This window comes from Miscanthus floridulus, chromosome 19, assembly GCF_019320115.1.
Source record: "Miscanthus floridulus cultivar M001 chromosome 19, ASM1932011v1, whole genome shotgun sequence".
Classification (NCBI taxonomy): domain Eukaryota; kingdom Viridiplantae; phylum Streptophyta; class Magnoliopsida; order Poales; family Poaceae; genus Miscanthus; species Miscanthus floridulus.
In genome coordinates this window covers 21123092-21194419 of record NC_089598.1, presented here as the reverse complement: position 1 = coordinate 21194419, position 71328 = coordinate 21123092, and the positions used below count along the sequence as shown (strand labels likewise).

Sequence of the window (71328 nt, the reverse complement as noted above, 5' to 3'; positions counted from 1 at the left end):
ACAAAATGCATGTGCAGTTACATATGTTCGTGTTGCCGCAAGATTTCCAATCCTCGTTAAAGAATTAAACTGAAGACAACCAGCACATGTTCTCAATTCGAGGACTTGCTACTTCAAGTTCTACCATCTTTCGTGTGACAGCTGGGTACACACGGAGACATAGGTGGCAAAGGCTTACTTATGAACATCCACTACAACCGCACGCCCCCCCCCCCCCCCCCCCCCCCCCCCCCCCCGACGACCTCCTCCCTAGCGGCCGCACCCGCACCCACCACGCCATGGATCTGGCGGATCCAGCGTCGGCGGACATGGAAGCTTCAGGGCGGATCCTAGCGAGATATGTCCTCCTCCTCCTCCTCCTCCTCCTCCTAGATCTACGAAAATAGTGTTCTGACGAGCTCTCCCTCTCATATTCCACAACTCCGCCGGGCTTAGAAAGGGAAGGTTTGTGGGAGGAATAAGGCCGGCCAAGCGCTGGGATGGCTGGAGGGCCCTGGCGACGGTGGAGGCGGCCGGGCCAGGTCCGGGTGGGGAGTCGCGGCGGCACAGCTAGGGGAGAAGGAGGTCATTGCGGCAGCGGGAGGGGGCTGGGGAGAAGGAGGCCGCCGGGGGCGGTGACCAGAGCGAGGAGGACGAAGAGGAAAGGACGGTGCAAGGAAGAGGGAGTCTTTTAGCCGTGTCCTTAAACTATAACTGGTATTAACCATAGGTGTTATCTCAAACATAACATTGACGGCATATTTTTTTTGGCGAAAAGATGCTATCTTTGCCTATTGTGATGGTTAAATGTCCAATAATGGTAGCTACCTTTTGTGTGCCAATCATGCATACTTTTTGCCTCAAACTCGCAACTCTAGTGAAAACCACGAGGTGGTAATAGAACCGTCAAGGATTACGATAGCTGCGGAAACGAATATAGACTAATTATAAAACTAATTTCATAAATGAAGGCTACTACGCCCTGTTCGTTTGGACTGGTTTGGCTTATAAGCTATGGCTGAAAGTACTGTTGGCTGGTTTGATGTGAGAGAAAAATATTGTTCGTTGACTGATAAGCCATGGCTTATAAGCCAAATACGACCGAGCGAACAGAGTGTTCCTGCCACATTAGCTTATACTGCTATATTTCTGAAAACGAACCAGCTGAACGAAATACCATCTGCCGCTGTGCATGTGCCGTCACCAGAAGACAAGAACATGGTACATCGACTTATTATGCAAGCCACACACTTAGAAAAGATTTCGATCCCGAGACCCGAGTCATGACGCCAAGCACATATGCATACCCGAGAGAGCACAGAAGAATTACGACACAAACTAGGTTTGTGTCCGTACGTTGCTACGAGATAGCTAAATTCTTGTAATAAAAACATATGGATCGTACGATAAGATAACAATACTATGAAATTAAATACGACGTTAAAGTAACATTTAATTCAAAAAATGAAGTTCGTTAAATTAACCGTCACTGAGAGCACGGTGTCGCAAGCTCACAAATTCTACTATATAGACATTTTCGTGATGCGGCTAAGATAATATTTTATATCGACAGGAAGAAATTTTCATGACAATAGTAACGGCAAAACAATCTTGACAATATAAAAAAACATGATCTGAGTCAGGTCGGTGGTCCAATAATTAATTGATATTATTATTGGAAAAATATTTAATTCCATAAAAATCAATCTACCAAAAAGCCAAGAGTCACGTCCAGCAAAAATGAATCGCTTAGTAAAGTGTGTTGCTCAAATTGACAGAAGCAAGTTCATGATACAATTACTTGTTGGTTTCTCCGACAACACCCCCTTCAAGCCTTCTTCCTCCAAAGCTCAATACTTTTAGTTAAAAAAAAGTAATTATAATTTGAGCTACTGCCAGTCAGCCACATATCACTTGCCCGGTTGACCCTGAAATCTGCAGTCCAACAAAGACAATTAAGAAAAAGTATGACAAATGATTATTTGGTATACATTGGTAGTTTAAATAACTTGCTAATTGCAACATTTATCCATAACTTGCTAATTCCATTTTCACTCACGCATTGACGCTCCAAAGAGAATAAGCTGTGATGGATGGAAATGTGACATCAACAATTTGAAAGACAACTGCAACATAGTGTAATGCCTCAGGTACCCTAAACTGCAGTGCACTATGCATACCTCCACCCTCTAATAAGGTTGCAAGAAAAATATTTTGTTCATTCTGCAACCAGTATATATTAGGGGACTTAAATGATAGCATACAAGTGCAAAAGCATGGAATCTAACAAATACCTTCAAGAACATTTTGAGCATAGCATATGACAACACACAGAAGTAATGGCAGAGAAAAGAGATCACCAATGATGTGTCTGCAACTGTAACAATGACAGGAGAAGATAATTGAGGTATCATGACCCTTCTTTAGTCCATTGTATTAGGACTTGCCAGGCCCGCAGTGGCTCTGTGAAGAACTTCAGAAGTTGTTTGTACCTATATCGCCATGTAGCTTCACATAAACAAATAAGCTTTTAATGTATTATAATTACAAAACTGTATAAAAAGGAACTTACCTCAGCACACCCTCTGATTAGCATTGCCATATTATTGAAGGATTGTTGTTATTAGGCCATTTAAGTCTTAAAAACAAAAATTGTAGGGGCGACGTTTCTTCTTGCATATGAAGCAGACATCCCATGCATATGATCCAATGCCAAATTTGATCTCTCTTAAGTATTTTAGCTAAATACCTGGCACCAGCAAGCCATCCAAGTTATACGGAAATAAACACATGATTGGTAAGGAGTTTGGCCAAAGACAAACTTATTTTTTTAGACCGACAAACCTGTTTATTAAGTCCACATATTAACTTTTGTTGAAGTATGATACTTACGAAGCTTGCAAGGTGGGGAAAGACAATCCCATGACTTTTGCAGTAAGAATAAACCTTGGCCAAACCGGCCAAGGAAATCCATGAATCTTAGCCTCACTCTATAGGTGTCGGTGCAGAAAGTGTCCAACACGTAAATATTTGTAGTTTTGCTGTACGTTGTGATCGGAGGTGGCCTAGCACTCAATGACACAGGGTTTATACTGGTTCAGGCAACGTGCCCTACGTCCAATTTGAGTCGGTCGGTGACTTTATTCCTGAGCCCAGGTGCTCGAAGTTTGTTGTGGGGTTACAAATAGAAGAGAGAAAGATGGGGGTACAAGAGGTCCAGTCGGACTCTGGTCTGAAGTGCTGAGAGTGACAGGAGCCCCGCTATGTGCTAAGTGTTCGAGCGTGTGCTTGTGGTTTGAACCTAGTGGTTCTGTTGTTGTGTACTAGTAAACTTGATCGATCTCTCTGTTGGGAGAGAGCGCATCCCCTTTTATTGATGAAGAGGATGGCCTTACAAGTGAGAGGGAGAGAGTATGTATGCTACTAAGTCTTGTTGCCCACGCTGGCGGGTACAAGATGATGGTAGGCACCACAATACTGTTTAATGTCAGATGCACGTGGGAGGTTGCGTCGTCTTCTTCTGGTATGGCAGACGTCGGTGCCTGCCATACTGTTGATACCGAGAGGCATACAGGGGTTTTTACCATGTTCGCCTGGTACGGTAAATACCGGCGCCCACAACACTGTTCGATGCCCAGAGGCATGTGGGGAGAGTCTTACCATGTTTGTCCGGTATGGGAGTTGATGGTGCCCACAATATTGTAGGGAAAATGCCGGCGCCTACAACACTGCTTGGGTTCTGTCATGCCAGGGAGGTCATAGGGTACTGTCCTACAGGTGTACATGATACGTTCCTCGGTATTGCGGTTGACTTGGGTGCCCTACCTTACTTTTTCCATCTGTTTCCTGGTTCTTACCGAGCGGGCGTCCCCGGTCGGTTGGTCCGAGTCGGCTCTGATTGTGCCAGTTGGAGAAGAGCAGTGAGCATGGGTTCGGCGCATCCCTGGTTGGAGACGTGGGTCGGAGTTAGAAAGTGGTGTTTGGCCAGTCTCTCCGGTTGGAGAGGCCGTCCAGAGGTGGGCTGGTGTCAGAAGCGAGCGTTGTTCCTCTTTTGCGAGGCCTTCCAGTCGGAGAGGTGGGCCAGAGTCGGAAGCGGGTGCCATTCCTCCTCAGCCAGGCCTTCCGGTCGGAGATTGGATTGTCCTTCTGGCCCGTCGTTTAGGTTTTTGGGCCAACCCATGAGCTGCGCGTTGTTCGCAATGTTGTCTGCTGGGCCGAACCTTTGTTGGCAAGCCGGTCCATGAGGGACCCTGGGTTTATGAACCCAACAGGAGCCCCCGAGCCCCTGGGCGATTCGGGTAGAATAGTCTGGGGGATTTTTGTCTTGACGGCGGGTGTAGCCCCCGAGCCCCCGGGCGATTTCAGGTAGAATCTTCTGGGCGGGTTTTGTTGCCAGTAGGGGACATTTCGTTTCATCAGCGGGTGCACGCGAGCGCACCCACGGGTGTAGCCCTCGAGCCCCCGGGCGATTTAGGCCGAATCGCTTGGGGGTTTTTCTGTCAGCGGGCGTGTGTGCGTGCATTTCAGTTGAGAAAGAGTCGTCAACCAAGGCATCATGCGTAGCTGAGGCAGTTTGTTTTTAGGGATCGGGCGAGACAGAGCTCACGGATCCTAGCATCGGGCGCAGCCGAGGGATCGAAACGAACTCATAGATCCAGGTGTCGGGCGCGCCGAGGGATTTGGGCGAGTCAGAGTCATGGACCCAGGTGCAGCCGAGGTGTTTTTTGTGTGTGTCTTGAGCCCCTGAGCCCCGTTGGGCTTGGTAGGGGTCGGTCTGTATTTTGTGCGTTACCCCGTCCTCGATTTCTCACAACCGAAGGGGTTGAGCTAACGTCGCTTGCCTCGATCGCTCGGGCTCGAGTGACGTGCTTGGTGAGCTCGCTAACGGGTATGATCGAGTGAAATTTGGGTCCATCGTTCGTGATGGGGTTGGCATAGCCCTCTTGTAACATTCGACTGCTCCTTAACCTACAACCCAGCAGATGCCTAGGTGGTTCTAGAGACCAATCTGGGTGGCCCGCTGGCCTCCCCTCGATGGAGATTCTATGGGTTTGGCGAGGTTTAGGATCGAACTAGAAGGTTGAGATGACCCTGTCCGCTTCGGGGCAGACTGGGCGAGGGCCACTCAAGCCTCATCTATGTTTTCTCCCCTGGCTCTGTTTGACGCGAGGCGGCCTCAAGCCCTTCATGGGCCGGCCTTCAAACCCCGGTCGGTCATTGCTCAAGTTTGAATGAGACAACCGCCGCTTCGTGACGCAACACGGAGCGTTGTGATGCGTTTAACCGCATATGCGATGCCTTAGCACCCGAGCCCCTGACCAATTTAGGTAGAATCATCTAGGGGGCGGGCATACGAAATGAATGCGTGTATGGATGTATGATTAATTATATAAAGAAATAGTGGGTGTTTGGTAATGTTACCTTGATGACTCGAGTGACGAGGTTTGAAGAGCTCCAATCGGAAATGTCCAACCGGGATCCATGCTGGTCGTTCATGATGGAGTTGGCATGGCCCACATGAGGCGTCCCTTTGCTCCTTACCTGTCTCTTGGTGTTTTCCTAAGTCGTTCGATTGACTTAGGAAGCCCGACGGTCTCTCTTGGGCGGAGATCCCATAGTTGGGCCTTTCCAAGTCTTGCCTAGGAAGGCCGAGCCGCCTACGCGTGGTGGCGCTTTGTTTCTCGTGCCCAGTCGTGCAGTAGTGGTGGGCCATACCTAGGCTATGTCCTGTCTGACCAGGCGCCGTTCCATCAAGCCGGGTGCGTCCCATCGGTTAGGGCGCGTCCCATCGTTTCCCATCCACATTGAATGAGGGAAGGGAGAGGGTTTCTTGCCCCAATCCTTTCGTCTTTCCTTAACTGCTCCGCCTTTTCTTTAAATAGGGAAGGGAGAAGGAAAAGAGAACTCATAGACCTATTCGTGATTCCGAAGCATGATGTCAAGTTGGAGGTCCCCCAATGTAGATGAGATGGCACTGGCCGCCTTCACTGAGAAGGGGCTAGTTCTACCGAAGGAGGTGACGCACTGGAGGGTGTCGTACGTCGCTGGATTTGTCACCGTCTACGAGGCTTTCGTCGAGATGGAGCCGTACGTGGACTCCTTTTAGCGAGTCTTCTCCGAACGAGCCTTGTCAGAGTGGAAGACGCTCGGGACTACACCGGTGGGTGGTTTCGCCCTTGCAACTGCTCAGGTTGGCCATTTCATAAAGTTTGATGAGATATCTTCCAGCCACAGCGGCCATACCTCGGCGGGCAGCGTCCCTGCCCAGGAGCTGCTTTGACTGCATGAGAAGGTCAGTAGCTCCATGCTCTTCTGTTGAGCATCTATGGGTGCGACGCCATTGAGATATCTATTGCGCTCGCCGAAGTTGAGGGAGCGGAACCGGGTGGGGCCCTTGCGACGGTGGTTATGTCCGACGGCATGTGCCATGGCTTCTCCTTTGGCATCAGCTGATGCCACCGAGCGGCCATAGTAGTATTTGGAATAGAAGTAGTCAGCAAATGTAATCGTTAAGTTCATGAGGGAGCCCCTGTGTGAACAGTTTTTTGTATCAATGAATACATCAGTTCTGTTTTTGTGGTAGAATCACTATCCATTTCTTGTTTTTTATCCTAGCATAGCTTTGTTTTTATCCTTTATTTTTCGCACCTATCCATTCATTCCGTAGGCTGCAGCTTTTGAGAACCTAGGCATGGCCCATGGGGCTCGGCTGCTCATAATCGTAGGTCGTGGCGGGGTGCGTTCGATTGGGAGTAAGAACAAAGTCACATAGGGTAATCAAAGGAATGGAATGCGCTTTCGTTCGGGGACAGAGTTTTTACCGTGTGATAGTAAAAAAGAGAGGTAGTATTTAGTATTGTACCCTCATAGAGCCCCCGAGTGACCTAGGCTAAAAGTGTTCGGGCTGGGTGCTTTTACAGGAGCAAGTGTTGAATAAAAGCGGTAAGACCAAATTTTGGGGGAAAACGACGTAGCTGTTCAATGTAACAAGTGTTGGTGAGAACGTTGCCGTTGTCATCCTTTAGTCAGTAGGCGCCTGGTCGGATCACTTCGGTCACCGTATAGGGTCCTTCCCATGGTGGAGAGAGTTTGTGTTTTTCCTTCGTTGATTGGGTCCTCCGGAGCACGAGATCACCGACTTCGAGGATCCTCCCCCTGATTTTCCTTTTGTAGTACCTATGGAGAGTTTACTGGTAGCAAGCAGAGCGGATGACGGTCATCTCACGGGCCTCCTTGAGTAGGTCAACTATGTCTTGCTGAGCCTCCGCAGCTCGGTTGCGGTCGAAAGCCTTCACTCTTAGGGCATCGTGGTCGAGGTCGGAGGGTAGCACTGCTTTAGCTCCATAGGCTAGGAAGCAGGATGTGAACCCTATAGATCGGTTTGGGGTCATTCTCAGGCTCTAAAGGATCACTAGGACCTCTACAAACCATCACCCGGTGTACTTGTTGAGTCGGTTGAAGATGCGTGGCTTAAGTCCTTGGAGGACCATGCCATTGGCACGCTCAACCTGACCATTAGTACGTGGGTGTCCGACCGAGGCCCAGTCAATCCTGATGCCATATCCATCACTGAAGTCTAGGAACTTCTTTCTAGTAAAGTTAGTCCTATGGTCAGTGATGATGCAGTTAGGAACGCTGAACCGGTAGATGATGTCGAGGAAGAATTTGACCGCCTCTTTCGAGCGGATGTTGGTTATGGGCTTGGCCTCTATCCACTTGGTGAACTTGTCGACTGCTACGAGTAGGTGAGTGAAGCTGCCCAGGCCTTTTTGAGGGGTCCTAACATGTCGAGGCCCCAGACCATGAATGGCCAGGTGATAGGGATGGTTTGAAGCTCCTGTGCCGGCAAATGAGTTTGTCGAGCTTAGAATTGGCATCCCTCACACCTGCGGATGACCTCTCTGCATCTCATAGTGTGGTGGGCCAGTAAAAACCTTGGCAAAAGGCTTTTCCATCCAACGACCTCGGGGCCACATGATGCCCGCAAATCCCAGCATAGACCTCGAGGAGGAGCTGCTTTCCCTAGTTGGTGGGGATGCACTTCATGAGCACCCCCGATGGGCTCCGTTTGTAGAGTTCGTTACCGAGCGCGATGAAGGTCTTGACACGTCAAGTGATCCATTAGGCTTTAGTCCTTTTGGGAGGGAGAACCTCCTTGAGGAGGTAGGCGAGTAGCGGCGCTCGCCAGTCGATTTGATCGAGTGCTAATACGGCGATGTTAGCGGGTGACATCGTTATAGAGGCACTAGTGTCGGAGCCCTCGAGCATCGGCTTGGCATCGGGGTCGGAGCCCCCGAGCATCAGCTTGGCATCGGGGTGTGTCTGGATCGGATCTTCTAGGACGCAGGCAGATGACTCGTGGAGATCATTGATGAAGATCCCGCTTGGAGACGGATCTCACCTGGCGGCCAATTTTATGAGAAAATCGGTGGCATCGTTGTCCTTTTGGGGGACGTGATGTAGCTTGATCCCTTGGAATTTGTCCTCGAGCTTGCACACCTCCTAGCAGTATGCCACCATGAGGGGGCTTTTGTAGGAGGACTCCTTCATGACTTGGTCAACGACCAACTCAGTGTCGCCGCAGACGTAGAGTCGCGTAGCGCCGAGCTTGATGGCGATGTGCAGCCCGTTGATGAGGGCCTCATATTCTGTGGTGTTGTTTGAGGCTAAGAAATGGGGGCAGATGGCGTAGCGGAGCCTACTCCTATCCAGGGAGATCAGAACCACTTTAGCCCCCGAGCCGGGTGCCATTACAGACCCATCGAAGTACATTGTCCAGTACTCTTGGGTGACGTCTGGGGTCGGTAGCTACACCTAGGGGTACCAGACCTTAGGGTCGGTGAGTACCACCCCAATGAAGTATATGGGCCACTGGACCTTAACGTGGTGTCCTGGCTCCTCCCTTTCGACGACTAGGGCGACGCTTACCACATGGTTACTGGCCACGACATAGAGGAGGGGGGTTCTCCCCATTCAGGAGCGACAAGGATTGGGGCCGATGTCAGGGATGCTTTGAGGCTCTCTAGAGCCTACTGAGCTTCCTCAGTCTAGACGAAGGCATTCGTCTTTTTGAGGAGCTTGTAGAGTGGCATTCCCGTTCGCTAAGCCAGGAGATGAATTGGCTTAGGGTAGCCAGACAGTCGGTGAGCCTTTGCACGCCCTTGATGTTGCGTATAGGGCCCATGTTGGAGATGGCCATGATCTTTTTGGGGTTGGCTTCGATGCCAAGCTCAGACACAATGTATCCTAGCATCTTTCCCTTCGGAACCCCAAAAACACATTTCTCAAGATTCAATCTGATGTTGAACCTTTGGAGGTTCATGAACATTGCGGCCAAGTTTACGATCAGGTCGCAAGCTTGGGCCGTTTTGACCACTATGTCATCAACATAGACTGCGATTGTTGGTTTTGGCCATTCGGCTTGATCAGGCCAATCGAGCGGGTCGATTTGGTCGACGAAGCATTGCTGCATGCACCTTTGGTAGGTGGAGCCAACGTTCTTCAGGCCAAAAGGCATGGTTATGTAGCAGTACGAACCATACAGGGTGATGAATGAGGTTGCAAGCTGATCGGACTCTTTCATCGTGATCTGGTGATAGCCCGAGTAGGCATCCAGAAAGGAGAGGATCTCGCAAGCCGAGGTGGAGTTGACTATCTGGTCTATGCGCGGCAAAGGAAAGTGATCCTTTGGACACACTTTGTTGAGGCCAGTATAATCAACGCACATTCTCTATTTCTCGGTCTTCTTTTTAACAAGAACGGGATTAGCAAGCTAGTCGGAGTGGAATACCTCTCTGATGAATCTAGCTACTAGGAGTTTGGCGATCTCTTCACCTATGGCCCTGCGCCTCTCATCATCGAAGTGATGCAGGCGTTGCTTAGCGAGCTTTGAGCCCAGAATGAGGCATAGTGCGTGCTTGGCGACGTCCCACGATATGACTGGCATGTTAGATGGCTTCCATGCGAAGACATCACAATTGGCGCACAGGAAGTCGACAATCTCACATTCCTATTTGCTCGGGAGCTGGGTCCCGATCTGTGCCATCTTGGTTGGGTTAGTGGGGTCGATTCCCACCGCCTTGGTTTCCTCGAGCGGGCGGAAGGCCATCGAGGAGGTTGGTTTGTCGTAGTCCAGGACTACTGGGGTCGATGACTCCCCGAGCCACAGGAGCTCAGATGGTGGTGGTGAGGAGTTGATGACCGCGGTGGCAAGGAGCCATCAAGGAGTTGATGACCGCGGTGGCAAGCTCTAAATGCTTGTGGTCGCACATGAAAGCGTGCGAGAAGGCGCTACTCACGGCGATGACGTCGTTCGATCCCAGCATCTTCAGCTTGAGGTAAACATATTTGGGGATTGCCATGAATTTGGCGTAGCATGGCCACCCCAAGATGGCATGGTAGGACCCTAGGAAGTCCACCACTTCAAAGGTGATGACCTCCGAGCGAAAGTTGGCTCGGTTGCCAAACATGACGGGCAGGTCGATCTACCTGACCGGGTATGCCTGCGCTCCTAGGGTCACCCCATGGAAGGGAGAGCCCACTACGCAGAGTTCTATTCGGGGGATGCACATGGCGTCGAGGGTGTCGATGTAGAGGATGTTGAGGCCGCTACCTCCGTCCACCAGCACCTTGGTGAAGTCCTTCTTGTGGACAATGGGGTCGACGACGAGTGGGTAGCGTCCTGGTCTCACGATGTGGGAGGGATGGTCCCTCTGATCGAAGGTGATCGAAGATTTTGACTAGCTAAGGAAGAAGGGGACAGCCGTCTCGGCAGCGCATGCCTCCCTGTAGTGCACCTTGTGCTGGCGCTTGGAGCAGATGGCCTCGGATCTGCTAAAGATCATGATGCATTCCTCGAGGTCAGGGAAGTTGTCCCCGTCCTTGCCCGCTATGCCTCCTTTCTTGGCTACCGCCTCTTTGTCGTCTCCCTCTTTCGGCCCACCGGCCTATTGGAGGAAACGTTTGAGGAGCTCACAGTCCTTGTAGAGGTGTTTGATGGGGTAGGCGTGGTTGGTGCATGGGCTATCCATGAGCTTGTTGAACTGGTTAGGCAGGTCCTGCTAGGGCTACTTGCTCATATGATCAGCTGCGGTGACCAACATGGTGTTGTCCGATCGGCGTTGATCCTTTTTGTTCTACTTGCCCCTCTGTGTGGAGGGGCCCTTGTCTTGGTCCATGCGCTTGGCCTTGCCTTTGTCCCAGCCTCTATTGAAGACCGCTCTGACTGCCTCCTTGCTAGAGGCGTGGTTAGTGGTGACGTCGAGCAGGTCACAGGTGGTACGGGGCTTCAGGCAGCCAAGCTTGTGGATCAGTGACTCATAGGTCGTCCTGGAGAGGAATGCACTGATGATGTCCATGTCGATGACATGAGGGAGGGAGTTGCATCATTGGGAGAACCTACGGATGTAATCCTATAGGGACTCACTGGGCTACTGCTGGCAGCTATTGAGGTCCTAGGAGTTACCAGGGTGGACATATGTCCCCTGGACATTTCTGACAAAGACCCTCTTGAGGTCCGCCTAGTCATAGATGCTATCGTGCGGGAGGAATTTGAGCCACGCCCAAACATGTTCCCCCACATAGATGGGGAGATATTGAATGATGAAAAGGTCATCATCCACCCCTCTGGCTCAGCAGGCGAGCTAGAAATCTTCAAGCCAAATACCAGGGTTCGTCTCCCTGGTGTACTTGGCGATGTTGGTGGGCGGTCGGAAGCGTTGTGGGAATGACGCTCTCCGAATAGGCTGGCTAAAGGCCCGTGGTCCAAGGCCCTCAGGGCTAGGACTCCAGTCGTCTGGCCGGCGACCATGCCTGGGGCGTGTTTCATCGCTCCCCTTAATGGTTTGCCCGAGACCAGTGTCGCCTGCCCTCATCATCGCCCGGTGGACGTCATCGTCATGCCGGGCCTGATGCCAGTTGCTGATGATGCTGAGAGCGTCTTGGTGCGGACCGGACCATTCGCGTACCGGAGGTCGGTGTGGAGCAGGCGCCAGGTCGGACCACGGTGCGACCGCTGCCACCCGAGCCGCGCTTAGCGGCTATAGCAGTGAGCGTATGGAGTGATCCATCTGGTGCGTCCTCACTCCCTCAGTGGGGAGAGAGGGCGTGTGTCAGAGTCATGATGTAGAGCTTTCTGCCTATTGAACATCGATAGCTTCTACCAGCACCCGGAGGTTCCTGTAGACCACACGCTTGGTAACGCCGTGCAGAAGCATTGCCACAGTGGCGATGTTCTGGCTAGCCCGAGCGAACTATGGGGGGTTGTTCCCCTTGTTCATGATGTCGCACTAGACCTGGCGGGCACAACCTCGGGCGCCGCCCACCGGGTCATGCGCATGGGGCGCAATATGCTGCACCGAGTGTGCCGGTGCAAGCAGCGGCTGGTTCTGCCGCCGTCGTCATAGCTCCTCGGCGTGCTCTTGTGCAAGTGCGAGGGCCCCCGCACACGGGTCTAGAGAGGTGTGAGTCTACATAGACTCCGCAACCACCGGTGGCTACCCCGAAGCATTTGCCATAGCGCACTCCTAGGATGGACGATGGCTAGGTGCCACATTGTCGATGCTGGAGCCGTCGCTCTCAACCTCGTCATCCAGAATTTCGTGGAAAGTGGTGGGAGCATAGCACACCATTCCCAGGAATTCAGATGTGAGAGGGGGCGGCGCCAGCGTCCTTCGGAGCCCTCGAGCACACATGTCCACGGGAGACATGAGGCCGTAGGGGAACCGGTCATATGGTGTTTGCGGTGCGGACAATACGGTCCCTCCGGATAATCGGCAGGAGATAGTAAATAGAGAGTAAATAACGGTATGCACATTACTCACAGCGGGGTTTGAGCTAAGAGTTTGGTCGGAATAAAGCGTAGGCGCCTTATTGTTGAAGTCATCGTGCGTCCCAAAGCCATTGGAGGGCGCCCCTCCAACGGGCGCCAGAACGAGTGCCTCCTCGTGGAGGTGTAGTACGCTGAGCCGGTTGGCAACAAAGTCTAGGATTCCGAAGAGGAAGGCCTAGGACAGCTCGATGACGGGTGGAACCCACATCCCAACAGGTGGGAGTGCGGGAAACTCTAGTGAGCCAAAGCGAGTCATATTGCTTGAGCCCGCCATGGCGAAGGTGGTGGAAAAGTGGGCCATCCGATGACCAAAAGTGTGAACATATAGCGTCTTCCGCACGGACGGCGCCAACTGTCGGTGCAGAAAGTGACCAACACATAAATATTTGTAGTTTTGTTGTACATTGTGATCGGAGGTGGCCTAGCACTCAATGTCACAAGGTTTATACTAGTTCAGGCAATGTGCCATACATCTAGTTTAAGTCGGTCGGTGACTTTATTCCTGAGCCTAGGTGCTCGAAGTTTGCTGTGGGGTTACAAACGGAAGGGAGAAAGATGGGGGGTACAAGAGGTCCGGTCAGACTCTGGTCTGAAGGGCCGAGAGTGATAGGAACCCTGCTATGTGCTAAGTGTTCAAGCATGTGCTTGTGGTATAAACCTGGTAGTTCTATTGTTGTGTACTAGTAAACTTGATCGACCTCTCTGTTGGGAGTGAGCGCATCCCCTTTTATAGATGAAGGGGATGGCCTTACAAGTGAGAGGGAGAGAGTACGTATGCTACTAAGTCTTGTTGCCCACGCCGGCGGGTGTCAGAAGCGAGCGTTGTTCCTCTTTTGCGAGGCCTTCCGATCGAAGAGGCGGGCTAGAGTCAGAAGCGGGCGCCGTTCCTCCTCGGCCAAGCCTTCCGATCAGAGATTGGATTGTCCTTCTGGCCTGTCGTTTAGATTTTTGGGCCGGCCCATGAGCTACGTGTTGTTCGCAACGTTGTCTGCTGGGCCGAGCCTTTGTTGGGAAGCCAGACCATGAGGGACACTGGGTTTATGAACCCGACAATAGGGCCACACCATATTCCCGGTCAGTGACCACAACAGATTAGTAAATTTAGCAATTAAGTAAAATTTACTTAGAGACAGTCTGACACTCTGACTTTGTGGATACTAACAATGAACACTAGAAAAATTAAACTTTACGGCCAGGCTCGATCTCACATGTATGAATATATGATTTTTTGGTCAGTATGAGAAAAATAGGTTGAAATTTCGTCTACCCTGGTCATGGGGTTAACCACACATATAATTTTTAGATGACATGTATTGAGATACATATGAAATAATCTAATTAAGCTACTGTTCTAATATATATCATGGCAACACACTGCTACACAACTACCAGAATTTAGTGAAATCATAAAAAAGATTATGCTCACCAAAATAGCTTCCAATTTATTTATTATCCAATGGCACAACTGAGCCATATTGCAATTGAATACAGCCAAATTTAACCATTTCGAGATGTAGCTGAACAACAAGTTAATTAAGGATTAATGGTGAATTTGGTGAACTGTGAGAGCATCAGAAGAATTACAACATCGAGGCATGTTCGCAGGTGTTGCCATGGCATGACAAAAATTGACAGAAACGAAATCGAACCTGATAGATCCCACAAAATTGTGTAAAGAAACTTGGGCATACCCAGTGCAGAGAGCTCCTACTCTGTGCGGGGTCTAGGGAAGGGTGTTAGTGGCAAGCCTTACCCTCGCATGTGCAATGCGAGGAGACCGCGACTCAAACCTAGGACCTTCTGGTCATAGGTGGTAAGACTCTACCGCTTGCACCAGGGCCGCCCTTCTGTGGAAAGAAACTTGATATTACCAAAAATAATTCACCGATCTAAGTTTACATGGGAATAAACATTGAAGGGAGGGGATAATACCTGAAGAGGGTTCAGCTTTCCAGGGAGGTGATGTCCTAGGGCCAAGGAATTGGTCGGCGGGCCTCCTACTAGAATTGGTCCTTGCAGATGAGGAAGAATCAGTCGTGATGGGGTGCAGTGTGCACAACATATATCATGCTGAACTATTGTGAATCTATAGTTAGGGAACATTATAAGAGCAAAAAGCTCACCTCTTTATGAGCGAGAATTTTCTTGTTGTTTTCATTTCCAAGCATGTGGATCAAAGCCAAAGGTAGGAGCTTTTCATACTGCATCAGTGTCGGTGTTTTGAGTAAACACCAACGAGTGAATTTGTATTATTGCATGTTGGATCCGGATGGTGTGCTAAAAGACATAAGGTTTATACTGGTTCAGGCAGAATGTCTCTACATCCAGTTTGTGACTGTTGATCGTGTTATTAGCACTGAAAGGTTCATAGTAGGGGTTACAAATGGGCGAGAGAGGGATAGGTCCCAAGTCTCTGATGGAAAGGTTAAAAGGGCGCTGAGAGCTTGGTTGCTGCTCAGCTATGTGTGATGAGATGCGTGGTGTGTTGAATCGATCAGTCCCCTTAGTGGGGTGCCCTGCCTTCCCTTTTATAGACCAAGGGGAAGTAGGGATTATAGATAGGAGAAAGAAGAAGAACCAGAGACCAAGAAGGTGCTTCGAAGGTGCCGGATCTTCCTTTTCCCCTCAACCCATCCTGCTGACATGACAGATGGTGCCAGGGATAGCTCCATACTAGGCGACTGTCCATTGATGATGCCATGCTCTGGCTTAATCAACAAGTGGTCACGTCCCATCCCACCCCGATGGGTGGCGCAACGGATCGGGGTGTTGATCCGCAACCCTACGGGGAGCGGACGACGCAGTGACTACATGTCCATCACTGTAGAGGACACGATTCTCCTCCAGGACCATAGTGGTTGTCGTATGGTCCCATCAGGATCCGTGCCCAAGGGCCAATGGCGGCGCCCACAATACCGTAAAACAAATGTCGGCGCCCACAACACTATTTGGGCTCTGACATGTCCGGAAGGGCCTTAAAGCACCTGCCTTGTCATATCCTGTCGGTACTTTCCTATAGGCGTGCAAGGTATGGTCCTCGGTACTATGGTTGACTTGAGTGCACTACCTTTTCTGCACACGTAGTTATGAAGGAGCAGCGCGTAGACATTGGGCGAGGAGGAGCCATCCCCCAGACATCGAGCGAGGCGAAGTCTGCCCCCAAATGTCGGGTGAGGTGGAGCTAGCCCCCGAACGTCGGGCGAGGTGGAGTTTGCTCCTAGATGTCGGGCGAGGCAGAGTCTGCCTCCAGATGTCGGGTGAGGCAGAGCCAGCCCCCGGACGTCAGGCATGGTGGAGTCTGCCCCAGACATCGGGCGAGGTGGAGCCAGCCCCCGAACGTCGGGCGAGGCAGAGTCTGCCCCCAGACATCTGGTGAGGCGGAGCCAGCCCCCGGACATTGGGCGAGACAGAGTCTGCTCCTAGATGTTGGGTGAGGCAGAGCCAGCCCCCAGATGTTAGGCGAGGTGGAGTCTACCCTTAGACGTCAGGTGAGGTGGAGCCAGCCCCTGGGGTTTGGGTGAGGCGAAGCCAGCCCCCGGGGATCGGATGAGGCAGAGTCTACCCTTAGATGTTGTGCGAGGCAAAGCCAGCCCCCGGGGGTTGGGCGAGGCGAGGCCCATGGTCTTAGTGGACGGACGAGGAGTGTCCTAGCAAGCGGTGTAGTCATGCTCTTGATCGCATGGATGAATCAATGTTCGACGATCATTAGCTCCTCCTCTTTGGGTACCCTAATATTGGTCCCCGATAGTAGCCCTCAAGCCCCTAGGCGATTCGAGTAGAATCGCCTGGGGGATTTTGTGACTTGCCAGCGGGTGCGCGCGAGCGCACTCAGTGGGTGTAGCCCCTGAGCCTACGGAGGAGTAGGGTACTCCTTCCGAGGGTTTTCCGAATGAGAGGGTTCTGAGAGCCATGTCCCTCTATTGTTGTCCCCGGTGTGCCCCTAAGATGGCGATTTCTTCTTCGCCAAGGCCTGACCCTTCATGGGTATGGTCGTGAGGTTTGGTGGTTGTTTAGTTGGATAGCTCAATTGGGATCCTAGCATCCCGTTCATGGGGATCCGCCCAGGGCTAGCCCGGCTGAGACTTGATCACGGGCCAAGACTCCCATGAAGCTTGTGCGCCTAAGTTTTGGCTGATTTGCGGGCCCATCCTTTGTCGTAAGGGTGCCTTGGGATGGCCGTCGAAATCATTGACGGGCCAGCCCTCGAACTCCTAGGCCTAGCCGGGCTAGAGGAATGCTTTTTGACTCGTATCCTTTTGCTGGTGAAGAGTCCTGGTCAGCCTAGATAGGAAAAATGTCTGGCGCGACTTTGGAGGTCAAGGATAGAGACTGGGGGTGCCTATCTCATGTCATGACATGGTGGCGGATCATGGTACACATGGAGATCTAGGTAGATGATTGCCTTCCTCGCATCCGTCGCCCCTATAAAACCAAAGGGTTCGCCCCAAGGGTTTCGCATATTGCCTCCTTGCCTTTGCATCTACAACCTTCGCCGCCAATCGCCTAAGCCTCTCGTATCCGTGTTTCAGCCGTCATCGAATTCGCATCCACCACTCCAATTCTCCAATGGAGCCATGGTGCTGCTCTGATATTACCCTCCAGCGCCTGGAGGGCCTCGTTCGTCGTGGTCTCCTTTGTGCATGGACCACTGCCGAGGAGTGGTGGCTGCCCAGTGACGAGGATGCATCGTCGCCGCCCGAGGGCTACATCATGTCCTTCGCTCACTTCCACGAGCGGGGATTCACCGCCAATGCCCACAAGTTTCTTCGGGGATTGCTGCACTACTACAAGGTAGAGCTACAACATCTTAATCCCAATGGAATCTAGCACATTGCGGCGTTCATTGCCTTGTGTGAGGGGTTCCTAGGGATTAGTCCCCACTTTGACCTATGGTGGCACTTCTTCGCCGTCACCCTCCTGAAGAAGCGGGAGAAGAAGTAGGAGCTGAACGTGCCAATGGGATGTGCCGGCATTCAGCTTCGCAACAACCACATCAACGAGTATCCGCTGATGCGTCTGTCGAAGTGGGGCCGCCTTGCTGAAGAGACCCGGCTGTGCGGGGACATAAGTGCCCAGCTTACTATCGCCCAATAGAGGGTGGCCGAGCTGACTCCCCTGGCCGAGGAGGCGGCTAGTCTCCGATAGCGGGAGGTTGAGGCATGTCAGGACGCGGAGGATGCCGAGAAGGCGTTCCAAGATCTGTCAGCGAGGGCACGACAGGACAAGGAGGAGGCTGCCAGAGTCCGAAAGGAGTGGGACGAGCTGCTCTAGAGGGATGCTGAGGCCCGCCAGCGGGTCCTCGACCTCCTGGCTGAGGTGGAGAGGGAGCAGGAGCTCAAGCTGGTAGCCGAGGAGAGGTCCACAGCCCTGCAGCAGAAGGTGAACCTAGATGATGAGGCGGTTGCCCGGCTGCGCAGGGAGCGAGACAAGCTATGCCAGACTACGGAGAGGCTCCGCTTAGAGCACGGCGTGGCCCGCAGAGAGTGCGACCAGGCCGTCTAAGAGTGCATCAAGGCATAGCAGAGGATTGGCTCCTTGCAGGCTGATCTTGGAACTGCGGTAGCCCAAAGGCTGGAGGCTGAGAGCGTCTTCGCCGGGCTGGTCATGGAGCTTGCCGAGGCACAGAGGACCCTTTAGGCGAAGAGCGATGAGCACGATCTTCTATGCGCTGTCGTCGAGGTGGTCTTTGATGACCTGGAGGTGGATCGATCAGAGGGAACTAGCTCGCTTGCGGCCCATGCCATAGATATCACGGCGCGGGTGTGCCAGCTCAAGAGGGAAGCTCTTCGCTTCGGGATTATCCAAGCCTTCACCATTGCCCGCTCCCACTATGCCAATAGTATCGACTTGGAGACAATGAGCCTTGGCTTCGCGCCTGGCTACAAAGCCTCCGAGCTGGATGAAATAGAGATGGCGGTGGCTCCTATCACGCGGAACCTGGTGGACAAAGTTGAAGAGATAGTTCTCCCCGGAGGGGATAGTTAGTTAACTAGGTTGGGTGATCTTGGATAAGCGTCATTATACTCTGGACAATTGCCAATCCTTATGTATCAAGAACAAATTTGTTACTTTGTTACTTTGTTTCATTTGATTGAATTTGTTTCCTTCCCTTTTTGTATGCGATAAGAGAGGGCTCACGTATTCCAACCCTTCCGTGCATTAAAACCATAGGGCCCGAGGTGTAAGTGTTTTGTAGTTCAACCAGACCTGATTAATCATTCGTTTCAACAAACCTTGCCACTAGGCTTAGTGTGAAGAAGAGGTCTGACACAACGACTGTTTCAAAAAAGGTATACTTATACCTTCATCAGCCCCCGAGTGAGGTCCGACCCCTTTACCGCTGCTGGGGTCAGATGTCACTGAATTCGAGGGAAGGACAACGAAACTTAGGAGCATGCATATCTTGTATTCGCACGTACCCTCTCCCTAAGATCTTAGCTATCATTCTATGACCATGCGTTTGGTCTACTTGTAAGCCCAACCTTCCTTGAGCCGCCGCGCATGGCAGGGATTTGGTCAAGGGTCGGCTCATTTTTCATGACTGTCACCCCATCCACAGTTTCCGCAACAGGAGGGGTTGATTTAACGTCATTTTCCTTGATGGCTCGGGTGACGCGCTCGATGAGCTCGCTGATGGGCGTGTTCAAATAGAATTCGGTTCCGTCGCTTGTAATGGGGTCAGCAAAGCCCTCGGGGGGCATTCTGTTGCTCCTTAACCCACCTTCCAATAGATTCCCCCTTGATGGGGAGTCTATGGGCTCAGCTAGAGGTTTGGGTCAAATGAGAAGGTTGAGATGACCTTATCCGCTTCTAGGCGGGACGAGCGAAGGCCACTGGGGCTCATCTGTGTTTTCTCCCCTAGATCTGTTTAACGTGAGGCAGCCTTGGGCCCTTTGCGGGCAGCCTTCGAACCTTGGTCTCTCGATCTAGGATCAGGCGGCTTGAGCCCGCAAGCCCCATGGGGTTCAAAAGGGGTCGGCTATGTTTCATGCGTCACCCTGTCCTCAATTTTCGCAATCGAAGGCTGAGCTAACGACACTTGCCTCGATGGCTCAAATGTCATGCCTAGTGAGCTCGCTAACGGGCATGTTCGAGTGGAATCTAGGTCTATCATCCACTGATGGGGTCAGCAGAGCCCTCATGTGGCATTCCACTACTTCTTAACCTGCCTCCCGGCAGATGCTCGAGCCGTTCAATAGGCTCGAGTGGCCCATTGGACTCTCCTCGATTGGAGATTCTGTAGGTTTGGCTCGAGGTTAGAATCGAACAAGAAGGGTCAAGATGTCCCTATCCGCTTCTGAGAAGGGGTCGGGCAAGGCCATTGGGGCTCATCTCAGTTTTTCTCCCCTGGCGCTGTTTGACACAAGGCGGCCTCGAGCCCTTCGCGGGCCAGCCTTCGAACCTCAGTCGATCGCCATTCATATCGAATGAGACGACTACTACTTCGTGACGCGACGCGAAGCATTGTGATGCGGCAATCGCATGTGCAATGCTCGGATGTACGAGATGATTGAATAGACGAATGTATAAATGATCATAGTTTAAGAAAAAATGGGGGTCGATAATGTTACCTCGATGACACGAGTGGCAGGTTCTAGGAGCTCTTTACCAGATATGTCCATGTGGGGTTCGGGTCCGACATCTGGCATACACTACATGGGATTCCCATTCCTCCGTATCTGTCATTTGGCAGTGGCCCAAACCGTTCAATCGATTTGGGCGACCTAATAGCCTCTCCTTGATGGAGATTCTATAGGTAGGCCCCTCCAAGTCATTCCCGAGAAGGTGGAGGTTAAGGTTTGGAGTGCGGAGACAAGGACTCTGATCACGCTGGTGTACCAAAACATCGTAGCCGCTGGGGCATAGGGTCCTAGTGGTCTGACCAGGCCTACTCAAAGTTTGCGCCCGCACACCATACCTCCACCTTTTTTTAATGTGAGGAGGGGCCGGGCAATGAGAAATGTCTAGCGAATAGACACCCTCGCCAGCCCCCGAGCAATTCCCGACCCTCTGCCGTCGCTGGGGTCGGAAGCTTGGTAATGAAATTAATACGTAAAGTAAGCAAGTGAAGATGCTTATCTTTCGGCAGCGGTCTTGAGTTGTCCGATCGACCTAGGCACCGATTTTACCTCGATGGTAAGTGTGGTGGGTTTGGAAAGCCTCCCCCTAATATGAGCGTGACCCTGCTTGCCCCTTATCTGTTTCTCATTAGTGGTCAAGCTATACAATCGACTTGCGTTACCTATTGAGACAAGATTTCCCTACGGAAATAGGGGATGAGGACATTTCGCGCAAGAATTTAGTTAGGTAAATAAGCCAAGCATCGAATTTGCGCAAAAATGGATGAGCTCTTCGTTATAGCAAACAATTTTTTAGTTCTTCTTCCTCTTTTTGTAAAAGAGGTTTTAGAGTATTCCGACCCTTCCCATAGTTGATGTCATAAAGGCTGGGAGTACGGGTGAGTTAGCTCTGATCATGCTAGTGAGCAAAGGCACCGTAGCCGCTAGGGCGTAGGTTTCTCGCAGTCCGCCAAGTTTTACTCTGAGCTTGTTCCTGAAAACCCAGCTCCTAGGACTTAACGTACAGAGGGCAGGCACAGAGAATTTTTATAGGATAAATGTACTTATATCAGCCCTTGAGTGAGGCCTGACCCCCTGATGTTTGTTGGGATCGGATGTCACGAAGGATTGGGGAGTTTTGATAACGAAACTGATAAGTAAAAAGTGTGCATTTATTAGGGGTAAAAGCGACATAGCTGCTCGATGTTTTAGGCATTGGTGAAGACCTCACCGTTGATGGTTTTTAGTTTGTAGGTGCCTGGCCAGAGGACCTCCGCGACGACGTATGGTCCCTCTCGTAGTGGGGAGAGCTTGTGGCGGTCCTTGTTGCTCTACGTGAGGCGGAGGACCAGGTCCCCGATGTTGAAGGCCTGACCCCACACTTGTTGGCTGTGGTACCATCGCAACACCTGCTGGTACTTGGCCAAGCAGAGGAGGGCGATGTCGCGAGCTTCATCCAGCTGGTCCATGGCGTCCTCGTGGGATGCCTTGGGTCCCTGTTCATCATACGCCCTGATCCTTAGCGCTCCATAGTCGAGGTTAGTTAGGAGGATGGCCTCAGAACCGTAGACCATGAAGAAGGGCGTGTAGCAGATGGCTCGACTAGGGGCTGTCCTTAGGCTCTAGAGTACTGAAGGAAGTTCAGTGACCCAGCGTGCGCCGAATTTGTTCAACCGATTGAAGATCCTGGGTTTGAGGCCTTGTAGGACCATGTCGTTCGTGCGTTCCACCTGCCCATTCATTCAGGGGTGTGCTATGGAGGCCTAGTCGACACGGATGTGATGTTCATCGCAAAATTGGATGAACTTCTTCCCAGTGAATTGTGTGCCATTGTTCGTGATGATGGAGTTTGGGACTCCGAAGCGATGGACGATGTCGAGGAAGAACAACATGGCCTACTCAGATTTGATCGTGGAGATCGACCGAGCTTCTATCCATTTTGTAAACTTGTCAATGGTGACAAGCAAGTGGTTGTATCCCCCGAGCACCTTTTTGAGTGGTCCAACCAGATCGAGTCCCCAGACCATGAATGGCCAGGTGATGGGGACCGTCTAGAGTGCTTGGGCCAGTTGGTGAGTCTACCGAGCATAGTACTAGCACCCTTCGTAGGTGCGTACGATTTGCTCGGCATTGGCTACCGCAGTAGGCCAGTAGAAGCCCTATCAGAACACATTTCCGACCATGGTTCTAGGTGTGGCATGGTGACCGTAGACCCCACCATGGATATTGCTCAACAAATGCTTCCCCTATTCGAAGGGGATGCAGCGCTGCAGGATCCTGATGTCTCCTCGCTTGTAGAGTTCGCCCTCCATAAGAACAAAGGACTTGGCACGATGTGCCTGCCATCGGGCCTCTGTCCTATCTATTGGTAGTGTGTCACAGAGGAGGTAGAGCATTCTCTAGTTGACCAGAGGGTCGGGCTCTGTCGCTGGATCTTCTTCGAGCTCCATGACTTTGGAGCCAGAACTAGTCGACGGTTGTTCAGCCCCTGGGCCGAGATTGGATGGACCATCACCGCCCTGTTCTGACTTCTCATAGTGAACCGAGGGCTTGTGCTGGTCGCTGGCAAAGACGCCCGTTGGCACCGGCTCTTGGCCGAATGCAGCTTTCGCAAGCGCGTTAGCTGCCTCATTGAGACGCCTCGGGATGTGATTGAGTTTGAGGCCGTCGAACTTGTCCTCCAACTGGTGGACTTCTCGATAGTACATGGCCATCTTGGCGTCGTGGTAACTTGACTCCTTTATGACTTGGTCGACGACCAGCTAGGAATCCCCTCGAACGTCGAGGCGTCGGATGCCCAATTCGATGGCAATGCATAGGCCGTTGATGAGCGCCTCGTACTCGGCTACGTTGTTGGAGGAGGGGAAATGGAGATAGACCATGTACCTCATGCGTATGCCGAGGGGTGACACGAAGACCAGCCCCACGCTAGCACCCTTCTTCATAAGAGATCCGTCGAAGCACATTGTCCAGTACTCTTGATCGACGACCGCTGGTGGCATTTGGACCTTAGTCCATTCTACGATGAAGTCAGCCAACACCTAGGACTTGATGGCTGCCCGAGAGGCATACGCAATGCCCTCACCCATCAGCTTCAGTGCCCATTTTGCGGTTCTCCCTATGGCGTCCTGGTTTTGGATGACCTCGCCAAGGGGGAAGGATGTCACGACTGTCACTGGATGTGACTCAAAGTAGTACCATAGCTTCCTCCTAGTGATAAGGACAGCGTATAGAAGCTTCTAGATTTGGGGGTAATGGGTCTTTGAGTCGGATAGGACCTCGCTGATGAAGTACACAGGACGCTGTACTTTGAGGGCATGCCCCTCTTCTTCCCACTCCACTACTAGAACAACGCTGACTACTTGTGTGGTGGACACGATGTAGAGCAGAAGGGGTTCTCCCTTGGTGGGAGGGATCAGGATCGGGGCCTTCATCAGGAGCTGTTTAATCATGTCAAGTGCTTCCTAGGCCTTGGATGTCCATTCGAAGTGATCAGCTAAAAGCTCTAGTTTGGTTTTGGTTAGTTGATAAAACCCTAAGTGCTAACCTAGTTTATCAAAGTGATTATGAGATATGTAGCACTACTCCTAGTGATGAAGCAATGACGAAGATCATGAAAATGGTGATGGCATGGTGATGATCAAATGCTTGAACTTGGAAAAGAAGAAAGAGAAAAACAAAAGGCTCAAGGCAAAGGTATAAAATGTAGGAGCCATTTTGTTTTAGTGATCAAGACACTTAGTGAGTGTGATCACATTTAGGATAGATAGCCGTACTATTAAGAGGAGTGAAACTCGTATCGAAATACGGTTATCAAAGTGCCACTAGATGCTCTAATTCATTGCATATGCATTTAGGATCTAGTGGAGTACTAACACCCTTGAAAATGTTTATGAAAATATGCTAACACATGTGCACAAGGTGATACACTTGATGGTTAGCACACTTGATCAAGGGTGAAGAAGATAGAGGAGAAAGGAACTCAGTCTCACTGTCTTCACTGTGACCAGACGCTGGTCTTCGGTGGACCGGCGCATCTGGTTAGGCGTAGCAGTGAAAACGCTAGCATCGGTCTATTGACCAGACGCTGGAGGTCTAGGTCCGGTCGAACTGACAGGTCAGCACACTGTCAAGGGTTTCGCACTGGACGCTGAGGTGTGTCCTGTCGAGGTGGACCAGACGCGTCCGGTCAAAGAAAACCTGGTCTGGAAGCTTACTGGAAACGACCGGACGCTGGGGGTCCAGCGTCCGGTCACTTGTGCCAGAGCGTCCGGTTGCTACTTAGCCGTTACGATCGGGTGGTTCCTGTTGAATGGACAATGACACATGGCTTACATCGGTTGACCAGACGCTGGGTCTAGAGTCTGGTCAGTCTGACCGGAGCGTCCGGTCAGCCCGCGTTATGCCCAGTGAAGGGGTATAACAGCTCTATTTGATGGGGGCTTCTATTTAAAGCCCCATGGCCGGCTCAAGGGATAACTCTTGCACATTTTCATTGACATAGCAACCTTGTGAGCTTAGCCAAAGCCCTCCCACTCATCTCCATCATTGATCCATCATCATTGTGAGATTGGGAGAGAATCCAAGTGCATTGCTTGAGTGATTGCATCTAGAGGCACTTGGTATTCGTGTTGTGCTATGGATTTCGCTTGTTTCTCTTGGTGGTTGCCACCACCTAGATGGTTGGAGCAGCGGTGGAGGATCGGCACGAGTTGGTGATTGTTCGTGGCCGCCTTCAGTGATTGTGAGGGGAGTTGTACCTTCCCCGGTGGAGTGCCGAAAGGTAACTCTAGTAAATTGCTCGTGTCATTGAGTTACCTCACTTGTGGGTCAGTTCTTGCGGTGTCCTACCGTGTGGACGAGGTTTGTGAAACACCTCTTAGCTGCCGAACCACCAAGTGTTGGTCGACACAACGGGGACGTAGCGTGTTGGTAAGCACGTGAACCTTGGGAGAAAATCGATTGTCTCTTGTCTTTGGCATTCTACCGGTGATTGGCTATATATTCATCTTTTGATTGGTTCATCCCCTACACGGCGGTATAATCACCCTACTCACTTATTTACATTCTTGCAAACTAGTTGATACAAGCTCTTTAGTGTAATTAGAATTGAGAGCTTGCTTTATTATTTATATTCATCTAGTTGAGCTCTTTAGAGTAGCAAGATTGAGAGCTCTTAGTGAGTAGTTACATAGCAAGTTTGGGTGCCTAAGTAATCATTGCAACTAGAATTGTTGGATAGGTGGCTTGCAACCCTTGTAGAGCTAGAGCAAGTTTGCATTACGCTATTTGTCATACTAATCAAATTGCTCTAGTTGATTTGTAGATTTTTAAATAGGCTATTCACCCCCCTCTAGCCATATTAGGACCTTTCATAGGCCTTCTTCAGAAGTCGATAAAGGGGGAGACCTTGTTCGCTGAGGCGTGAGATGAAGTGGCTGAGTGCGGCGAGGCACCCTATAATTCGCTGCACCCCCTTTATATTCTGAATCAGACTGATCCTTGTGATAGCTGAGATCTTCTCTGGGTTGGCCTCGATGCCACACTCAGAGATAATGAAACCAAGCAGCATGCCCCTCGGGACCCCAAAAACCCACTTCTCAGGATTGAGTTTGATGCCATTCGCTCGGAGTTTTGCAAAGGTCTGCTCAAGATCGGCAACGAGATGGTCAGCCCATTTGGACTTGACCATGATGTCATCAACATAGGCCTCAATGGTCCACCTGATGAGGTCCCCAAAACACTTGAGCATACAATGCTGGTATGTAGCCCTAGTGTTCTTCAGACCGAACGATATTAAGACATAGCAGAATGATCCGAAGGGAGTGATGAAAGATGTCGCGAGCTGGTCGGACTCTTTTATCATGATTTGATGGTACCCAAAGTACGCATCAAGGAAGCAGAGGGTTTCACACCCCGAGGTAGAGTCAATTATTTGGTCTATGCGCGGCAAAGGAAATGGATCCTTTGGGCATGCCTTGTTGAGACACGTATAGTCAACACACATCCTCCATCTTCCACTCTTCTTTCATACAAGAACGGGATTGGCTAACCACTCTAGGTGGTATACTTTCTTGATGAATCCAGCCGCCAAAAGCTTTGCGATCTCCTCGCCGATGGTCCTACGTTTCCCCACATCAAAGCGACACAGGCGTTGTTTCACCAGCTTGGAGCCTAGGTGGATCTTCAAGGTGTGCTCAGTGACTTCCCTCAGAATGCATGGCATGTCTGAGGGTTTCCACACGAAGATGGCTCGGTTAGCACAGAGGAAGTCGACGAGCGCGCTTTCCTATTCGGAGGAGAGCGTGGTACCAATGTGCACCATTTTCCCCTTGGTGCTCCTAGGGTCTATGAGGACTCCCTTAGAGCCTTCCGCTGGCTTGAAGGACCTGGCCGACATTTTGGGGTCGGGTGCTTCTCTAGTGACCTCTTTTTTTTATGTCCGCGAGCTCTCTGGAGGCTACGATCGCTGTGGCGTGATCGCAGCACTCGATTTCGCATTCGTAGGCACGCCGATAGGAGGTGCCGACGGTGATGACCCCGCCTGGGCCCGACATCTTCAGCTTAAGGTAGGTGTAGTTGGGGATGGCCATGAACTTTGTGTAGCATAGTCGTCCTAGTATGGCGTGGTAAGTTTCGTGGAACCCAACCACTTTGAAAGTGAGGGTCTCCGTCCTATAGTTGGACGGGCCCCCGAAGGTGACGGGTAGATCTATCTGTCTGAGTGACATGGCCTGCTTTCCAGGCATAATTCCATGAAAGGGCACTCTGGTTGGCCGGATGCGCGCTTGGTCAACGCCCATAGCGTCGAGCGTCTCGGCGTACATGATGTTGAGGCCGCTGCCTCCATCCATCAGTACTTTGGTGAGCCACTTCATGCCGATGATTGGGTTGACCATGAGTGGGTACCTCCTTGGCTGCAGGACGTTCTCTGGGTGGTCGGTCCGATCGAAGGTTATAGCAGACTCTAACCACCGGAGGAATGCAGGTGTGGCTGATTTGGTCGCATAGACCTTGCGACACGCGATCTTCTGGTGGTGCTTGGAGTCATAGGCTTCTGATCCTCCGAAGATCATGAGGAAGCCATCTGGTGTTGGAAAGTCGCCGTCTTTCTCCTCGACGTCATCTATGATGGGGTCAGGGTCCTTTCCGTGCTCCCCTTTGTTGGAGCCTCCGGACAAGAACCGCCTCATCAGGCTACAGTCCTTGTACAGATGCTTGACCAAGAAGGCATGGTTTGGGCATGCCCCTCGAGTAGTTTTTTGAAATGGTTTGGAGTGCCCTCCATAGGCTTCCAACCACCCGTGTGGTCAGCGGCGGCCATGAGTGAGCCCTTGCGCCGTTGCTTCTTGTTCTCCTTTTTGGAAGAACGATTGGATGCACCTTCATCGGCGTCCTTGTGTCACCTCACCTTGCCATCGAGGCGATTGAAGATTGCTCTGACCACATCTTTCCCTGAGGTGTGGCTAGTGGCGATGTCAAGGAGTTACTTGGTGGTTCACGGGCCCTTGCGTCCCAGCTTATGAACTAGAGACTCGCAGGTGGTCCTGGATAGGAAAGCCCCTATGACGTCGGCATCGGCGACGTTAGGTAGCTCATTGCACTACTAGGAGAAACGTCAGATGTACCCACAGAGGGTCTCACCGGCTTTCTATCGGCAGTTTTTGAGGTCCCATGGGTTCCTAGGGCGCTTGTATGTGCCCTGGAAGTTCCCCACGAAGATCTCCTTCAAGTCCATCCAACTCTAGATCCTGTTGGTCGGCTAAGAATAGTGGAAGGTTGTGGATAATGAAATCGTCATTATCCACTCCACCAGCTTGGTAGGCAAGCCGATAATCCTCGAGCCATAGTCTGAGGTTTGTCTCCTCAAGTACTTCAGGATGTTGGTTGGTGGCCGGAACCTTGGCGGAAAGGTGGCGTTGAGGATGTGTCAGCCGAAGGCCTGAGGCCCCGACAGGCCAGGGCTCGGGCTTCGGTCATCGCCATTGTCGTAGCGTCCACCACGACGAGGGTGATAGCCGCATCTGGCTCCCTCTCTTGGGTCGTCGTAGGCATGTTTGCGGGCAATGAGGGTGTTGCGTGCATTATGGTTGCGGTCGAGACGCTGACGCACTGGGACCGTGGTGTGCTGCCTACTTCCTTGTGGTTCCTGGTGGACCGACGCGTTCTTGCTGGGGCATTCTAAGAGCGTGCGCTGGCTGGCGTCGAGCTTGTGTTGCCGAGACAATGAGCTCTCGGCCTGCTGCGCCGTCGCATGCTCAAGCAACGTACGAATCTCGTGGTGGGCCTGACGATCCTCGGGCGTCGTGGCCTCTGGGAGGCCATGGAGCAAGGCCACCATAGCGGCGATGTTCTAGATTACCTGGGTGAAGCGAGGGAGGGCTTCATCATCTGTGATGATTCTCTAGTTCACATCGCGGGCCATGGCGCGTGCGAGCCCACCGTCTCCACGACGCTCTATCTCCTGGTTGAGCTCTGCGCATTCCTGCCTGAGCTAGAGTCGCGCTTCCTTGATCTCTCGGTGTCAGGCTTTTAGCTGCTCCACCGGCATGCGTGGCGGGGCTATTGTCTCCCTCTCGGCCTCGTCACCGAGGTTGTTTGTTGGAGTAGCCTCCCCCTCGTGGACGCTTTTGACATGCTCCTTGGGGGTACCTGCCATGAACCATTCACGAGAGGGGTGATGGCTTCCCCTGCTGGTGTCAGAGCTAGAGGGTGACCTGGCTCCTCTGCTAGGATGTCATGGAAAGATTTCGTGACGTGTTCGATCACCCTCACGAACTCGTTCATGGGGGATGGGATCATGCGCTGTGCCACAAGGTGGCTAACGGTCGCCGCAGCATTGCAGAGACCGAACGAAAGCACTATTGGGGTGCTCCATGTGGGGTGTTCTAGAGAGAGGGTGAGGCAGCGCGGGTCCTCCCTAGATGGCTGGGGTCCCCGGGAGATGCCGAGCTGGCGCTCAAACCTCTCGTAGTTGAGGCCGATGGAGGGGAGAGGTTGGATGGCGGCATGAGCCAATGCCAACTCTCCTCCCACCATGACGATGAAGTTTAGGTCACCGAAGCGCACGTGTGCACCTGGGGCCCAGCTAATTCCGTGGCTAGCCATCTGTGGCATGATGTTAATGTCGAAACGCGCAAAGGTCCCCTACCTGGCGCGCCAACTATCGGTGTTTTGAGTAAACACCAACGAGTAAATTTATATTATTGCGTGTTAGACCTGGATGGTGTGCTAAAAGACACAAGGTTTATACTAGTTCGGACAGAATGTCCCTACATCCAGTTTGCGACTATTGCTTGTGTTATTAGCACTGAAAGTTTTGTAGTAGGGGTTACAAACGGACGAGAGAGGGACATGTCCCAAGTCTCTAATGGAAAGGTTGAAAGGGCACTGAGAGTTGGTTGTTGCTCAGCTATGTGTGATGAGATGCGTGGTGTGTTGAATAGATCGGTCCCCTTAGTGGGGTGCCCTACCTTCCCTTTTATAGACCAAGAGGAAGCAGGGATTACAGATGGGAGAAAGAAGAAGAACCAGAGACCAAGAAGGTCCTTCGAAGGTGCCAGGTCTTCCTTTTCCTATGAGCCCGTCCTGCTGACATGGTAGATGGTGCCAGGGATAGCTCCATGCTAGGCGTCTGTCCGTTGATGATGCCATGCTCTGGCTTAATCAACAAGTGGTCACGTTCCATCCCGCCCCGGTGGGTGGCGCGACGGACTGGGGTGTTGATCCGCAACCCTACGGGGAGAAAACGACACAATAACTGCATGTCCATCACTGTAGAGGACGCGAGTCTCCTCCTAGACCGTAGTGGTTGTCGTATGGTCCCGTCAGGATCCACGCCCGAGGGCCAATGGCGGCGCCCACAACACTATAAAACAAATGTCAGCGCCCACAACACTGTTCGGGCTCTGACATGCCCAGAAGGGCCTTAAAGCACTTGTCTTGTCATATCCTATCGGTACTTTCCTTTAGGCGTGCAGGGTGTGGTCCATGGTATTGCGGTTCACTTGAGTGCCATGCATTATCTGCGCGCGTAGTTATGAAGGAGCAGCACACAGACGTCGGCCGAGGCGGAGTCTGCCCCCGGACGTCGGGCGAGGCGGAGTCTGCTCCCAGACATCGGGCGAGGCGGAGTCTACCCCCAGACGTCGGGCGAGCCGGAGCCAGCCCCCGGACGTCGGGCAAGGCAGAGTCTGCCCTTAGATGTCACACGAGGCGGAGCCAGCCCCCGAGGGTTGGGCGAGGTGGGGCCCATGGTCTTAGTGGACGGACGAGGAGTGTCCTGGCAAGCGGTGTAGTCGTGCTCTTGATTGCGCGGATGAATCAACGTTCGACGGTCATTAGCTCCTCCTCTTCGGGTACCCTAATATTGGTCCCCGACAATCAGTAAATAAATAATAATTCATCGCATCAGTTATATGAGTGAACGAGTTTTACATCGATGCAGTTTAGTCAATTGGAGTGTCTAGTTATCTTGTACTAATATCTAATATCTTTATAGCTGCAGGTCACAACAAATGTGAGTAATCTTCTTTTTGTTTATACACAGTACCTGTTTGAGGGAGTCTCGGTTTGATATGCAGATTGAGCAGCCACATGAGTGATCCGTATGCGAACTCGAAGGTGGTGGTGGCGTAAGGGAAGGGTATGGCTTTTAGAACCTTGTCAACTCACAATTCCCAAAATAATCTAATTAGAAGATTTGATTCGGTTAAACAACCGCATTAGGAAAAGACCTGAGAAACGAGATGAATAGGATCAGGACACGCACCAGCACTCACGGCGCCTCCTGATCGAGCCAAACCAATGCCGAGCTGGGCGTCTGGTGGCGCCCTCCCTATTGGTGTGGTGGTTCCTGCAGCGCACCTCACACGGATCTGAGCACGCGATGGCTGGCAGTGGATGGATCGGCTGGTGAGGAAGATGAAGGACGTCAATGGCGAGGGCGATGACGGCGAGGACCGCCCACGACGATGATGACGGCGCAAGATCCTGGCGGGTGACGGGAAAAAACAACGTCACAATAATTCAATTTTAAATGTGTGATATACTATTAAAAACAATATTTTGAACATGATATTCGCAACACCCTAGCTAATCATCAATATTACATGAGTTCTCACAAAGCATGAACAATTAGAATATAATATAATAGTTGATATTTTTTATGTGAACAAATATAGAAGATTACAATAAATGAAGTCATAATGTCTCTTTTGAATAATATATGCATCAACTAACACAAATCAGTTTAAAAAATTTCACATCATCAAACAATTTTCCATATGTTATTGGTGCTACATGTGTGCTCCATCAATCAAGAAAAACTATATGTTACAGGTGATAAGCAACAACTTCCATTCCAAACTACAAGATGTTTTGACTTTTCAAAAATTCTATCTATAAACTACAACATACATGGAAGTGTGCCGGCCACCTTCGTCCTTTTCTCAGGATGTATATTTCTGCCTTAAACTTTTTTTGTATGTCTTCAGACTACCAGGTTTGCACACCACTTGAAACAGTACAAAATGACAGTGCATCAACATTAGAGATTGTTCAATCTCGATATTGGAGACCTAGAAATTGTGTAACAAAGACTAAAGATCACGAATAAAAGAATTGTACAGATCTTTTGGCGATCACGCAACCATGTACCATGATGCAAGTCAGTTTCCAGACAAATGGATATTTCTAAAACTTCTCAGATCACTTTGAAGTTAGGAATGTTGTTTATCAAAAAAAAAGTCAGGAATGCTAACTTGGCCATGCTCGACATCACCATGCTTAAGACCATGAAGAAGAAGACCAATGGTGTTACCATCCTGCACACAAGTTGCATGAATGATACTCTGGATCAACAAAAAAACCTGGCGCAATCTTCTTTCACCATCATTATCTCTCCATGGTCTAGTATGTTTTTGAACATCTCTTTTGCAGGTAACTGTAGTCTTCAGGGACCTCCATGGTCTAGTATCTTTTTGAACATCTCCACCATTGTAACTGTAGTCTTCAGGGACCACTGTGCGACCAAGAATAAATTTCATCACAACATGTCGTTGCAGTGGGTACTAAATCACAAAAACAAAAAATAGAAAATTAGAACTTTCTACTCTTGTGCTTAGCTATGGGTTTCATTTACAAATAAATCACCCAAAAATTAAATAGTCAAGGAAAAAGTGGGTTGTATACTAAGTTGGTACTAATAATAGCACTGGTCTTGTGCTTAGTTATTGTCTAACATTTACAAAATAAATCACCCAAAAAACTAAACAGTCAAGAAAAATTGGGTTGTATACTAAGTTGGAGCTCCATGTCTTGCACTTGCACTATGAGGGCCATGACCATTAACCAAAACAGTGACCTGGGTAGATCTAGAATTTAAGACATCTTGGTCCCTGTTAACTACTAACATGCTGAATTTGATAGACCAACAACTCATTCAATTAAAGAAATTAAGATCTCATACTTCAAACATTAGTAAGTAGGATAAACATGCAGCAATTTAATAGTATCATAAATTCGATCTTAGGCATTAAAAATTTAAGATCTAACCTGTGTCAAACCCAAGATCTCAACATCTTCACCAGTTTTAATTGCTACCTGTTCAACACGCCCATTAACAATAGTCCGACCCTACACATCAAACAGGCCACTTAAAATCATATGATAACTCCCTCACAATAATTTTCTTTCTTTGATAATTCAATGAGCAATACTGCATTGGGATACCTAATAACACCATCAGTGATTCAATTTATAATTACCTTAAGAACATGACAAGCATGAAAGGAAACTGCAGGCAGTTCAAAAAAAAAGAAAGAAAACTGTAGGCGTAAATGCCACTGAAAATACTTTACAATACTAAAAGAAAAAAATATAGAGCACAAGTATAGTCCAGTAAAGAATGTCTACTGAAACCACTCTCTTTGGTTCTACGCAGTAGGAATATAATATGGATGAGACGAACTATTGAATCATTGCATAGTACATAACTAGAAACAAGAATGTCTGACTCCGAAAAAATTAGCAAATATTTAAAAAATGTACAGTACATTTTTATCAATGATTTTTTATCAACATCAAATTCATTATGTCAATCTACAAAAAAATTTAGATGTTCATAGTGTTTAACCAAAGTAGATCCAAGAAATAATTGTTGTTTAATTTTCTAGACTCCACAACAATTATTTGTTCACACATAAATAGATCTGAATATAAAATGCCTAATACATACAACGATGTTGAAAAAGGCTCAGCTACAAGTCAGTCGTACACCACACGAGCACGCATGATTGGTGCTTGACCGGATGACCCGAGGCGGAGCGGAGGGAGGACCCAGAAAACCTACAGGACGGAGAGGAGGATGGAGAGCCACCTGGAGATGTGGTTCGGGGGCTTGTAGGCCAAGAACTCCTGCAAGGAGGCTCCGTCACTGGCACTGCTTCTGCAGCGTCGTCAAGAACCCTAAGCGACGCTTCTGCTTCACCGTCGACATCGAGAAGCGTGGCGAGATGGAGACCACCAAGCACGCACCACGTGCGTCCTCCGTTGCTACCACTTAGTTCCACCAGGATCCACGGGGGCAAGTCGTGGGATTTGGTGAGGAGCAATGGGGATGGTGTTGCGGCAGGGACACGGGGTGCGATGACGGGAAGCGGCGGCGTGTGCAGCCGCAGGGTGCGGGTAGCGGCGTGCGCGGCGGCGGCCATGCGTGATTGGAGCGGGATCCTGGGAGGAGATAGAGAGTGATTGGAGGAGATGGGTCGCATGAGCAGGTCTCACGGACGAATCGCGGGGGAGCGACGGGATGGCGATTTCCTTTTCCGGGACAGCTATCGCACGGGGGAAGCGAGGTGAAAACAGGCGGGGATCGCTGGGGGCGGACCGACGAGGTGAGAGGACGATTGTCGCGTGAAAGAATTTTTTACGCACGGGCGGCATGAAGGTGAGACGAAACTTTTGTCGCACCAAAACGGGAAGACAGACTCAAAACAAATGTCATACTAAAAAGTGTCCACGCTTTATTTTTTTTTCAGTTGTACACTTTATTTTTTTAGTTGTAGGAGATTGTAGAGACATGCTGCAAGTAGCTAGCTTGCACACAAGATGCCATGCATGGCGCGTATACATCGATCGGCGGTAGCCGGTGATCTCCCTCGCCAGCTCAGTCGTAGAGCGGCGGGCACTGGAAGCCCGACGGCGGGTGCTTGCCGCAGGTGATAAGCAGGTTGAGCGCGATGGGGAGGTAGATGTTGATGTTGAGCACGCGCGCGCGGATGGTGGTGCAGAGGCACAGCGCCGCGTCCAGGTCGGCGACCCCCTGCACCAGCGGGCAGCACTTGGACCTGGCCTCCTGCCCGATCACCAGGTGGATCAGCCCGCTCAGCACGTCCACGCACGCGTTCAGCTTCAGGGTGTCGATCGGGCACGTCCGCGACGCCGGCGGCGTCGGTGGAACGTAGGGCGGCGTCGGCGGCACGTACGGCGGCACGTAGGGCGGCGTCGGTGGAACGTACGGCGGCACGTAGGGCGGTGACGGCCGAGGCGTCGGGGGGACGTACGGCGGCACGTAGGGCGGTGACGGCCGAGGCGTCGGCGGCACGTACGGTGGCACGTAGGGCGGTGACGGCCGAGGCGTCGGAGGCACGTACGGCGGGTTGCACGGCGGGCAGTTGGACGGGGGTCCGTGGTGGTGCTTGGGCGGCTTGCCATGGTGGGGCGGGCGGCTGTGGCCGCCGCTGGAGCCGGAGCCTGGGGAAGGCCACGTCGGCGAGCCACTGCCGGGCGCTGGGTACGACGGGTGGCCTTGCCCACCACTGCCGGGCGCGGTCGGGGGACAGTTGCTCGTCCATGCCAGCGAGCTGGGGAGCAGGAGGCCGCCGGCGGCGGCGGCAAGGAGCAGGAGAACGGGAACTGAGGTGGAGGTGGCCATTGCGCCGGCTTACACACAGCGACGATGGCCGTGACGGGCTGTGCACACGTCTACTTTTATAGAGGAGCGTAACTTTAGTCCCTGTCAACTCACGTCCAATATTTAGATAATAATTAAAAGTATTGAATATAGACTAATTATAAAACTAATTGCATAAATGAAGGCTACTACGCCATGTTCGTTTGGGCTTGTTTGACTTATAAGCCATGACTGAAAGTACTGTTGGCTGGTTTGGTGTGAGAGAAAAATATTGTTCGTTGGCTGATAAGTCATGTCTTATAAGCCAAATACGACCAAGCGAACAGACTGCTAATTAAGAGTATTAACTATAGTCTAATTACAAAACTAATTGTGTAAATGAAGGCTAATTCACGATACAAATTTATTAAGCCTAATTAGTTCATGATTCGCGAATGCGATGCTACAGTAAATATATGGTAATCATGGATTAATTAGGCTTAATATATTCGTCTCCTGAATTAATCACATAGTTAGTTTTACCATTAGCCCATATTTAATCATTTTAATTAAAACCTAAATATCTAATGTGACCCGAACTAAACTTTAAACTTTAGCAAGTGGATCTAAACATCGCCGAGGTTTCTGACGAGATCTCACTGCAGTCTGGTGCACGCGATGGCAAATCTCACAGGTTCCAACCTGAATGCACGACTTATCAACACTAATCATGGATTCATGGTCGTGTCCTCTCAATCCCTTCATTGACATGTGTTTCTGCTTGCCAAGTAAACTGCATGTGCGACGGGCCGATGGGTGCAAGTGTTGGCCGCGCAGCATGCACGGGACGCGCGGCAGCTGGCGAGGACTCGCGCGCAAGCCGCCAGCGGCCGGGGGCTCACGGGTCGGCAGTGACGCAGAAGCGTCCGCTTCCAGTCGTAGCTATCCCTGCTCCGCCGGCGCGGGCGCCGGCCGTGCTTCCGTGCTTTGCTCGGACGGAACATGCATCGCAAGAGGCGATAGCGCGGGGACGGATGGGCTCGATACTCCGCAGGCCAGGCCAGGCCAGGCAGGACGTAGGGGGTATCGTGTGGAGACTGACGTGGTTGTCCTCTTCGGGAACGGCGGGCGCGCCCGTGACCCTGCCGCCCTGCCGCAGGTTTGGAGCCTTCCGGCGCTGGGCTTCGCCGGGCTGCGCGACGCGAGGTCGTCTCTCGTCGCGGGGTCACGCGCGTACCCTTATCCATCGTCTGTCCAGTCTCGGTCTCGGGGGTGAGCATGAGCACTTTGAGCAGTGGGCATCGTTTCTGTTTCCATGTGCGGACGACGACAAGGACCGATGCGTGGCGCGTACTCGTGAGGGTGCAGTGATGTGTTAACCCTGCATTATCCTGGCTAAATGCTGCATGGATATGATATGCTGCCCAGCCGAATTTCAGCAATGTAGACGAGCGACGAAATGCTCCGCAAGGGACCGCAGGAGTCACAGGATTCAGACTTTCAAAGGCTGATGGTGCATGACAGCTGTAGGATCAGTTCCTTGTTTACTCCTGTTACTTTCAGATTACTCGAGAGATCAGCTGCAGATTCTGTTAGACTTTGGGTTGTTAGTTTAGCACTGGGTTCAGAGTACTGCCGATTATGTATGCACGACTGAATCCAGTTTGTCTTTCAGAGGCCGTGCACCTCAACTCAACACTATCCCGGCTGGACTTGAATTCCTGGGTATAGGGTGGAGCAAGATTGTTAAAATGTAAAAATGAAACCCTAAGGATTATGGAAACACAGCAAATGTATATCACAATTAACACCTGCACCTTTACCCTAAAAGTAATGCGAACAACTGCACACCATCTACACACCCTCAGCCAAATATCAGAGACCATTAGGACTACTAACATGGGTGTACACCAGCCATTATCTGCTGTACCCCCGTCAGAACTTAAATGATCATTATATATAATTATTACATGTTGCAACCAGATACATCCTTATCTCGCTTTGCCAACCAGCCAAACAGAGTGTGATTGACCTGAGCGAGACATCTGGCGGTGTCACATCTCCAGGTATCGGCAGTCAACATCAAAGCTAATTTTGCTATACAATTAAACCAAACAAGCATCCAGCAACCAGAAGCACACGGCTCTTCTTACAGCAGAACCGGCCGTCATCTATGCACCTTTCCTGTCATACAAAGTAAATTGCAGTGAACTTCAAAATTTTTTTAGAATCAGTGAGCTTCATCAGTCATCTTGGATGATGCTTCTAGAATTGCACTCTGATAAACTGGTAAAGAGCAGTTTGTTCATGTGCCACTCACCGCGCTGAGTTGAGCGAGGCCTTGGCGATGCAGATGCCATGTCATTTAGATCTTGTAATGGTGCGAGTTGCTTGACAACTTCATCCATCGATGGGCGAGACTTACTATCACGGGTAAGGCAATAGTGGCAGATCTGAGCAACCTTTTGCACCCCTTTGACAGAGTAGTTCAGCCCCAAGCGAGGATCTACGAGCTGATAGAGCCTTCGGCGATCATTTAGGTAAGGCCTCGCCCATGCAACCAGGTTCTGCTCCCCTGTAGGTCGCTTCTTGTCCATTGATCTTCTCCCAGTCAACATCTCGAGTAGCACAACTCCGAAGCTATAGACATCACTCTTAGATGTCAAGTGCCCTGAAAACAGTACGCATGACATGAGTAACAAAACTTGACAATATCAACTGCTTAAAGAAAGAACCATAAACTAACACATTTTGTTATTTTTTCAGCTTTCATCAGGTAAGGCATACAAATCCTGTGCAAAGAATACCACGGGATGCATATAGAAGCTACCCTCACATGCATTAGCATAGAAGTATGTGCAATTCCTGAGATTATGGTTAGTCAAACAAATTGAAACAACAGAACTCTAGTATGGAAGCGAAATTATAGTATAGAAGCAATCATATGTAACATTAGTTCTATTACCAAGAAGATTCGTTATTTATGTCTACAGCCTTACTGCATCAATAAAAAGCAAAACACAGTTTCACTCGAAAGAAGTTTGAACTATAGTTGGTGGAAAACTCAAGGAAGAATGACACCCCAGTTTTACGTCTTCGGCGAAAAATGTTAAGCCAATTTAGAATCCAGTATGAAGCGAACACGAGAACAGATACAAGCTCATTGAAACATTGTAAAGTACAAACATGCAACAGATAACGCCAAGCTACAGAAATTCTGCTAAAGGTAACTATTGAAGTCAAAAGTTTATCCCTGATACCTGTCATTACATACTCTGGTGCAGCATAACCATAGGTGCCAACAACCCGAGTAGATACATGAGTTTTATCACCCTGAGGACCAGCTTTTGCTAAACCGAAATCAGATAGTTTTGCGTTGTACTCCTACAGAAGTAAAATCAGAATAATTAACAAGGTAGCATGCATTGTCTAAGCACGATATGAAACAGATTCATCAGATAAAGTACCGCATCAAGAAGAACATTTGATGTCTTAAAATCCCTGTAAATAACAGGTTTGGGACCTCCATGGAGGAAGGCTAGTCCTTTCGCGGCACCTAGAGCAATCTTCATTCTGTTGGACCAAGGTAGGGGAAGAGCCCCTTCAAGATTAAACAAAGTAAGATGACAGGATCATAAGAACGACAAGACAGAAAGATTATGATTGACAAGGAAAGTCGACAAGATTAGGCACATACAGTAAAATCAACTTCGTGAAAAAGCTGGTAATAATTTTTTCCCCAAAAATAATGGTTATGTGGGCATGACCTAATACCAATATAGAAGTTAGGAATAGAATGGACACCACCATTGGTAGTAGGCATGCATCCCTGCTCACTACAGTACTATTGTAGAACCACTTTTCTTGTGTGGAAATCATTTGTCTATTGACTAAGAAGATATGAATAGGTGTAACTGGCACAGGTCAAACTTAATATATAATAAGGCCAGGCTAAAATGCTCAGGTCTACATTACCATAATCAAATTAAGTTAGAATGTAATTATCTCTGATGTCACAGAGTGATAGACGACAAAAAAAATCCAAGATTGCTCAGAAAAAATGCAAAAAAGACTTATAAGTGAAGCAAACAACTTGTTAGGCTAAGTGGGGAAACAAATTAGTCAAAGCACTAAATCTACTCAACTTAAAGCATTAACTCTGTTAGGTGATTGCTTACTTCTGAAAAGATGATTTTCAAGACTTCCCCGTGCCATGAATTCATATACAAGTAACCTTTGATCATCCTCAATACAATATCCAATCAGCTTAACAAGGTGTTTATGATGCAACTGTCCCAGAAAGTCAACTTCTGCCTGAAAATGTGATTATTTTAAAACCATAGCTACAATACTCCATTCAAAAAGAAAAAAGCCATACAATACTTACCACCCATTCTCTATGACCTTGAAGCGCATCTGGCTTCAAACTTTTGACTGCCACAGTAACCCCTGTGCCAGGTTTTGCAGGAGCAGTGCTGTTTGGCTCAATCCACCCCTTGAAGACATAACCGAACCCACCCTCCCCAAGAATACTGTCTGGCCTGAAGTTAAGGGTGGCAGATTTCAACTCTTGAAAGGTAAACTGAAGTAGCTTGGGTGTTCTCTTTTCAATTGATGCACCAACACCATTTTCACCATCATGTTTTGTCCGAAAATGATCACCAAGCTCCCAATTGCTAGCATTCAGATATCTTGTCTCTGCTGCTACAGAGAAAACAAAGTTCCTTGAGCACATCACACAGAAAATGATATTTTTACCTACAGCAATTACTAAGATAAGATAGAATATATTTGCCAAAGTCAAAACTATTCGCTCTTAGGCTCCCACATATCCAAAATGGTTAGACAAAGTTTATAGGCATTGACCCAAAATATTATGTACTTAGCATAGTCATCCCCAGCTTTTAATACAGGATCAAACCTATCCAGTTGACTTGAAGTACCATGATCATGCTTTGTTATGTTATCCAGGTTAATCATTTGTGGAGGTGTCACTTTCAGGCAATATGATAACATAACAGCAGCAAGCAACACAGTCAGATGTAATTGGCTCCTGGAACCAATGAATCATAGACTTTCTCAAAGCTTTTACCACGTCAGCTTAAATTGTTTGCCTATGATTAGAAATCTCACTTAGCAACTGAAATGTGCTACAATGGATTAAATAAAACTATTTGGATTGAAAGATAAGGAGCACAGACTATTGACAGACCGGAAGGGGATTTTCATACAAATCAGATTAAGATACGCCTTTTACCTCTGACTGATGAGCATATAACATTCAAATAGTTCGGCACAAGCTCATAAATATAGTGCAAGTTGTTTATGGAATTCACACCTAGCATAGGAGAAACAGACAACGTTGAATGCATCACCTAATGCTGTATTAGTCCGCTCTAATCAGCCAACCACCAAGAATGGCTTGTTGAAAAGTTGATCGACCAATAGCCAACTCACATCCATATGAGAGTTTCAGTTCAACGGCTGAAGTTTGGCCCTTAATTTACTTTCTAACCATTGCATGCCAATCTAATCATTCCTATTTAGCTACGATCAAATCCATGATAAACTCCAATGAATACAATCAAAGAATGCTGGGGACAGAAGAACATGGAAAAGAAGAGCTTCCTATTGCCATATATGATCAGCGTATCAAATCATCAATCATATATCACAACACCACGCTAATAGTCAAGCCAACTCTTTGCCACTAACGAACAAGCAGGCAGGAACAAATCTTTCCCAAACAAAACAAACGATCACCATCCACCAACCAACCGACTAAAAAGAGACTTATATGTAGGGGGGAAAAAAAGAGAAGAGAATATGACAAGAATCCACCACCTGCGTCGTGAACGTGGCTGCCCTTGGCGGAGCCGCCGCCGTCACCGTCCGCCGGTGCCGCCGGCCGGAAGCACGCCCCGCGGAGGCCCCGCGCGACGGCGGCCCAGCACCCGCACCCTTCCCGCCCCGCTGCCCGCTTCGGGGAAGTCATCTCCTCCTTGCTGCCCAGGCGGAGAGGTCAACGAGCTACAGCTCCTACTCCTACACACCCATCGGCACGGCCCGGTGTCGTGATTCTTCTCTCCCCGCCTGCTTCGCTTTTCTCGCCCTCTCGACCCCGTCCAGTCCAAATCGCCCAAGCAAGCAGATAAGTGCGATGCGGGGAGCAAAAGGGAAAGCGAAAGCGAAAGGTGGCGCGCGGTGGGGGTGCACAAGTCGGAGAAGCAAGCGTGGGGCGGGGCGGGCGGGAGTGGAGTGGCCGCTGGCCGGGTCTCGGACGCAGTGGCGACTGCGCGAGCACAGGCACTGGCGCAGGCGCAGGCACTAGTGCCGCAGCGACGGGTCGGCGTCGCCATCGTCATGATGTGGGATGCGGCCGAGGGGAAAGGGGCTTTTCGGTGCGGCCTTTTGCTGCGGCTGCGGCGCGGCCTGCCGCACTGGCTGCCTGCGGCTGGCCCTCTCCCCTTGCCGCGCTTTACCCCTCCCTCGCGTCAGCGTCTGCGCGGCGCGGGCAAGGGAATGGGGGGCGGCCAGCAAGCCAGCCAAACGACCAGCGGTGGGAGTGTGTGGGATGAGGCGGCCGGATTTACCGTCCGGCTCGTCGGGTTGATTCGATTCCGCGTCTCCGGCGTGGAGTGAGCGGTGGGAACGGAATGGTGGGCGGGCGAGTGGGAGCCTACGCTGCACAGCACCAACGGCGCCGGCAAGGATCAAACCGGTTGCTAGTCCGTGTAAAAAAATGCAAATTGGGCTACGGTCCTGAAATATAAGAGACTTTAAATTACTTAAAGTAATTAAGTTAAACTATTCTAAATTTAATAGAATTTTAGAGAAGAATAGTAACATCTATCAAAGGGGTAAATTATAAAAAACATGTAAATATTATCGGAAATGCTTATACTTACAAAAGCGCAAGATTTGGGTGCTCGGCGCGCATATCCGCACCCACCGTCGATTTTGCGCTGCTGCTCTCCCCGGCCATCCGATTCGTGCTCCCTCGCCCATGCCCGCCGTCTTCTTCTCTAGCTCCGACTACGGCTAGGGTTCCAGCGGCCCGAGCTACTCCTTCTTCCCCAACTCCGGTAGGCTTAGAAGAGAAGGGGCTCGGGGAAGATAGGCAGGGCAGGTGGTGGGGACGGTAGCAAGGCGGTTTAGAGCCCCTGGCGGTCTGGCTAGGTCGAGGTGGGGGCACGCGATGGCATGCAGGAGGGGGGAGGGGAAGAAGGAGGTCGCCGCGGGTGGTGGGCGGCGGGGCGGTGGGAGTTGGGAGATGGTAGAGGCGGGGGCACTCGTGCCAGTCTGGAGGCCGGGCACTCGCGCGGCCGGCATCAGCAGGGGAGGAGGCGCCGGCAAGGGAGAAGAAGGCGGGGGAAGAAGAAGAATAGTAAGACGAGGGCGGGGAGAAGAGGACATGCGGGCGGATTTTTCTTCGTCTGCACACGCGGTGTTTAGTAAGGTCCAAATAGTATTATTTACTTATATAAATTTTGCTAAATTTAGAATAGTTTCACCTAGGACAACTTATTAAAATCTATAATATATTTTGGAATGTAGAAAAGAGACTAATAGGTAATTGGGTTCATGAACTACTAGTAAACTAATCAAATCATATCAGTGAACTTGAGAAACTTGTGCCATAGAGGTGAGGAGATTTTCTATGATCCACCGATGGTTTTTCCTATTGGGAAAACACATCCACTTTGATCATGAATTTGTCATCAAATTTGATAAGAGGCATTTTTTCTCAGCTTTTGGCCAAATCCATGCCGCCATGCCGGAGTATAGCCGAAGGTGGCAAATAAGAAGGCAGAGAAGGAATTTTGCACCATGTGTCCAAGTCAACAAGAATTTCGTGTTGAAACACTTGTGTCTGTTAGGACTTGCCTAAATTTGCAAACCAGACGAAATTTCAGTATGCATAAAACGGTGATGAACCAGAAACTGGGAGTCAGATGTCATGATGGGCTCATGGGCCAGACAAGTACTGCCTGTTTCTTGGAGAGGTTGGAGCTGGAAAAATAGGTACCAGCCCAGCATAGCAAGCACAACACAACCAGTGGCCCACCAGCACCTTTAGGGTGTGTTTGGCTACTGTGGGCTGTGAGCTGTGGAAAAGCTATTGTAGGCTGTGAGCTGTAGAAAAGCTTAAAGCTGTTTGGTTAAACAAGTATAAAATATACATTTTATCTTTATCTCTCTTGAAACAACTATGGAAGAACTTTTTATTCCACCAATTTCGAAAAGCAGAAAGCCAAAAGCAGGATCAAACCAGCTTTCAAAAATGTACTACGAAAAAGCAGCTTCAAAAAACAACCACTTTGGTTCGGCTTTTAGCCTTTGGGGCCAAAGCCAAAAGCCCAACCAAACGGACCCTTAGTCTACAGCTCCACGTCCATTGGTCCTGCAGAAAAGAGTCGATCATACAAATATTTTCTCTCGTGATGTCCAGCATTCAGATTTCACCGTTCCAGGTAAGGGAGACTGAAAATGACGAGGGATAGAAAGAGGTCGCAAAAGAGAAAAATTCTCCAGTCACAATAGAACTTTCACGCAAACGTAAATAACGTTTCCATTAGTGCACTCAAGTAAATTAGATAACTAAGAAAAAACTTCTCACACAGGCCACCCCTGCCACACCCCGACACAGGGGCACCGTTGCCATGTGAGAACCGGGACGAGCCTTTTGACATGTGTTTTGATCATGGGACAGACGAGGGATTTTTTTTAACCACAGCCTGAAATTCGCTCCCACGGGAAGTCGAACTCAGGACCAGTGGAGTGCCGCTGAGGCTCTCTAACCAGATGGAATAGAGGCTCGTCGGCAAATTAGATAACTAAGTTCTCCCAAAGAAATGTAATTATGAAGTATGTATTACCCTGAAACGAACAGACGTATGTACACACACAAAACCATCACTATGAATATGTGGTATTGTGGAAGAAACAGACTTAACAAATGAGATTTTTTTCAAAAAAGGAGAACATACTGGAAGAGCTTAGACGTTTAACTGACCCAGTTAATGGCAAAATACTTTGGAAAGATGATACTTCTGGAAATACAATACGAAACCCGCAAAACGGTAAAGAGTATTGTCCAAATATGTTGCGTATGGTTCTGGAAAGTTTGCGGCGAGATGAGCAAAATAGTCCCTATTATACTAAATTCCTCAATGATAGGATTGATACCATAAAAAAATGATGTGACAGCTGACAACTCTAACGTCCAGACTCCAGCAACCCTTGCACAATCCTCTTCTCCATGCTGAAATTTTCTGTGCCTATCATCTCCAAACTGACCATCGACGACTCCTCGAGCAGGCTCTCCATCTCTTCAGGATGATGTTGCGCAGGCACCCAAGGGTGCTGCATGACCTTGCTGAGCCTGTCCAGCTTCTCGGCCACATCTCTCATTGCCGGTCGCCTCTCGCCAACCATCTCTAGGCACTGACTCGCAAGCTCCGCGACCTCTTCAAGCAACCCCATGTCGTTCTCATTCTTAATGCGGTTGTCAATGATGTCCATGAGTCTGCCTTCCTTCATAGCGCATAAGAAGCGTAATGAAAGGCTCCTCTCGTTTTCAGGCCCATCAAGGTTGAATGCCTTCTTGCCAGTGAGAAGCTCTAGGAGAACGACCCCAAAACTGTAAACATCACTCTTATCCGTCAACCGGCACGTCTGCATATACTCAGGGTCTAAGTAACCGCAAGTCCCTTGCACAAGTGTGACAAACTGAGACTCATCAGTCGGTGCCAGTATCGAAGCCCCAAAGTCTGATACCTTAGCTGCATAGTTCTCGTCAAGGAGTATATTGGATGATTTCACATCACCATGAAGGATTGGAGGTGAAGCCCACGAATGTAGGTAAGCTAAGGCTGCAGCAGACTCGAGGGCAATGTGTAAGCGAGTTGAGAAGGGGATGTTGTGGCAGCCATTGCTACCATGGATGAACTGAAATAGTGTGCCGTTGGGGATGAACTCATAGACTAGCATTGGAACCTCTACCTCGAGGCAGCAGCCCAGTAGCTTAACAACGTTCTTGTGATTGATCTGGGAAAGGATTGACATCTCTTTGCCGAACTCCTCCTTTTGCTGCTCACTGGTCATTGATACACACCGTTTGACTGCGATCAGACTGCCTTCCTTGAGCATGCCCTTGTACACGGTGCCATGGCCACCACGGCCAAGGATGTTCCTGTTGTCAAATTTGTCTGTTGCATCAATGAGCTCTGCTTCTGTGAAGATGGTGAAAGCAGTTCCTTGCTTTAAGCTTATCTCCTGCAATAGAAGCATCCCACCATGCTGTTGGAAATACTTCCGCTTGATTTTGTCCAACTTCTTCCTTTCATGGATCAAGTATGTGCAGGAAATGGCTATGGCCACAATTGCAACCCCGATGCTTGAACCTGTGTGGTTTTCAGACAATCACTATCATTAAAAATTTTAACAAGATAATCAACTTGTGCTCCTACATGGGCTAGTAATTTGAGGCCCATATAATCAAAGTTGTTTATCTTTGCTCTCTCATTTGTTCATATTCTAATACACTATTCGTACATGTACATTTTAATTTATACGGTCTGATACATTTTATTGCCAATTACATATATAGGCATTTGCATCACGATTTGTAGTTTTATCTTTGCATCACACAAGTGACACAACCCTATGTCGTGCATGGTGAGTTGGTGACACACATCATGCTATTTGAGATTTTTTTTTATATTAACAATGGCGTAAGTGGGCAATCTAGAAGCATATATAAAGTACTTTATAGGTAAACTTTAGATGAAAGTTTGGGGGTTACTCCCTCTATCCTGAAATATAAGGTATTGAAGCATTCAAAATTTGTCCTAAATTATAAGGTATTCTATGTGAATTAACTCCCTCGGTCGTAATCATATACGTACCTACCATTAGTGTCTACCACCAGGCTCAAAATATGGTAGGCACAAAGCCTCTATATAGTTAAAGGAGGGTTACATGCGTCATTTGCATTACCTCATAATTTGTCCTACAATTCCTAATATACCATATATTTCAGGACAGAGGGAGTACTAGTTTAGATACAAATTTAGGGATGCTTTAGATTGTATTTAATAACAACATATATGGATAACTTAGATGAAAGTTTATTGGTTTAATTAGCTTTAGGTGTTTTTCATAATGGTAGAGGTGAGAAATTTAGATACAAATTTAAGTCTATGGTTAGATTAGACTATTTTTTTTTATAATGGCAGAGATGTATATTTTTTAGAAAAAAATAGATCCAATAGCTATATTGTCCATGATGATTAGAGTCTATCCAACTGATAATTGTATGTTCATGCTCCTGTGACAACTTTTATGATTTTCCATTTTAATTCCCTAGCGTGTCTCATGAAAATCAGTGGCTCTGAAATATGTCTCTAATTAATAGTGGTATAAGATGTGCAAACACGTTTTTCTCAAAGATAGAAAAGAGAAGTGTGTTTACCCACAACTAGTGCCACAACGTTAAAGGATCTCGGACAAGAGTAAGCTCCAGGTGTGTTCTTGCAGCCAGTGCATGGAGGTGGTTTGGCAGCACACTCATTGATATCTGCATACAGAATATGGTGCTTAGATCTCAAGGACTGCATAAATATTTTCTTCTAAGGAATTCTTTGTGTACTTGTACACATGAATCAAAAGGTATACTTGCAATACTGACCTTGGCATCCATGAGGAAGGTAAGGATTGCCCTTGTATCCTTTGGTGCAGTTGCAGAGGTAGCCTCCACTGCTGGAATTAACGCACATGCTGTTAGTGCTGATGCAAGCATATGAATCATTTTTCTTCATCGCGACATCGCAAGTCTCATCGCCCACTTCCCAGTTCAAGATGGCTGGGACACGGCCATCATCATGCTCATCCAAAAAGGCTGTTGTGTTTAGATATGTTGTTTTGAACTGGAATGCGTCAGTCTCCATAACCACAGCATAGCCTTGGTACTCTGCCCTGTCTGCGGTGCTTCTGTTGGTATAGTAATCCGTCGTGTTGTAAAGTGGACTGAAAGACACATCATCATTGTACATGTCCCCGGGGAGTGGAACCCGACACCACCCGGCACCGAAATACTTCCCATCTTGTGCCCTGTAGGATGAGTTCTTTGATACACACCCAAAAATCACATTCTGAATGCATAAACATGAAGATTCAACTTATTAGCAGCCTAAAACGTACCCAGTCCATTGCACTAAAGAATTAAAGCATACAACTATAATCATAAATCAATTCTTGTTATAAATTGAGTCTACTCACATAATTGTCTGTCATGAATGCGAAAGTGTTGACACCAATAACCGTAAACATGTTGGAGTTCCCTGAATATCTAAATGGCGTGTTGGAGAGATTCCTGCCCCATTTACTGTAGTCTATCTCCTTGGTCGAGCGATTGTAGAACATGGATGAGATGTGTTTCATGATCCGAACCTGGCCATCGAGCAGCGATATATTCCGCACTGGAATTACACCGAAGACCGTTAAGAAGCTGCGGCCATCCTTAGTATTGTTGCAGTTGAGCTCAAATCCTTTCATTGCACAGCCATCACCAACACCGAATGGGTATTGAATCTCAACATCACCGCAGTGCTTCAGGCAGCTGGGTCCTGGCAAAGCCAGTGTCTTCGCTTGGAATTGCAGCATGACTATGAGGCTGAAGAGTAGCAGCAAAAGCATAGGTACTGTATGAGTGGAGTTCTTGTAATAGTAGTACATAGTGTGCTATGGTGTGTCACAATTTCTGCTTTGTTTGATCAGCACACATGACTCATTAGCCTCTATATACATACTGGTGCAGCGTTTACTTTGTTAGTCAGCCAGCCTTATTTTATTTTATTTTTAGCTGCAAAATGAGATGTGACTATATGGTCTCCACCAAATACAAGCCATGGTTTTGGAACCTTTTGACAAGGTCATGGCTGTCTAATTTCAATCAAGCATCTTACAGTTTCAACTTCAACATCAGGAATAAATATCGGAGAATCCGTCAAGGGAATCAAATAAGTATATGCTACAATGATGGCTATAAAGAAAATGATGGCGATGAAAGGGTCGTCATGAGAACTTTCACATAAGAAAATGTGTGGTGGCTAACAATTCTCATAAATTTAGTTTGATCGGACAAGAAGTTCCTCAACTAGTCAGCCAGCCTTATTTTATTTTATTTTTAGCTGCAAAATGAGATGTGACTATATGGTCTCCACCAAATACATGCCATGGTTTTGGAACCTTTTGTAACACCTTCGGTGTTACACTGTATAGTTTTTGCTAAAACACTGCATGAGCATTATATTTGTGTGTACATGTATGTAATATAGGGTATAAAGCAATATATGGAACTTGAAACGTTCATTTGAAACACGAAACGCATGTTACATTTCATGTCCCGTTGTATTACTTAGGGTTCTAAATGAATTTTTATTGAACGGAAATGCTATGGAACGCATATATGAAACTTTGGTAAAGTTTGTAGCATGATCTTCGTAGGCGACGATGAAATACGTGCAGTCGAGAACGGGGTTCGCTAGCTAGTGTATCGAATGGCTTGAAAATCAAATTCGACGCGAATCCGATCATGTTTTGGTTGAAATTCCTAAGTCGAGAAATGGGTCGACGAAGCCATGTTCGACAATTTTTGTAGAACGATAGGGTTAGGTAGGGGTATGGTTTTGGAATTTCTTTTAGTAGCTTGATATACCAATTAGAGCGTAAAATAGGTGGTGCAGCTACTGGATCATCGAGTTGGCTTTTTGAGCAACTTTAAAATGCGTGCAAAGCACGTTCCGGGTCGGTTTCGGTGTCTGGGCGCGGTCACCGCGACCCGGCCGGTGTCACCGCTCGCCCAGGCGTGCCCACGCGCAACGCCGCGCCGGCCGCACTGCCGCTGCTGCGCCTGGCGCTACCGGGCGGCCCACGCGCAACGGGATAAGAGTTCATGGCAGCGCCCGCCTAATTCCCCTAGTCCCGTCCACCTCCGTCCAATTCGTTGGCATTGAACCTTCGCCCTGCTCCACTCTATCCCGTGCGCACCCCGATTCGCCCTGCTACTGCCTGCTCATTGCTACCGCCGTAGTTGCGCCATCACCGCCGTCGCGAGGCTTGCCGTGCGCGCATGGCCAGGCTCGCTCGGTCAGTCTCCGATCAAGCCACCGTGACTGGTAGGTTCGGGGTGAGTCCCTATTGCCCATCCTTGAGCTTGTTCGCGTTGTCGGTGCCTTGGCTCATGGGAACGCGCCCGTCGTCGTAGGGAGGAGTCCACCGCCGTGGAGGGAGCTCGGGACAGCATCTCCGTTCGCCGTATCGCCTCCCACCACTTCGCGTTGACGTCGAGGTGAGCATCGGCTCCTTAGATAGGGCTGTGAGGGTCGGGTGTGGCTGGCGTAGCCACCCGGTGCCAGCGTCGCCGCGCCGGTGCGCGCACGGGTGCCGGGGGACTCGGTCGTGGTAAAGAAGAAAAAGGGGAGGGTGCTAGATGCGAAGACAGTGACTCAACTAAATAGTGTTCGAGTAAGCTTTGCGAATAGAAAAGAAAACAGGGGTTCTTTAGCAAAAGCGCCAGCCGCACACGGGCTCCGCCATGGGCCGTGTTTGCGCGCCACTGCATGGGCCGCGCTGGGTGCTGCGCATACACGCGGGTGGGACGCCAGGGTGGGCCAAGCCGTCGCTCGCGAGCCGCGCGGTGAAATCAGTTTTCCAATTTTCCAGTGAATTACAAATGTTTATTCAATATAGTTTTTAGCTGAACTTTGATAAATTGTGGTAAATCTTGTAGATGTCCAAAAATAGTGAAACTAAGTTTTTAGGTTCACAAAAATACCATCTATCTGTTAGTGTAGTTAGATTACAGTTAGCTGTGATAGTGATGGGTTCATAAATCCAAACTAGAGAGCTTAGTATTATGTAGATTAATATTTATAGGAATTTTTGTGGTAAATTGGTGATAGCTATAGCTATAAAATTTTTACAGTAGGCTCACTAGATTATTCTGTACTTGCTGTAAATTTTAGAGCCCTAGAGTAGGTTGATAAATAGAGTAGCTATTATTCTTGTTTTATCATATATAGAGTAAATCGATATTAGGGGTAAGAATACCTTTAGTTGCTATGATAATGTATGTCATGCTTCATACTTGTTAGTGGTAACAATAGGTAGCTTAGTACCTTCGCCGGTAGGACTAGCTTAGTAACTTCATAAGATACAGTTATTTTAAGAGCTGCTGTTGTCATACTATTTAAGTGTTGCATCATCATTTCATGCATGTAGATCACGAGTTGGTAGAGTTCGTGCCCATGGATGAACAGGAGTACGAGGAAGTCATTGAGGAGTACGAGGAGGAGATCCTCGTGCAGGAGGGAGCCCTAGAGCCTTTTGGTGCTGACTTTGCTGACCCGTCGCCTGCCTAAGGCAAGCCCCGGTGCATAACCCATATTTTATGATCACTGAATATATTTATGATGTGTATTTATGTTACATGCATTTTATGGAAACTACATGCATAAATATATCTACCTATGAGTCCTACTAGTAAAGATCGAGTAACTGCTATGCTCAGGATTTTGGTAGCGCGAGTAACATGCCGTTACCCGCAATAGGTGATAATTATAATCACTCATGATAAAATAGTGGAAAGAAAAAGTGGTGATCGGGCAGGGATATGGTTTGGATACTGGTGGGTGTGAGAGGCTATGTCCTACGGTCAATAGGGCATAGCTTGGTTACACTTTTTCTCTGTCTGTGTCAATTAAGGACCGGTCGTTGCATAAGGCTCTAGGCAAGTCACAAACTTATTATCCCAAGCACATACTTGGATATGGGTGTAGGGAAGACTCGTTGCTCTATTGTCGTGGATTCGGCTCTTTCCGGACCGACTGATTGGAGGCGGGGATGGTGAAGGTCCTTGCACCGCACTGTGTCCAGGACTCAGGAGTGGGGGCTTGGAGTCCAAGTTTGGACGGAGACCTGGACACCTAGGATAGGAGGGTGATGGGTTAGTCTTGCTTGTGCCTGGGGTACAAGCGGGGCATGTGTTTTCGGGGTACCCAGCTAGGGGCATTGATTTGCGAATCGCCGGGCGATCCGGTACGACTTGTCTATGGTTTAGCATCGTAGTAAGAACTGAAAGATGGAAGGTGATGAAATGTAACTTATTGCTCAACTCTTGCTTGAAAGTAGAACATGTGCTTACATAGACTGGCTAGCTAATGAATTAATACGGCTATTAATAATAACATACATAAGGACTCACTATTAGTACTGCTTTCTGCAAAAAGGAAACCAACAAACCATAAAGCTTCTCATAGCCCTTGGAGTCGGGGAACTATCCCCACTAGTCGGATAAGTCTTGCGAGTACATTGTGTACTCAGGGTTTATTTACCCATGTTGCAGGTAATGCATGAGAAGTACCTTTGTGTGGATGATTCTTCTGGTGGGCACAGACGGATCCTCGTTCCTTATCGCTAGATGTTTATTTTTAAATTCTACTGTTTATTATTCCGCACTCTGACATTTGGTAATGTAATAATGTAATTTTTTTAAGAACTTCTGATGTATGAAATGGATAAGTATTGTAACTCGTTCTCATTATTGGATCCTTGGGAAAAATGTGGATCTTTCGGGTTCTCCCTTGGGGTGTGCCCGACGGATACCGCCCGCTGTAGCTTGCTTTCGGGGTGCTTAGTGTGTGGTGGAAGACGAGCACCTCCGTAAGCGTGTTATTTGGTACCAGAGCCAATAATGGGTTATGAGTTCATCACTCTTTTTGAAAACTGAAAAATTTAACCAACAAAAGTTTTGCTAAAAGTATGATGCGATTAAATTATATAAATAAGTATAAGCCCTATCAATATGGTCTATCTAGGATAGCGGTACTGGTTTTATCTAATCAGTTTTCTGCAGGTACACTGACTTACATTACGTAAGAAATCATCTAGCATACGGAAAGTGAGTGTGCGATGTGCCAAAAATTTTGCAAACGCCGCTATATTCTGGCTTGAGTGAACGTATAAGACGATACATGCATCATGATAATAGCATCTTGCTTAAACTAAAACTCCCTTACACATATAATTGGATTAGTAAAGTGATAGGATTAACTAAAAGAATGCTTTAATTAATGTGCTATCATTTCTCTAATCCCTTGTTTCTGATTGGGAAGGTTGTTCTAAATGGATGGTTCCTATCTCTTATAGATGAATCTAAGGTCAAGACGCAGGAGCACCAGTGCTGGGGCAGCCCACGGTCTTGGCGAGGGCCAAGGCGATAGTGGCCAGGCCAATGAGCATGGCAATGGGGAGAGCCAGGAGGCTCCACTTCTGGCTCCTCATCCTTTTCCGCCACCGCCACCGCCACCGCCAATGACTCACGCTGAGATGATGGCGGAACTGATGGCTGCTTGCCACGAGTCAGCCCGTGCCATAGAGCTAATGGCACAAGCTATCGCTGGCTTCGCCCATAGAGGTCACGGGGGCAATGGTGGGAATGGGGGTGGTGCCTGCCGTCCTAAGGGACCCTCCTCTTATCAGGATTTCCTCAAGACCCACCCACCCACTTTCACGCCGATAGATGAGCCCCTGGATACGGAGCACTGGCTTCGCATTCTAGAGCAGAAGTTTCTATTGCTCAACGTGGCCGATGAGCAGAAGGTGCGCTTTGCAGCGCAACAACTATTGGGGTCCGCGAGTGCATGGTGGGATACCTTTCATGCCATGCAGCAGCCAGGTCATCCGGTGACCTGGCAGGAGTTCACCGTAGCATTTAGAGAGTTCTATATTCCTGCTGGTGTCCTCAACAGGAAGCTGACTGAGTTCCTAGAACCGCAACAAGGGAGTATGACAGTGATGAACTATGTGAATAAGTTCAATCACTTGTCTTAGTATGCTAGCATCCATGTGGACACTGACGAGAAGAAGAAGGATCGATTCTATCGTGACCTCTCTTACATCCTTCAGGAGAAACTGTACACTACGAACTATCAAACCTTTGGGGGCAATGATGAATGCTGCCATCGCCATGGAGGGCTTGCAGCGGGATTCCCAGGTAGAGTGGAATAGAAAGCGGGTGGCCACAGGGTCTTCTAGCCACCCTCATACTCAGAAGGTATAGGTTGTCCAATGGGTGCCCTATCAATCATTTGGTGGGCATTCATTTCGACAGCCCCAACATACTTCTCAGACTTCTTCCACATAGTACCGTGCACCCACTCAGTAGGTACAGCCCCAACAGTCTCTGGGATAGCAGGTCCCACCTCGCCAAGGATTTGGGAACAAGCCTGGTGCTTGTTTCAAATGTGGCAAAGATGGCCACTATGCCCGAGAGTATCCTCAGAACCAGCCAGCTCAGTCTGCTCAACCATCGGCTAACTCCAGGCTAGTTAGGAGGACCATGATCAAGAGGAAGGTGCCAGCCAACCAATTCGGATAGGTGAATTTCACAGATGCTGAGCAGATATTGCAGTAGGAACCGGTGATGGCTGGTATGTTTACCATCGATTCCCATCTAGCTTATGTGTTGTTCGATTATGGTGCATCACATTCATTTATGAGCATGGGATTTGTAGACCAGCACAATATACCACTTATGGCTATACCATATGCCTATAGAATCCGTACTGTGGGTTCGCAGATGTGCATCAATACCTGAACGGATACAGTAAGCTTGGTATTAGCCATCCACACTTACCGCCTACAGTTCATGGTACTGCCTGAGCAAGGCATTGATGCAATCCTTGGAATGAACTGGTTATGGGTGTATGGGGTAGTCTTGGATTTGAAGCAGAGAAGTGTGGAATTACGGCTTCCTTCTTCTAAGGATAGGATGTCTCTTCTTATACCCTCAGATCCAGTCTTACCTGTTGCTGCCCATGCTGAAGCCTCTCCTGATCTTACCTCCATTCCTATAGTATGTGAGTTCTTGGATGTATTCCCTGAAGATCTACCTGGGTTGCCGCTGGACAGAGAGGTGGAATTCTCCATTGAGCTAGAGCCTGGTACCGCTCCTATCTCTAGATGCTCGTACCGCATGGCTCCAAGGAAATTGGCTGAGATGAAGAAGCAGCTGGAAGAGTTGATGGAAAAAGAATTCATCCATCCTAGTTCTTCACCATGGGGTTGCCCAGTGTCGGCACGAAATTTTGTCCCATGCCGAGGGCACACGAAGGAGCTAGAGATCCGCCTAGCTTCAGCACAGGGATGGTCGATCCTGTGCACTCCTCCCGAGACGTACTAGTCAATTTGACCCTGCAATTGATAAGGAGAGAAGGCTAATCAGTAATTTAAGGCAGAACATGCCAATGTTGCCAGACAGTCCCGAATGTGCACCTCTGAGAGCCGATATCGAAGGAAATCGACTAAATGGTCGATTCCAGCATACTTATAAGAATAAATCAATTAAAGCTCATGGAATTATGGAAGGTAAATCGGTTGTCGCTCAGGATAGATCTCGTTATTTAGACAAACATTAGTCAATGGCAAAAGGATGTCAACAATAATTAATTTATGCTAAGCCAATGACTGCAAGTAACGAATCCCTTTTTATATAGAATAAGCGGCTCATCATCATTTAACCATTTAATAAAGATAAATCTAATGAACATATTAGATCTTGTCTATCGCTATGACCAGTGGGGCATGATGCAGAATCATGTAGGCCGTAGAAACAACAATAGATTTGACCACCCTAACTCATTACTAATATCAGTGGGGCATTAGGTAGAATCATGCAGGCCGTAATAAAATAATAAGATCATGGGGCTAACACATCTTTCAACCTATCTTTACTTCAATAGTCTCGTAACGTGAACTACATATATGAAAGCACTCGATATCGGCTAAAACAGCCGATTCAGGCATAGCGCACAATTAAGATCATGCCCTATCAGGAACAAATCTAAAAAATAACGATCCCCACTCCATGGTGCTAACAGTGGGGTGTGAGGCGGAATCACACAGGCTGTGATAACGGGCCATGAAACGGTTTTCGTTAGCCAACAGATCTATTCAAGACAAAACATACCTTAACCGTACACTATGCACGATCAAGATTGACATAAAATGGCCGATAAAACATAACTCATTGTTTAAGATATATATTAGATTAGTTTAGATTAACAAATGATGGGTTAGACAGGATATAAGGCCGATCTAGATCAATCCCAATTGGGCGAAGTGATATTGCTGTAATTAAATAAATAATGGAAGCAATAAGCAATATCAGTAACTTAATGAATCTATCCAAAGGAACGCCACCCTTAGATAGAGCCGATAACTTAACCTTAATCTTGTTCGAGCAATGGAGGTCGACCGGATCGATGCAGCCTTACTTGAACTAGACAAGAGTCAATAACTAGCTTATACCAGAGTCGCAGTGGAGGTCGACCGGATCGATGCAGCCGTACGAACAGAAGTATAAGCCATGATGGTACTTATAGACAAGCAGTGGAGGTCGACCGGATCGATGCAACCGTACTTGCTGAAGAACTCACCGATATCTACTCTACTCCTACTCCTAAGGGGTGGCCGGAGTCAAAAATGTAAGTAACTTGTATTTGATTGATTGTGTGTCCTTTACAATAGCCGGGGTCCAATATTTATACCCGGAACCTATGCATGATTCCTACCTAAGTACGACTCATCACAATTTTTGGCCCTAGAGAAAACATTCTGAATTTAAGATAACTTGGAGTCTAATCTTTCCCTTTTTGTAGAGTCCAACATGCTTTGTCCCGGCGCTGATCGTAGCTTTTATCGTTATCTACTGGTGCTATCTGAAGAAAGCTGATTCCAGTGTTGCATTTGAATTAGCAGAAACCGATCTGCACGTATTTGATTCCTTGATGACATGATCTTAGGAGCTTTCGAGTCCCTGCAATTCTTCTTCCAAATTTTGGTGTAAACACATGCCCCCCAATTTTGGGATAAAAGTAATTTTATTCCAAAATTATCACGTCTGTATCCCCGATAGGTCCGCAGTCACGGGTAGAGAATCTTGATCTGGGGTCTACTGTTTGTCGCCATCTATGTCAGCTCATGAGCCCATGCTTTAAAACTTTTTTGAGAGCATCATTGCTTCATGGGCACTTGGATTCATCTTTCCAGGCCGGCTATATAATGTCTATCCAACCCTAGTAAGAGCAACTCAACAATTCAGCTATGTTTCTCTTCCATCTGCCCCCCTCGAGTGCTTCTGACTTTGCCGGACCCTCCATGGTCCATCCTTTCACTATGAAGATCTTGAGTGGTTAGAAGAATTCTTGTGCATAGGGTGATTGTGTCGCTCATTCTAGCACCTTGTCGAGCAAGAGGATCAGCTACTACAGTTAGAAGGATTCTCGTGATATCACCTGAGTCTTCTCTCCATGCTCACAGAGCTATTCTAGTGTTTGCAAGGGCTAAAATGTGTGGACACCTTCCCCTTGTTTGTTCCACCAAACGCCCATCGGGAAAGCCACAGGCTTCTTCCCATAGTTTCCCAGTCACCGAGAAATTAGATGGGCATCTGTTAGGCGGGCGGCCTTTCCCCTTCTCCTAGTATAATTTTATCGACGGGCCAATGTGACTCGGTCCATGATGACCTTTGGCCTTGTGGGGACCCGGACTCCCTTCAATCCAAAGAAGCCTTGGTGGGTTGATCTCTGGTCAATATAAATTCTTTGTATCCATCCCACGATATTTTGTAATTTGGGGAAGCAATAAGTCTGAATCTGTTATCTCTTCATTATCTATCCCCTGAATTTCCGGAGTGTTGATCCATTTCCATATCTGATTTCAATTTCACCCCAACGGCGAAATCTATCTTCTCGCCTTCCCGGGCTATATATACGGGCCACGGTTGTGGATCGAAAAACAATCCGCTTCATCTCAAATCTTCTGCGTCCTTAATATAGTTCCTGCTTTTCTATAGGTTTGAGATCATGGAGAACAGCAAGAGGTCTACTAAGGAGGCCCTCAATGGATCTGCATCATCACGCCAGCGCCTTCATCGCCAAGAGGGTGCAACTTGGAATGCTCCCATTGTTCCGGAGCAGAGGGCCGACTCTGCTCAACCTTTGGGGTCATCTTCAGCACCAATTCGTTGCCAGCTCCCCTGCTATCCAAGGAGGCAGATCAACAATGATGATCTACTGGCCTCCATCGATCGGACTGACCAGAATCTAGCTAGCTGCCTCTCCCTTGCAGAATCGGCTTTGGCCATGATTCAAGGCCGATTACCCCCTGAGGCCAGCCCGATGGGGGAAAGGTTGGCTAGGGCTGAAGCCAAAATCATAGGTGAGACGTCTACCACAATTTCTCTATCTTCTTCTTAATTTTGCCCTCAAGATTTCTGATCATTCTTTCCTTAAATCTTTTAGATCTAACTGCTCAGTTGGAAAGCCTTCGATCAGCTACGGATCATGCGACGGGATTTGTCAATGCCAGGGGCACCATTCTGGTGGTTCGCTTGCATGACATCCTGAACCATGTCAGGGAGGTTGCTCTTCGTGGCGTTCATCATGGTGCTGCCATGGCGTTGGCTACTGCACAAGCCTACTCTGGCCATAATCTTCGGCTTCTTCCCCATGGTTTTCTAGACGCGGCGCACCCTGGGGATCATGAGCGCTTGGCTGAGGATTTCTTTAGCGCCGCCAACTCTATAGCCTTCAACACCCTAGCCGATGATATAGTAAGCAAAGTGTTTTCTGGCCTGTAGCTTGTAATAGATGATATTTAGCAAACAATTTCTTCGTCTTGAGTGATTTTCCTTTGTTTCGTACTTCATATTATACGCATCAGTTCGTCCGTGTTTGCTTTGCTCCTATAGGCGATACACATCGTACTGGCTTTTACCCCTTCGGGTTTATTTTTGCACTAGAGGCGAAACCTTTCTGATATCGGCTATTAGAGCTGATGACCGAACAAATCGATTATTAAGTATTAATCCAAACGCTAGAGTAATATTTCTTTAGATATTTCCCATTGATTGCTCGACCAAATTCTTCCTCTCCTCTTAACGTTTCCAAAATATAAGCATTACTAGGCGCACAATGTTTGATCTGATAAGGTCCTTCCCAATTAGGTGACTATTTGCCGAACTTACTGTCCTTTGATCCGATCAGCAATTTCACATTCCAGACCAAGTCTCCTTCAGAAAATTACTTAATCTTGACCTTTTTATTGTAATATTTTGCAATCCTTAGTTTATTGGCTTCGATATTTTCAAGAGCACGCAGCCGAAGGCAACTCAAGTCCTCTAAGTTATCTATCATAAGATTCTTATAAACTTCGACTAACAAATCATTTTGCAATGTAACACGCCTCGATCCAATCTGAACTTCCCAAGGAAGAACTGCATTATGGCCATACACAAGTTCATAAGGTGACGTTTTAATTGATCCATGACAGGCCGTCCTATATGCCCATAGTGCCTCATTAAGCATTGAATGCCACTTCCTTGGCTGTTCTTCAATCTTTTTCTTGATCAGCTTAATCATAATCTGATTGGATGCCTCTACCTGGCCATTAGCCTGAGCATAGTAAGGAGAAGAATTTAGTAGCTTGATTCCCATACTGGCAGCAAAATCTCTAAACTCCTCTGATGTGAACATTGTCCCCTGATCGGTAGTTATAGTTTGAGGAATCCCAAAACGATACACAATGTGCTCCTTAACAAAATCAACCATGTGGAATGTTGTAATAAGCCAGCACAACTTGACCAACTAGAAACCCATGAATCGCCTCTTTCATGGCGTTGTGGAATGTGTCCAAGAAAGCTTCATTATGGCATAATATGGCATCACGAATAGATTTGTTTACAATTTCTGTAAAGAAACGTCTGTCTTCAGCTTCAACTATATCTGTCTGCCCGTGTAATAGAACTCTTGGTAGTCGATATTTCTAAACAACTGTGTTGTCACGTGTTTTGGTGTAGGACAATAAGCACTTGTTCTGAAATTCTTCTATAGCTTTGCCGATAATATCTTTATCTCCATCAGGTAGATCTTCATAATATACCATAAGGATGTCATTGTTGTTGTGAACTGCCATGATGATTGTGGGGTCCCACCAGGCATGCCAAGAACGTGTGTCGGCATAAAATTTCATCCTGTGCCGAGGGCACACGAGCAAGCCGAAAGGGTCCGCTCGATGGAGCTGGAGATCCGCCTAGCTTCAACGTAGGGATGGTCGGTCCTACGCACTCCTCCTGAGATGTACCAGTCAATTTAACCCTACAATTGACAAGTAGAGAAAGCTAATCAGTAATTTAAGGCGGAACATGCCGGTGTTGCCAGACCGTCCCGAATATGCGGCTCTGAGAGCCAATAAGGAAGGAAGTCGATTCCAGCATACTCATAAGAATAAATCAATTAAAGCTCATGGAATTGTGGAAGGTAAATCGGTTGTCACTCAGGATAGATCTCATTATTTAGACAAACATTAGTCAATGGCAAAAGGATGTCAATAATAATTAATTTATGCTAAGCCAATGACTGCAAGTATTCGAATCCCTTTTTATATAGAATAAGCGGCTCATCATCATTTAACCATTTAATAAAGATAAATCTAATGAACATATTACATCTCGTCTATCGCTATGACCAGTGGGGCATGAGGCAGAATCATGCAGGCCGTAGAAACAACAATAGTTTTGACGACCCTAACTCATTACTAATATTAGTGGGGCATGAGGCAGAATCATGCAGGCCGTAATACAATAATAAGATCATGGGGCTAACACATCTTTCAACCTATCTTTACTTCAACAGTCTCGTAACGTTAACTGCATATATGAAAGCACTTGATATCGGCTAAAACAGTTGATTTAGGCATATCGCACAGTTAAGGCCATGCCCTATTAGGAACAAATCTACCAAATAACGATCCCCACTCCACGGTGCTAACAGTGGGGTGTGAGGCAGAATCACACAGGCCGTGATAACAGGCCGTGAAACGGTTTTCGTTAGCCAACAGATCTATTCAAGACAAAACATGCCTTAACTACACACTATGCATGATCAAGATTAACATAAAACGGTCGATAAAAGATAACTCATTGTTTAAGATGCAGATTAGATCAGTTTAGATTAACAAATGATGGGTTAGAGAGGATATAAGGCCGATCTAGATCAATCCCAATCGGGCGAAGTGATATTGCTGTAATTAAAACAGGTAGTTATAGTTTGAGGAATCCCAAAATGATACACAATGTGCTCCTTGATAAAATCAACCATGTTCTTTGAGGTTACCGTCTTCAAAGGAATTGCCTCAACCCATTTAGTGAAGTAATCTTTTGCTACCAATATGAACTTATGTCCTTTACTTGAGGGCGGAAAAATCTGGCCAATTAAATCAATTCCCCAACCTCGAAACGACCATGGCTTGATTATTGGATTCATGGCCGATGCAGGCGATTTCTGGATATTACCAAAACATTGACAATCCTATCACCCCTTGCAATATTCAAAATAGTCTTCTAATATTGTTGGCCAGAAATATCTAGTTCTGCAAATAATCCACTTCGTCTTATAAGCCGATTGATGAGCTCCACATATCCCTTCATGCACCTCGCCCATCAACACCTTAGCTTCCTCTCAATTTAGGCATTTGAGTAATACTCCATCGACTATCTTGTAATACAGCTGATCATTCAGTAAAACATACTTAGTCGATTTATACCTTAGCTTTCTGGTAACTTTCTATGATGGATTTCTAAGGTAGTCGGCTATTTTGACTCTCCAATCATCATTCGAGGCTTCACTACTCAAGACTTCTCAAAACACTCGATATACTAATGCACTTTGAGCTAGACGATTAGCCTCTTGGTTTTGTGCTCTCAGAATATGTTGGAAAGAGACATGAAGAAATTCTTATAGCAACTTTTGGCACTCATCATAATATTCTTTTAAAGTATCTTCTTTGCACTCATATAGGCCAATCATCTGATTAATAATTAACTATGAATCTCCAAATACTTCAATTGCTTCAGCCTTTACTTCGTGAAGAAGTTGAAGTCCCTTAAGAATAGCTTCATACTTCGCTTGGTTGTTGGTAATCATTGGTTCAGTTGGAAGAGCAAACTCAAAACTTGCCCCCCTGAGGCAAAATAATAACAATACCAATGCCACCACCTTGCTTGCATGATGATCCATCAAAGAATAATGTCCAAGGCATTGGCTCTACATAACCAATGCTTAGCTTATGATGTTGAGTGACAAAATCGGCCATTATTTGTCCCTTGACTGCTTTAGCCGATTCGTACTTCAAATCAAATTCCGATAACGCGAGAATCCACTTTCCCAATCTCCCATTCAGTATTGGCATTGATAACATGTGCTTAATCACATCAGCCTTGGAAACAATCATACACTCGGCCGATAATAAGTAGTGTCACAACTTAGTGCAAGAGAAATATAAGCACAAGCATAACTTTTCGGTGGGAGAATATCTTATCTCTGGATCCAGTAGTCTTCTACTCAGATAGAAAACAACTCTCTCCTTTCCTTCAAATTCTTGCATCAAGGCCGATCCAATTGTCTTGTCATCAGCCGATATGTACAACTTAAAAGGCTTACCTTGCTGAGGAGGGACCAGCACAGGTGGAGACTTCATGTATTCTTTTATTTCTTCAAACGCCTTTTGTTGTATGTCACCCCACTTGAATTCTTGATAATTTTTCAACTTCTACAAGGGAGAAAACGATATGATCCTTTCTGATAAATTTGAAATGAATCTTCTGATGAAATCAATCTTACCAAGCAGAGATTGCAACTTTGTCTTAGTAGTCAGGGGAACTGCCTCATCAATTGCTTTTACGCTTTTCTGACCAACTTCGATTCCTCTCTCATGGATCATAAATCCCAAGAATTGTCCAGCTAACACTCCAAAAGCACACTTATTAGGATTCATCTTTAGACCATGTTTTCTTGTGCATTCCAGAGTCTCTCACAAATCAGCTAGTTACTCTTTGTACCCTTTGGATTTTATCATCACATCATCAACATAGATTTCAACAATCCTGCCGATCAACTTATGAAAAATATAATTCATTGCCCATTGATAAGCTACACCGGCATTCTTTAGACCAAAGGTCATCACAACCCACTTGAATAAACCGATTGCATCGGGGCACCTGAAAGCGGTCTTTGCTATGTCTTCCTCAGCCATGAAAATTTGGTTATACCCTGCATTGCCATCAATGAAGCTAATAACCTTGTGTCCGGCCGCTGCATCTACTAACATATCAGCTATCGGCATCGGATAACCATCCATGGGTGTGGCTTTGTTCAGATCCCTAAAATCGATGCAAACTCTTAATTTTCCATTCTTCTTATACACAGGGACAACATTTGATATCCACTCTACATATTGGCACGGTCGGATAAACTTTGCCTCTAGTAATCTTTCAGTCTCCTTTTTGATATCATCAAGCAGTTTCGGGTTGAATCTCCTTGGAGCCTATTTAAACACCCGATATCCAGGTTTGATTGGTAACTGATGTTCGACAATTGACCGGTCTAGACCAGGCTTCTCATAGTACTCTCAAGCAAAACAATCTTTAAATTCCTTTGACAAATCAACTAACTCTCATTTATACTCAGGGTCCAACTTGGCACTTACATACGTCGGCCTAGGTCTATCTCCAGAACCAATATCCACTTCTTCTAATTCATCGGTCGACGTGAAACTATGTCCTAGTTTGCCATCTATACCATCTATTGGATTATCCATTAAGACAAATTTTCAAAGCCAACTGCTTGGATCTGCTGTTGGCTTTCATCGTTGATTCTAATAAAGTCTCCTTCCCATAACTTGCCAGAAAAGCATTCAAAGTCTCCTAGCTCCCAAAAGACTAGATCGGCTGTTGCGATACTTATAGACTCATCAGCATGAACCAGTTCGACATCATCTCTATGCCATTGAATCAAATACTAATGCATGGTCGATGGTACACAATAGTTCGCATGAATCCAATCATGACCAAAGAGTAAACTGTATGACCCTTTTCCATCGATCATGAAGAACATGGTGAGAAGAGTCTTACTCCCGATTGTCAGTTCGACATTCATTGCCCCCCCAGGTCTTAGACACATTACCTCTAAAGTCCTTAAGCATCATGTTAGTCTCAATCAGATCTCCTGGTCCCTTGCCAAGTTTACAAAAAGTGGTGTAAGGCAAAAGATTAATAGAAGCACCTCCGTCCACCAACATCTTGTTCATCTGCTTCCCATCAACCAAACATTCTACATATAAAGCTTTTAGGTGCCGATGCTTGACTGGTTTATCAAATATTGCTTGTTGTATAACCATTAACTAGGCAACTATCTCCTCATACTCTAATTCATCGAAATCCGAATAAACTTCTTGATCTGCTAGAGCTCTGAACTCTGATGGCAACAGAAAAGCCATTTGAATATTAGCCGATGGTTGCTTTCTATCTGCTATTTGCTTAGCATGCCATACTTGAGGTTTACCGGATGCCTGAGCCTGTTCCAACTCTTTATTCCTTAGGCGTTGCACCCTTCTCTTCTGGCTTCTTGTCAAACCTCCTGGACACCATTGGTCTTCCTGCCAAACATATTCTCTCTCGTTGCCTTCTTCTTCATAATCAGCCCAGTCTTGATCAACAACTCTTTTTCCCAGCCGATTATGAACACTTCCATTTTTTACACGCCGATCCATGTTATTATGGTGATATGCATCTTAAGCATGGATAGACCGGCGATTGGCTTGAGATTGCCTAAACTCCCAATACTGATCGCTGCACTCTGGATAGTTACTCCTGGTAGGCAACTTCAAACCTTCATTCCATCAATGTCTGAAGAAAGGACAATTCCAATGTAATTTAGTTTTCTTTCTTTCGTACCTCTCTTTTTCCTATTGACGCTGGTATTCTTGCTTTTCCAACCAACGCTGATAATCCTTTTCCTTCTGCCGCTGCCATTTATTCAACAGAATTCGAGATGTAACTCGCGACTTTGTCGCCCCTTCTTTTCATGTTTTTCCCGACTCATATCGGCTCTTTTGCTTGTCGCGACGTCTTTTAATTCCCCTGTATTCGTCAACCGATATTTACCTCTCGGGATCGACTGTTCTAGCTTCTCTTGATTTGGTTGATGTTAGGACCTTAGTCTTTCCTTTGAGCAGCCTAGCATCAACCATATTTTGATCTCCTGGGAAAGGATTATCATCAACATTCATCTTTCGAGGCGTTTCAAATTTGAGCCTTCCTTGCTGAATAGCCCTCTGTATATGCTGCTGAAAAGTTCTACATTTGTTAGTGGAATGAGAAGTAGCGTTATGGAACTTGCAGAACTTCTTATTCTTCAACTGATCAGGGGGCAACATAACATGATTATTGGGCAACTTGATCTGTCCCTTCTCAAACAAGAAATTAAAAGAGCTTGTCTGATTTTATGACATCAAAGTCATAACTCTCTTTGACTCCTCTTCCCCAAGGATTCGGCACCATTACTGCCTTTTTGCCCCCAATTCCATTCAGCCGCAACAACCTCTTCTTCTTCATCTTCATAGCCATCATCGATTGAGTATGGATTATAAGCTTCGACCACTATGGTACTCTTATGGAATCAGGTATCTCTACGTATACTCTGGAATTGGCTATTGAGAGCTGCCACTCATTGAGCCAATTGACCCAAGTTGTTAAATTCTTGTCCCAGTAGTTTTTTCTTTCCACATTGGCAGCATTCCTTGAACGGCTAAAGTAGCTAGCTGATCATCAGCCAAGTTTATTGAGAAGCATAAGTTCCTAGTCTCTCGAAACCTTAGAAGAAACTCAGTGTCCGATTCATTAGTCTTCTGCCTTATAGTTGTCAGATCGGTAATCTTCTTTTCTCCAGTCCCAGTATAAAAATATGTATGAAATTTCTTTTCTAGGTCAGCCCAATTGGCAATGGAGTTGACCGGCAGTGATGAAAACCAAGTGAAGGCTGGTCCCTGACAGGGACAAGGAGAAGAAATGAACTCGATGGGCCTCCTCAACTGATGCCTCCCTCCAATTGTGTAAGATACCGACTGATAGTTCTATTGTGCTTGTACTGTCTTGGCCAGTGAACTTAGCAAACTCTAGAAGCCTATAATTTGTAGGAAAGAGCGACCAAATCATACCATTCTGGATATGGGCATTTGTGCGAAAAAGGTCAGCCCTTTTGGCATCAGACCGAACTAATTCTTCATCATCTCGATCACCTTTAGCTACAACTCGTCAGCATGTGAATTTGGATTTCTCTACACCTGCTGACCATCTATGGATTGAAATCTCATGTGCCTTGATACCTTGGATTTGGAATCATGTGAAGGAGTGTTATAATCTGATGAAGAAGCAGCTGGAAGAGTTGATGGAAAAAGAATTCATCCATCCTAGTTCTTCACCATGGGGTTGCCCAGTGTCGGCACGAAATTTTGTCCCATGCCGAGGGCACACGAAGGAGCTAGAGATCCGCCTAGCTTCAGCACAGGGATGGTCGATCCTGTGCACTCCTCCCGAGACGTACTAGTCAATTTGACCCTGCAATTGATAAGGAGAGAAGGCTAATCAGTAATTTAAGGCAGAACATGCCAATGTTGCCAGACAGTCCCGAATGTGCACCTCTGAGAGCCGATATCGAAGGAAATCGACTAAATGGTCGATTCCAGCATACTTATAAGAATAAATCAATTAAAGCTCATGGAATTATGGAAGGTAAATCGGTTGTCGCTCAGGATAGATCTCGTTATTTAGACAAACATTAGTCAATGGCAAAAGGATGTCAACAATAATTAATTTATGCTAAGCCAATGACTGCAAGTAACGAATCCCTTTTTATATAGAATAAGCGGCTCATCATCATTTAACCATTTAATAAAGATAAATCTAATGAACATATTAGATCTTGTCTATCGCTATGACCAGTGGGGCATGATGCAGAATCATGTAGGCCGTAGAAACAACAATAGATTTGACCACCCTAACTCATTACTAATATCAGTGGGGCATTAGGTAGAATCATGCAGGCCGTAATAAAATAATAAGATCATGGGGCTAACACATCTTTCAACCTATCTTTACTTCAATAGTCTCGTAACGTGAACTACATATATGAAAGCACTCGATATCGGCTAAAACAGCCGATTCAGGCATAGCGCACAATTAAGATCATGCCCTATCAGGAACAAATCTAAAAAATAACGATCCCCACTCCATGGTGCTAACAGTGGGGTGTGAGGCGGAATCACACAGGCTGTGATAACGGGCCATGAAACGGTTTTCGTTAGCCAACAGATCTATTCAAGACAAAACATACCTTAACCGTACACTATGCACGATCAAGATTGACATAAAATGGCCGATAAAACATAACTCATTGTTTAAGATATATATTAGATTAGTTTAGATTAACAAATGATGGGTTAGACAGGATATAAGGCCGATCTAGATCAATCCCAATTGGGCGAAGTGATATTGCTGTAATTAAATAAATAATGGAAGCAATAAGCAATATCAGTAACTTAATGAATCTATCCAAAGGAACGCCACCCTTAGATAGAGCCGATAACTTAACCTTAATCTTGTTCGAGCAATGGAGGTCGACCGGATCGATGCAGCCTTACTTGAACTAGACAAGAGTCAATAACTAGCTTATACCAGAGTCGCAGTGGAGGTCGACCGGATCGATGCAGCCGTACGAACAGAAGTATAAGCCATGATGGTACTTATAGACAAGCAGTGGAGGTCGACCGGATCGATGCAACCGTACTTGCTGAAGAACTCACCGATATCTACTCTACTCCTACTCCTAAGGGGTGGCCGGAGTCAAAAATGTAAGTAACTTGTATTTGATTGATTGTGTGTCCTTTACAATAGCCGGGGTCCAATATTTATACCCGGAACCTATGCATGATTCCTACCTAAGTACGACTCATCACAATTTTTGGCCCTAGAGAAAACATTCTGAATTTAAGATAACTTGGAGTCTAATCTTTCCCTTTTTGTAGAGTCCAACATGCTTTGTCCCGGCGCTGATCGTAGCTTTTATCGTTATCTACTGGTGCTATCTGAAGAAAGCTGATTCCAGTGTTGCATTTGAATTAGCAGAAACCGATCTGCACGTATTTGATTCCTTGATGACATGATCTTAGGAGCTTTCGAGTCCCTGCAATTCTTCTTCCAAATTTTGGTGTAAACACATGCCCCCCAATTTTGGGATAAAAGTAATTTTATTCCAAAATTATCACGTCTGTATCCCCGATAGGTCCGCAGTCACGGGTAGAGAATCTTGATCTGGGGTCTACTGTTTGTCGCCATCTATGTCAGCTCATGAGCCCATGCTTTAAAACTTTTTTGAGAGCATCATTGCTTCATGGGCACTTGGATTCATCTTTCCAGGCCGGCTATATAATGTCTATCCAACCCTAGTAAGAGCAACTCAACAATTCAGCTATGTTTCTCTTCCATCTGCCCCCCTCGAGTGCTTCTGACTTTGCCGGACCCTCCATGGTCCATCCTTTCACTATGAAGATCTTGAGTGGTTAGAAGAATTCTTGTGCATAGGGTGATTGTGTCGCTCATTCTAGCACCTTGTCGAGCAAGAGGATCAGCTACTACAGTTAGAAGGATTCTCGTGATATCACCTGAGTCTTCTCTCCATGCTCACAGAGCTATTCTAGTGTTTGCAAGGGCTAAAATGTGTGGACACCTTCCCCTTGTTTGTTCCACCAAACGCCCATCGGGAAAGCCACAGGCTTCTTCCCATAGTTTCCCAGTCACCGAGAAATTAGATGGGCATCTGTTAGGCGGGCGGCCTTTCCCCTTCTCCTAGTATAATTTTATCGACGGGCCAATGTGACTCGGTCCATGATGACCTTTGGCCTTGTGGGGACCCGGACTCCCTTCAATCCAAAGAAGCCTTGGTGGGTTGATCTCTGGTCAATATAAATTCTTTGTATCCATCCCACGATATTTTGTAATTTGGGGAAGCAATAAGTCTGAATCTGTTATCTCTTCATTATCTATCCCCTGAATTTCCGGAGTGTTGATCCATTTCCATATCTGATTTCAATTTCACCCCAACGGCGAAATCTATCTTCTCGCCTTCCCGGGCTATATATACGGGCCACGGTTGTGGATCGAAAAACAATCCGCTTCATCTCAAATCTTCTGCGTCCTTAATATAGTTCCTGCTTTTCTATAGGTTTGAGATCATGGAGAACAGCAAGAGGTCTACTAAGGAGGCCCTCAATGGATCTGCATCATCACGCCAGCGCCTTCATCGCCAAGAGGGTGCAACTTGGAATGCTCCCATTGTTCCGGAGCAGAGGGCCGACTCTGCTCAACCTTTGGGGTCATCTTCAGCACCAATTCGTTGCCAGCTCCCCTGCTATCCAAGGAGGCAGATCAACAATGATGATCTACTGGCCTCCATCGATCGGACTGACCAGAATCTAGCTAGCTGCCTCTCCCTTGCAGAATCGGCTTTGGCCATGATTCAAGGCCGATTACCCCCTGAGGCCAGCCCGATGGGGGAAAGGTTGGCTAGGGCTGAAGCCAAAATCATAGGTGAGACGTCTACCACAATTTCTCTATCTTCTTCTTAATTTTGCCCTCAAGATTTCTGATCATTCTTTCCTTAAATCTTTTAGATCTAACTGCTCAGTTGGAAAGCCTTCGATCAGCTACGGATCATGCGACGGGATTTGTCAATGCCAGGGGCACCATTCTGGTGGTTCGCTTGCATGACATCCTGAACCATGTCAGGGAGGTTGCTCTTCGTGGCGTTCATCATGGTGCTGCCATGGCGTTGGCTACTGCACAAGCCTACTCTGGCCATAATCTTCGGCTTCTTCCCCATGGTTTTCTAGACGCGGCGCACCCTGGGGATCATGAGCGCTTGGCTGAGGATTTCTTTAGCGCCGCCAACTCTATAGCCTTCAACACCCTAGCCGATGATATAGTAAGCAAAGTGTTTTCTGGCCTGTAGCTTGTAATAGATGATATTTAGCAAACAATTTCTTCGTCTTGAGTGATTTTCCTTTGTTTCGTACTTCATATTATACGCATCAGTTCGTCCGTGTTTGCTTTGCTCCTATAGGCGATACACATCGTACTGGCTTTTACCCCTTCGGGTTTATTTTTGCACTAGAGGCGAAACCTTTCTGATATCGGCTATTAGAGCTGATGACCGAACAAATCGATTATTAAGTATTAATCCAAACGCTAGAGTAATATTTCTTTAGATATTTCCCATTGATTGCTCGACCAAATTCTTCCTCTCCTCTTAACGTTTCCAAAATATAAGCATTACTAGGCGCACAATGTTTGATCTGATAAGGTCCTTCCCAATTAGGTGACTATTTGCCGAACTTACTGTCCTTTGATCCGATCAGCAATTTCACATTCCAGACCAAGTCTCCTTCAGAAAATTACTTAATCTTGACCTTTTTATTGTAATATTTTGCAATCCTTAGTTTATTGGCTTCGATATTTTCAAGAGCACGCAGCCGAAGGCAACTCAAGTCCTCTAAGTTATCTATCATAAGATTCTTATAAACTTCGACTAACAAATCATTTTGCAATGTAACACGCCTCGATCCAATCTGAACTTCCCAAGGAAGAACTGCATTATGGCCATACACAAGTTCATAAGGTGACGTTTTAATTGATCCATGACAGGCCGTCCTATATGCCCATAGTGCCTCATTAAGCATTGAATGCCACTTCCTTGGCTGTTCTTCAATCTTTTTCTTGATCAGCTTAATCATAATCTGATTGGATGCCTCTACCTGGCCATTAGCCTGAGCATAGTAAGGAGAAGAATTTAGTAGCTTGATTCCCATACTGGCAGCAAAATCTCTAAACTCCTCTGATGTGAACATTGTCCCCTGATCGGTAGTTATAGTTTGAGGAATCCCAAAACGATACACAATGTGCTCCTTAACAAAATCAACCATGTGGAATGTTGTAATAAGCCAGCACAACTTGACCAACTAGAAACCCATGAATCGCCTCTTTCATGGCGTTGTGGAATGTGTCCAAGAAAGCTTCATTATGGCATAATATGGCATCACGAATAGATTTGTTTACAATTTCTGTAAAGAAACGTCTGTCTTCAGCTTCAACTATATCTGTCTGCCCGTGTAATAGAACTCTTGGTAGTCGATATTTCTAAACAACTGTGTTGTCACGTGTTTTGGTGTAGGACAATAAGCACTTGTTCTGAAATTCTTCTATAGCTTTGCCGATAATATCTTTATCTCCATCAGGTAGATCTTCATAATATACCATAAGGATGTCATTGTTGTTGTGAACTGCCATGATGATTGTGGGGTCCCACCAGGCATGCCAAGAACGTGTGTCGGCATAAAATTTCATCCTGTGCCGAGGGCACACGAGCAAGCCGAAAGGGTCCGCTCGATGGAGCTGGAGATCCGCCTAGCTTCAACGTAGGGATGGTCGGTCCTACGCACTCCTCCTGAGATGTACCAGTCAATTTAACCCTACAATTGACAAGTAGAGAAAGCTAATCAGTAATTTAAGGCGGAACATGCCGGTGTTGCCAGACCGTCCCGAATATGCGGCTCTGAGAGCCAATAAGGAAGGAAGTCGATTCCAGCATACTCATAAGAATAAATCAATTAAAGCTCATGGAATTGTGGAAGGTAAATCGGTTGTCACTCAGGATAGATCTCATTATTTAGACAAACATTAGTCAATGGCAAAAGGATGTCAATAATAATTAATTTATGCTAAGCCAATGACTGCAAGTATTCGAATCCCTTTTTATATAGAATAAGCGGCTCATCATCATTTAACCATTTAATAAAGATAAATCTAATGAACATATTACATCTCGTCTATCGCTATGACCAGTGGGGCATGAGGCAGAATCATGCAGGCCGTAGAAACAACAATAGTTTTGACGACCCTAACTCATTACTAATATTAGTGGGGCATGAGGCAGAATCATGCAGGCCGTAATACAATAATAAGATCATGGGGCTAACACATCTTTCAACCTATCTTTACTTCAACAGTCTCGTAACGTTAACTGCATATATGAAAGCACTTGATATCGGCTAAAACA

The 71328-nt window shown here is 47.4% G+C and overlaps 3 protein-coding genes and 1 long non-coding RNA gene across 6 annotated transcripts; all 4 read right to left on the bottom strand.

Moving 5' to 3' along the window:
- Positions 1-32360: 32360 nt before the first annotated feature.
- On the bottom strand, positions 32361-33848 carry LOC136527024 (uncharacterized). Its single transcript, XR_010776663.1, has 3 exons — positions 33605-33848; positions 32923-33003; positions 32361-32438 (listed from the first exon to the last, which is right to left on the bottom strand). It is a non-coding gene; the product is annotated as an uncharacterized lncRNA (long non-coding RNA).
- Positions 33849-34394: 546 nt separating this feature from the next.
- LOC136529221 (pEARLI1-like lipid transfer protein 2) lies at positions 34395-35327 on the bottom strand. The gene has a single exon (XM_066522313.1). The coding sequence runs from the start codon at positions 35300-35302 to the stop codon at positions 34535-34537; it is 768 nt and encodes a 255-aa protein (XP_066378410.1). The 5' UTR covers positions 35303-35327; the 3' UTR covers positions 34395-34534.
- Positions 35328-37036: 1709 nt separating this feature from the next.
- LOC136528369 (serine/threonine-protein kinase PBL35-like) lies at positions 37037-41815 on the bottom strand. Of its 3 annotated transcripts, none has more exons than XM_066521326.1 (7): positions 41105-41815; positions 39648-39964; positions 39439-39574; positions 38728-38861; positions 38521-38644; positions 37581-37931; positions 37037-37444 (listed from the first exon to the last, which is right to left on the bottom strand). In XM_066521326.1, exons 1-7 carry the CDS (start codon positions 41253-41255, stop codon positions 37428-37430), a joined length of 1230 nt encoding a protein of 409 aa, XP_066377423.1. In that variant the 5' UTR covers positions 41256-41815; the 3' UTR covers positions 37037-37427. The 3 variants fall into 3 exon arrangements, with proteins under 3 accessions (XP_066377423.1, XP_066377425.1, XP_066377424.1); XM_066521328.1 differs by having other exon boundaries at positions 37038-37444; positions 39648-39958; XM_066521327.1 differs by having other exon boundaries at positions 37040-37444; positions 39648-39961; positions 41105-41809.
- Positions 41816-44225: 2410 nt separating this feature from the next.
- On the bottom strand, positions 44226-48121 carry LOC136528671 (putative wall-associated receptor kinase-like 16). The gene is made up of 4 exons (XM_066521637.1): positions 47543-48121; positions 46953-47415; positions 46737-46841; positions 44226-45666 (listed from the first exon to the last, which is right to left on the bottom strand). The coding sequence occupies exons 1-4, from the start codon at positions 47996-47998 to the stop codon at positions 44480-44482; spliced, it is 2211 nt and encodes a 736-aa protein (XP_066377734.1). The 5' UTR covers positions 47999-48121; the 3' UTR covers positions 44226-44479.
- Positions 48122-71328: the final 23207 nt, after the last annotated feature.

Coding starts and splice junctions, on each gene's coding strand:
- LOC136529221 (XM_066522313.1), bottom strand. CDS start 35,302: ATGGCCACCTCCACCTCAGTTCCCGTTCTCCTGCTCCTTGCCGCCGCC.
- LOC136528369 (XM_066521326.1), bottom strand. CDS start 41,255: ATGACTTCCCCGAAGCGGGCAGCGGGGCGGGAAGGGTGCGGGTGCTGG. Junction 39,575..39,647: donor AAGGTCATAGAGAATGGGTG/GTAAGTATTGTA, acceptor TCACATTTTCAG/GCAGAAGTTGACTTTCTGGG. Junction 38,645..38,727: donor CAAATGTTCTTCTTGATGCG/GTACTTTATCTG, acceptor TTACTTCTGTAG/GAGTACAACGCAAAACTATC.
- LOC136528671 (XM_066521637.1), bottom strand. CDS start 47,998: ATGTACTACTATTACAAGAACTCCACTCATACAGTACCTATGCTTTTG. Junction 46,842..46,952: donor CCTTCCTCATGGATGCCAAG/GTCAGTATTGCA, acceptor TTCTGTATGCAG/ATATCAATGAGTGTGCTGCC. Junction 45,667..46,736: donor CGTTGTGGCACTAGTTGTGG/GTAAACACACTT, acceptor AAAACCACACAG/GTTCAAGCATCGGGGTTGCA.